Here is a 72,089-nt window from a genome sequence, read left to right as displayed (position 1 = left end):
GTAACATATGGCTGCGAGAGCTGGACCATAAGGAAGGCTGAGAGAAGGAAGATCGATGCTTTTGAACTGTGGTGTTGGAGGAAAATTCTGAGAGTGCCTTGGACTGCAAGAAGATCAAACCAGTCCATCCTCCAGGAAATTAAGCCAGACTGCTCACTTGAGGGAATGATATTAAAGGCCAAACTGAAATACTTTGGCCACATAATGAGAAGACAGGACACCCTGGAGAAGATGCTGATGCTAGGGAGGGTGGAGGGCAAAAGGAAGAGGAGCCGACCAAGGGCAAGGTGGATGGATGGTATTCTAGAGGTGACGGACTCGTCCCTGGGGGAGCTGGGGGTGTTGACGACCGACAGGAAGCTCTGGCGTGGGCTGGTCCATGAGGTCACGAAGAGTCGGAAGCGACTAAACGAATAAACAACAAAAAATCTGAACAAGCCTGAGACCATTACTTCTGATCTTTTTCTTGAATGATGACCTGATTATGAATAGATTGTAGATAATGTTGTTTGCATGTGGCCAATATATCAATGTGACAAAACTATGCAGCCAGTGGCTGGGCTGATTTGTAGAATCAAAATCAATTGGCTGTATAGGGATTTAGGTTTACAACTGAGGTCTGTACAAGGTAGTAGACTTTTCAAACCATACCCGTCTAAACTGGAATTGCCTCTCAAAGGAATGGCCTTAAAAAGATAATCCATGGTGCATTATCTCTATTTAAAGGCTGAAAAATGCTTTTGATGTTCAACTGCACATAGTTTTTCTTTAGCTTGTTTGCTTTAATTTTTAACAAACTGCAATTATATAAGACAGCAACTTACAGCAAATAAAAAACAGAAAAAAATCATGGAAATAAATTTCTTAAACTTTCTCCCTCAGACACAGCAGGCCCTACAGTTAGGGAAATGAGGCAGTCTTTTCAAGCAGGATATGCTAGGGATAAGAGAATAACAGGGGCTTGTTTAATGATAGGGTTTTCCATCAGGAAGCCTGCAGCCCTTAAGTTAGTTGTTTGTCCTCAGATGTGGTATAACGCAGGATGTTGTCCTGTTTCCAAATTACAGTGTTAGCTGCCCCTTTTCCATTTTCTGAAATTGGTTCCTACCAATTCTTTCTGATCAAAGAAATCCATGATCTCAGGAGTGTTTGTGCATTTCCACTAAAGAATGTCTCCTGATTTTCCTAACAGAAGAAAAAATATAGGCTCTTGCACTTTCTTTTCCAGATCAAAAAGACAAGAATCCACTTCTGACATTTTTGTTCAAGCAGAAAAGTCATCACAGGAGAGAGAGCTAAGGAGTTTCCCCACTACTGTGGTTCAATGCAAATTGCAGCCTCTTGAACCTCATTTTCTTGGGCTGGTTTGCTTGCTTGCTAACCAATTACCACCAATGACAAGTTCACATGCTATTTAGCCTGCAGGCACCATAATAATGATGTGGAGACACTGAAAAACATGCTGCAAGAAACTTCTATAAACAGCACTTACTGCTGACTTGAAGATAAACTTGCTTGACAGCTAAACTTACTTTATGTGTAAGTTATACCAAATGTAACTTGATTTATTAAAACATAGCTTATTTAAGTGGGCTGTGAAGGAACAGATCAAATGTTCTTTTTCTTACAATTCTGTACCAAGAAATGTTTACAAACCTCCTGAACGGGCTCTCTCTTTATTTCTTTTTCTATAAGCAGCATCTTTTCCCAATTATCTGCTTAAATGTAATCTATAAAATCACTCTAGTTAAAGTAAACCATATGTTTTTCATAAAAGTATATATGTGTGACATATATACAGTATGTTGGGTTCCTTGGCTGGCTTAAGTGTTCTCTGCATAAGGCCCAAGGGTGAAGAGAAAGTGATGGCTACCTGCCATTTTTCCATTCTCTGAGCCTGGACTAGCCTTAGAAAAATCTAACATCATGATGTAATGGAGAAAAGGAAAGAACTCTATCAGTCTCAGCTTCCCAAATGTAAATTAAATAAATAAATAGCCACTTGGCTCCCCAAACTCAAACACTGAGGTTGAAACGATTCAGACTTACATCAATGACACATCAGGAATGAAAGTTATTTGGAACTCAGCAAATTCTTCCCTAACGGAGATATTAAACACAGAGGTTGAAGCCTGAGATGGACTATTCCCCTGTAATTGGGGCAGAGTTTATGTCAATACCTGCCATCCATGTGCCACTTTAAATGGTCATAGTATAATTCCAACTCAGTAGTCTAATCTTCATTTCCTCAATATAGTACTCTCTGTCCATCAACTTTTTAAAATGCTGGAAAAAAAGATTGCTAACCAAAGATCCAGATTAATTTCCTATCCATTACTTGTTCAGTAATGGATCAGTTTTTAATCACATCATACAGTTTATTTGATCTATACATTCCTTAGAAACATCATAAAGAATACTAACTACAACCATATTAAAAGTTTCCATACTTATCTGACTTTGATAGGCTTCTCACAGCTGACACCTGTGAGAACGCTTCACAGAACACTGCTACCCTCCAGAAACAGCTGCTGGAATCCTGGTTTCCATGTCTTGAAGGATGGACAAAGAGGAGACCCTGGATGCTCCATTAAAGCAGCAGGAGACTACATGCAGCCAATGTTGCTCCCCCTCATATAGTGAGTCCCACTTCCAGTGTAATGTGTCAGTTCCAAAGTAATTTTTATGATAGAATTGCTATTTGTCATTTAATATACTGACAGTTTATCACTGTACAGAAATCTTCTCCATGATGGGCACTATCCAGATATGTGAACTTTCACTCCCAGAATTCCCACTCAATGTGGCCATTGCTGAGAATTCTGGGAGCTGAAGTTGAACTGAGGAACACTGAGTGGAAAAAATGACTTCAAAATATACCCTTTAAAAAATAATATTTTGTTCTTTGACAAAATGGCCTTTTTCCTGATAAGACTTTTTATTCCAGCAGTGACATAAATTGGTCCATAGTTTCAACCAGTGGCAGCTAAAGGTTTATGTATCATCTTTCCTTAAAAGGTATTTGTTGAAAATGAAAGATTATTTGGTTAACGGGAGAGAGCTATTTAAGCGAGAGCCAGTTTGGTGTAGTGGTTAAGGCCCCAGGCTAGAAACTGGGAGACCATGAGTTCTAGTCCTGCCTTAGGCACGAAGCCAGCTGGGTGACCTTGGGCCAGTCACTCTCTCTCAGCCCTAGGAAGGAGGCAATGGCAAACCACTTCTGAAAAACCTTGCCAAGAAAACTGCAGGGACTTGTCCAGGCAGTCTCTGACAATCGGACATGACTGAATGGATTAAAAAAAAATTAAATGAACCTGTAAAACCTGGTCAGGTGCAGGTCCTGGATCATGGTGGGTGATGCACCCCTTATGTGACTTCATTGGATTGTTGGGGGTTTTTTTCTGGACTTTCTCTTCTGATGATATAATTCTGTGTTTTATTGTTGTATTCTATTAGTCATCCACACCTGTAACAGACTGGGGTGGCCTACGGCATACATATTCATAAATAAATAAAGTAGAAAATTACCTTCTGTTTAAAATTTGATGGTGCTCATGATACACAAACTGTTTTGTAGAACTCAGAAGTGATACGGCCTGGTCATAAGGATTAAAAAACAACCACCACCCTGAAACTGGACAAAGGAAAAGGTTGCACTTTAAAAAAAAACCAGCCACAATATTTATGATCTGAAGCATACTTTATAGTGATCAAAATGTGCCACAGATTCTTTCAAGATTCCTCACAAACACCTTATAAAGCTGAGCACCCCAACATGGTCAATATATTCCTTGGTGCCCACCAGATTTCTATCCCATCATACGTTTATTTTACTTTTTTAAAATTAATGTAAAAAAAATAAATGGAAAGCTAGCAGGTAGGAATGCTAAGTGCCAGCTGGCCATATCATTTTTATTTCAGAAAATGGCTCTGCGGCCTATGTAAGCCTAACTGGCATTCTTAGAAAGTAAGAATGATAAGAAATGCCTCAGGGTTGGAAACGTCTTGCCTTCCAACATGTTTTTCCAGGAAATATAAGTTTTTGTGATTTCCCATGATCACTCCACGCTCACACTGTGTTTTTCCAATCACCAGGTATCTAGAGGGACCCCCTTCTCCCCAGGGTATTTGCCCACCCGACATGCTCTGATAGGGAGGAGGGCATACTCCAGGTCACTTCATTGAAAGAATGCCATCTTGGGGCACCCAAGAGGGACCCATTCTCAGTGGCAGCCCCCTATCTAATGGAACGACTTTCCTCTTGACATATGGATAGCCCCAACCCTGCTTTGGAAAGGCTGTCAAGACTCAGCATTTTTCCTGGGTCTTTGGGATATGATGCCTTGGTGCCTGATTGGATGATGGTGTCATTTCTCTTTGGATCAGCATTTTATTCTGTCATTACTGTTTATCCGGTTATGTATTGTGCTTTTGTATTCTTTTGGTTAGGTTCCATTAAATTTTCTGTAAGCCACCCAGAGTGTCAGGCTCTGCCTGCGATCCAGTAAAGACACAGACGCTAGCGTAGGCTTAGGTTCTGGCTTTGTTGAGAAACGGAGTGCATGCCTTTAAAAAGCTGAGAGTGAGGGAAGTGCGCCAGAACGGGATTTAAATAGTCTGCGCCGGTCAGCGCTCCACCCCACCTTACCCCAGGTGCACCCCACGAGTCCCAACAGTTCGTCCTTGCCAGGTGAGAGGTCGTCCAGCCCCCTGCGCCCCGGGCATCGCCTCGATTGCCTTCATGTGCCGTGATGATCCATTGCCAGGCGATCAGGCTTCTAATTCCTCGAAAGTCTGGGCGCGCCCTTCTGAACCTCGCCTGTTCGGTTGTTATTCAATTTCATGTCAGTTTCCTTTTATTGTTGCTTCCTGGGCTGCCGGACTCGGTCGTTACATAGTTTCCTTAAACCCCTTACTTCTTTTTGTGTTTTTCTATTGCCCTTGCCTTATCAGCTCAGGACCCATATCCCTGTATTGTCATGCGAGCCGTTGCGATGTCGCAAACATCACAACGGCGATCATGACATACTGCCCCCATTGAGAAAAATCAAGCCAAGGGTTTGGAGGGATATGCGGTGTGGAAGTTGCGGATTAGCTCGGGAGCCTGGATGTCTCGGGCAGCGACCCACTCAGGGTGTGGAAAGTGTTTCCATTTTATCAGGTATTGGAGGGAGCCCCGCAGTTTGCGGGAGTCTAGTACCTCCTTGACCTCGAAGTGTTGCTGTCCATCTATCATCACTGGTGGGGGGGGGCGTGCGTGGGTGCCACTGGGAGGGGTCACTTGCCAGCTTAAGTAAGCTGCAGTGGAACACCGGGTGCAGCTGCTTTAAATTATGGGGCAGGTCTAAGCATACCGTGACTGGGTTCATGATTTGTGTCACCTGGAATGGCCCAATAAATTTGGGGGCCAGTTTCTTAGACTGTTGAGGTGATTTGATGAATCTGGTGGATAGGTAGACCAGGTCCCCTACCCGAAACGTTGGTTGTTGGAGCTGGTGTTTGTCCGCTTGCAGTTTGTATGCGGTTTGCGCCTCTTTAAGCGCGTCCTTGATGACCGGCCAGGAATCTGTGAGTTTCGCACCCCAATCACAGGCGGCCACTGCTGTGGATGGGGGCTGGGGTAGCTCAGGGATGGGGACGAACTCCCGACCCGACACCACCCCAAAGGGGGTTTGTCCCGTGCTTTGATGTATCGCATTGTTGTATGCAACCTCTGCAAGCAGGAGTAGGTCCACCCAGTCGTCCTGGTGGTAGTTTATATAGGAGCGGAGGAATTGCTCCAGTGTGGTATTAAGGATCTCTGTAGATCCGTCCGTATGGGGATGCCAGGAGGTTGACAGGGCTTGCTAGGTACCTATCAGTTTCAAAAAAGCCCGCCAAAACCTCGAGGTAAATTGTGTGCCCCTATCGGTCACCAAGCGGGAGGGGCAGCCGTGGAGGCGGTACACGTGTACCAGGAAAAGTTTCGCCAGCTGTTGTGCTGACGGGATCGAGGCGCAGGGGATGAAATGGGCTTGTTTTGAGAAGTAGTCTTCTACCCAAATGACCGTTTTCTTTTGGCTAGGCGGTAAGTCCACAATGAAATCCATTGAGATTTCATCCCAAGGGCGGGAGGGTTCAGCCATGGGTTGCAGCAGCCCCTGGGGTTTACCAGCCAGTCGCTTGGCCATCGCACACACCGGGCAGGATGCCACATACATTTTGACGTCCTTCCTCAGCGAGGGCCACCAAAACTGTCGCCGAGTTAGGTGTAGGGTTTTCAGGAACCCGAAGTGACCAGCCTGTTTGCTGTCATGCGATCTGCTAAGGATCGTCGGTCTTTGTGAGTCAGGGACATATAACCTTCCCTCCGCCCATGCGAGGTCCTGTTCCATAGTTACTTTGTTAGGGTTGGCGAGGAGCCAGGGGTCAGATTTTATTGCTGTTATAAAATCTGCCCATAGCTCACCTGGCATCTGTGGTTGCCTGCATCTTGGGGCGGGTTGCGCCGGAGTCGCTTGCAAGGCGGGGCAGGCTGTTCCCAAGTGCGTCCCCGGGTGACAGCTGCCAGACCCAGCTGGGAGTCAGAGAGCACAGTCCCTACAATGTCAGAGATAGGCTCCGCATCCTGGGGTAGTCGGGAGAGTGCATCTGCCAGGAAATTCTTTTTTCCTGGGATGAACTTCAGCTGGAATTTGAACCAGCTGAAGAACTGAGCCCAGCATATCTGTTTGGGACTGAGGCGCTGGGGCGTACGGAGCGCCTCGAGATTGCGGTGGTTTGTCCAGACCTCAAACGGGCAAGTCGCCCCTTCCAAAAGGTGACACCAAGCCTCCAGTGCTGCTTTAACTGCAAAGGCTTCCTTTTCCCACACGTGCCAGCGCCTCTCTGTCTCTGAAAATTTCCTAGAGAGATAGGCGCATGGCTTCAGGGTTCCAGCGGAATACTTTTGCAGTAGGATGGCCCCAATTGAGAAGTCAGAGGCGTCTGCCTGCACCACAAAAGGCCGTTCAGGGTTTGGGTGGGACAGAATTGGCTCCACTGTGAACAGCGCTTTTAATCTGTCAAAAGCGGTTTGACAGTCGGGAGTCCAATTAAGCACGGCCCCTGGGTTTTTGACCTTGCGCGTCTCCCTGACGCCTTTGGTCTTTAGTAAATCAGTTAAGGGCAGGGCAATTTCTGCGAACCCCCTCACGAAGGACCTATAGAAGTTCACGAACCCAAGGAAGCTTTGAAGCTGGCGCCTGGTGCGTGGGCGTTCCCAGCTCAAAACTGCCTGAACCTTCGTGGGGTCCATCTCTATGCCCTTGTCAGAGATTCTGTACCCTAAGTAGTCCAAGCGCGACTTGTGGAATTCACACTTGGACAGCTTAGCGTAGAGTTTGGCTTTCCGGAGCTTAGTGAGAACTTGTCTCACTAATCTCTCGTGTTCCCTCTGAGTCCTTGTGTAGATTAGGACATTGTCTAGGTAAACTAGTACGCCCTTGAACAGATGTTCATGCAGCACCTCATTGATGAGTTGCATGAAGACCCCCGGGGCCCCCGCAAGACCGAAAGGCAGTACCTTGTACTGGAAGGAGCCCAAGGGACAGTTGAACGCCATTTTCCACTCATCCCCCTCCCTGATGCGAATTCGGTAGTACGCTTCGTGGAGGTCAAGTTTGGAAAACACCCTTCCCTTTGACAAGTGTGCCAGCATGTCTTTTATGAGGGGAAGGGGGTATTTGTTGGATAGGGAGGCGGAATTTAATCCGCGGTAATCTGTGCATAGTCTCAGGGTGCCGTCCTTCTTTTCTCGGAATAGGACAGGCGCTCCAACCGGCGAGTTTGCCGGTTCGATGAAGCCCCTAGAGAGGTTTTTGTCCAAAAATTCTCGCAGCGCCACCAATTCCCTCTGGGTCATGGGGTAGATTTTGGACTTGGGTAATGGGACGTCTGGGAGCAGTTCGATTGCACAGTCCGTCTTGTGATGGGGGGGGTAATTGGTCCGCCTCCTCTTCCCCGAAGACGTCTGCGAAGTCCGAGTATTGCTCCGGCAGTCCTTCTGGGTGGGGGGGCGTGGGTTTGGTCGACGATCTCTGCCCTCCCCACAGTCAGAGCGGAGGATTTCTCCTTTGTTGGTGCTTGGTAGACCCCGTCCTCGAACGTTATAGAGCGGGTCCTCCAATTTATGCAGGGGTTGTGGCGTGCTAGCCAGGGGATCCCCAGCACCACTATGGGCTTCCCCACCAGGGTTACCACAAAGTCTATGAACTCCCTGTGGGTGCCCATTTTCAGAGTGACCTTTCTTGTACCCTGGGTGGCCGGTCCCCCTCCCTGCTGTAGAGCTGTCAAGTTGTTGGAATACCAGCGGTTTAGGGAGGGGGGAGCAGGGCAGTTTTAGTGCAGTGACAATGTTTGGGTGGATTAGGTTTCTGGAGCACCCAGAGTCCACCAGAGCTTCGACCGCGATGGCTCTAGAGCTGTAAGTCAGTTAGATTTTCCCTGCCAGGATGGAGCAATCTTCACTCACCCTGGGGTTGTCGCGCCCCTTCTTTACCACCTGCCCAGCGGCGCTGCTTAGGGCAGGTGGGAGGCGTTTCCCGCCGGCCGCTCCTGGGCGTCAACCACGTCCCCTGTGAGGTAGGTGTCCGCTTCCTCGTCCGGGGTCACTAGCACTCCTGTCAGCCATCTGGGAGGGTTGGGCAGCTTGTGCGGCGCCTTCTGTGTTGGTCTGGGCGGGCGATCTGTCGTCCTGTCCTTGAAGCATTCAGCTGCCCAGTGGCCCATCTTCCCACACCTGGCACATTGCCCGCGGGCAAACCGCCGTTGTCGCTCTGCATCCCAGGTTGGGCCCGACTGTGGGACTGGTCCTCTCCCACTGGAAGGGGTTCTGTCGTTCATGGTTGCTAGCATGAAGGTGTGCTGGGCGTGCTCAGCCTTTCTGGCCAGACAAATCCACCTGTGTAGGGAGTCTGGGTCGTCCCTATAGAGTGCCCATTGTAGCACCTCACGGTTGAGGCCATCCTTGAACATGTCGATCAAGGTGGCCTCAGACCATTCCGGGGTTTTACCCGCTAGGACCTTGAACTCGAGAGCGTAGTCTGCCACCGCTTTTTTCCCTTGGCGAAGTCCTTTAAGGGTACTCTTGGCCCTTTCCTTTGCCAGAGGGTCTTCGAAGTATTGTTTGAGTGGCTAGGAAGGTATGGAAGGTAGTCAGGGCTGGGGCTCCAGACTCTGACATCTGGACGTACCAGTCCGTAGCCCTGCCCTTGAGTTTTGTGGCCACTGCCGAGATTTTGGCCCCTTCCGTTGCAAAGCAATGTCCATATTGCATCATGTAGTTCGTGGCGTTCATCACGAAGAATGACAGGTTCGTGGGGTCTCCGTCAAATTTCACGGGGAAGTCCTTGGTGAATCCCCCAACTTGTGAGACCCCCACCTGTGGGTGGTTAGGGATGACCCCCACTGGGCTGGGACCACGAAGCCCTGCAAAAGAGTCCTGTGCTTGGCCCCTTCCTCTCGTGGTTGTCAATGGGGTGGGTAGGGTGCCCCGATCCCCTCTTGCCCCCTGTGCAGCAGCAGTCTTTGTGAGCTCACTCACCACTGATGCCATGGACTGGAGCATGTGTTCCAGGGCTCGTACCTTGGCTTCCAGGGCTCTGACCCTGTCTGGTGTGACAGGGTCATCCGTCCTCGGTGCTGCCGGTTGCTGCCTGATCGGCAGTCCTGCAACTCCTTGCTCGGGCATTTTGGGGTAGTGGAGTCTCCAGGTGGTGTAGGATGTCCCCGTCCGGGGTCCTGCTCCACCGTCCCATGTGAAGAGTTGTTGGCCCCCGACTTCGTCTTCCATCGGGGCTCTCCAGTCCAGGCTGGAGCTCCAGGTCTGGAACTGGGGTGCGGTGTGGGCAGGGAGGGAGCCCATGTCCCATCTCGGGTGCACCGACTCTAGCAGCTGTCGGGTCGTCTCCCCCTCTTGCGTTGCGTCCTTCGCGCCTCCGGTGTGAAGCGCCGACTCCATGGCCGTCCCCAGTTCCGTCATCGCTGGTGTTTTCTCCCGCAGAAAATTTTTTTTCCCGGTGGAGACTGGCGAGGTTCGTTTTTGAGACTCTCAGCTTTATGTCAGGCTCTGCCTGCGATCCAGTAAAGACACAGACGCTAGCGTAGGCTTAGGTTCTGGATTTGTTGAGGAACAGATGCATGCCTTTAAAAAGCTGAGAGTGAGGGAAGTGCGCCGGAACGGGATTTAAATAGCCCACACCGGTCAGTGCTCCACCCCACCTTACCCCAGGTGCACCCCACGAGTCCCAACAGTTCGTCTTTGCCAGGTGAGAGGTCATCCATCCCCCTGCACCCCGGGCATCGCCTCGATCGCCTTCCTGTGCAGTGATGATCCATTGCCGGGCGATCAGGCTTCTAATTCCTCGAAAGTCCGGGCGCGCCCTTCCGAACCTTGCCTGTTCGGTTGTTATTCAATTTCATGTCAGTTTCCTTTTATTGTTGCTTCCTGGGCTGCTGGACTCGGTCGTTACATAGTTTCCTTAAACCCCTTACTTCTTTTTGTGTTTTTCTATTGCCCTTGCCTTATCAGCTCAGGACTCATATCCCTGTATTGTCATGCGAGCCATTGCAATGTCGCAAACATCGCAACGGTGATCATGACACAGAGTCACTTTAAATTTATGATTGATAGATAGATAGATAGATAGATAGATAGATAGATAGATAGATAGATAAGGCATAGAACTGTTTGTATGGTTATCCTCTCTCTTGAATCCTGGGAAGATAATTTTTTTTTCTTATGACGAAATTCCCTAATATATGAACTGGGAGGGCAAGGATGAAGTGCAGGAAAGTGTTGTATGGTCTTACACGTGTTACTAGGCATCCCCCATGTAACGGCATCCAAGTGTGTTCACCTGTACTGCCTTATTCCAGCCAGCATGGCCATTAAATGGTATGTATATATTTACTTACATACTTCTTGAATTAGCATTCTGCTGTAATCAAAAGAGACTCTTAACAGTTCATATAAATTGATAAAAATATAGAATGTCCATAGCAAAAAGATAAAAACTATTAAACAATGGAACACTATTACTCAGTCTGATGGCACCAACCCATCTCTCCAAGGCTCTCCAAAATAGCTATTTTTAACAACTTATAGAAAGGAAGTACACTGGGAGCAGATCAAATTTCTGAGGGGAGGCTATTGCAAAGAGGAGGCACATGCACAGAGACGGTGTGCCTTTGAGCCTCTACCCTCTTTACTTCAGAGAAAATCACAAGTAGGTTCTCCTGAAATGTTTGAGTCAGGATGTCAAAGCTGGATGGAAAAGAAGACCCTGTAAGTGTAGGAAAAGTTAGACTTCTTCAAGTTGAGCTCAGCTCCTGGTGACTTCATGGATAAGACCATAGAGTTTTCTTGGTAAAAGTATGGAAGTTAGCTTGCCTTTGCTTTCCTCTTGACTGATTGCAGTCAAGCCTACAATCCCGGAATTTCCTAGTGGTCCCAGGAAAGTACTAACCAAGTGCTTAGTTTTGTCCAAGATCAGTTAATTTTGTCTAGGGCCATCTACTGTGGCAGTCTGCTAAGAAGCATCCAAGGCATACCTGCACATAAGAGGAGTCAGTCTTTACATTTGGTACAGTAAACATCTGTAAGATCTGTGCAATATTCTATTATGCAGCATGTGTGTATGTGCATGTATGTGTGTGCATGTCTTTCACAAACTATGATCACTCAGAATGAAACTGTTTTGTTAGGATAAACTGTCACATGAATCATTATAAACTAACAACTGTTTCTTGCTTAATTGTTTGCTTCCTTTTTAAAAAAATGCAGTATCTTTCTAGCTCATAAAACTACAGGATGATGTTTCTCATCTGAATGTGTTCTTTATGGGGTTGTAAATGGAATAAAATAGCCTGGTTCTATATAGTATATCCCTATGTTCACTCAGAAGATAAAGACTGTAACATTCAACAACAAAAATGAGTGGAAGGAAAATGAGCATGAAAGTGGAAGCATTTAAAAAAGTTTTTATTGAAGCCAATAATTCAGTGGATTAGGTAAACTAATTTTAAGTAGAAAAGACAATCATTCAATGGAACAGGCATACTTACTTTCTCACTAGATCCAGCTGATCATTTTCCCATTTAGTCATGTCTAATCACAGCTGATCATTAGCTGTAGTAAAAATAATTCTGCCAGTAAAAACTTTTTTGCCTGCATTTATTTTTCATTTTTGAGAGTACACCTAAAAAAGTGATGAATTTTGAGATGAAATCATGATTACCATTAGTTAATCCAGGTTATCATATAGGTTGACTAGCAAGAAAATTTATTAAGTGGAGGAGGGTGGGATTGCCCTAGAATAATGATGAATTTCCATTTCAAAACGTAGGGAAATATTATGCTTAAATAAACAAACAACTCAGCCAGTCTACAAGTTATATTGTCCAGGGCATAGGCTGACATAATGGTTCTTATTTCATAAAACTCACCAATCCCTCTGTCAAAGAACTTGGGTCTCCTCAAGTTGCAAATGAAAAGTCCACTTTTTCCAAGAAGGACATTTATCTGTTTACAGGCCCTCTGCTATAGTATTTATTGGTTACAGTGAGTTCTCAGTAGATACAGTGAGTTCTCAGTAGATAAATAATGATAATACTGCAATAATACTGTGAACAATAATTATTTCATCTCCGGGAAATATGGGTTATGCATGAGAAGCCTGTGGTTACATTTCACAAACTAGCATCTCTGTCAAACTAAAGGCTTATTCTGTTAGGTTCTGTGATACCTTTGGGAGAAATTCATTTCCTGATTTATAGTACAGCAGCTGTCATTTCTTGGCTGCTTAGTTTGAAAATAAGTATAAAAGCATTTTTGTGTCAACGTGTTTATAGTCAATATTTCCAGCCCATTTGTACACACAAAACATTGAACAAGGTATGTCTATAAATCATGTTTTTTAAAAAACTATTATTTAACGGAACACATGTTAGATTCCAGAAGGAAATTCTTTTATTCTTTTGCAGCAAAAACAAGAGTCTTGTTGCATCTTAAAGATTAACACATTATCTCATATACCCATGGAATAATAAATATGTTAGTCTTTAAGTGCTGTGAGATTCTTTGTTGTTTTAGTGTTTTTTTAAAAAACCCAACCACTGAGCAACTGACCAGTTTATGGGGTTAGACATTTGTGATCTGTGAATCTCAGTCCTGGTTGTGGCTTTGTGTCATCATCCAACAAAAACACCAACTTTACACTTACCCCATGTTGCAACTGTCCTAGCCTGGATTGCAGCTATTTTTCTTTTTCACTTTCCATGTTGAGTCATTTAGATGCAGGGCTGTGGGACAAAAATCATGGCCTTGCCGTGGAGTTCCTGAATTGAATTCATTGGTTTCTCCTGCAAGATGAAGGCAAACTTTGTTTTTTCGTCCTTCAGCTCTCAGAAAAGTTGCCCCAGAGGGCTTTATTTTCAGTCCCTTTCCTAATATTTGATAATATGAAATTAGTCTTTCTCCCAGATGTTTCTCAACCGGTTGATCTTTGTCACTGCCAGTTCACACATATTACAGAACTGCTTCCTGGATTAGTCACTATTGGTTCAGGCCTATGGAGGTGCAATACATAAAATTAAGATTCTTAACTTCTGCAGCAGAGACCTGTTCTTTTATGTGCTCAATAATGTCATACGTAACGGATGTTGCCCAGAAGAAGATAATAGCAAACTTCTTCCATATTGTTGTCAAGAAAACCACATGGGCATATCCATGAAGTCATCAGGAGCTGAGCTCAATTTACAAAAGTGGGAACTGCTTCTACTTTGAAGATGCATGCAGTGATTTTGCTCATTGTCTTCTCTCTTCTCCCTAGTCTTTTAATACAATTTTTCATTCTCTTATCATCTAACTATCCCAACTTTTCCTTGGTTGTTATTCTGTTTGTGCTGCTTTTTAAAGCATATTGATTTTAAGAATATGCTTCATTTTGTTGTAGCAACTGTCTTCTTTTTTTCACTGGTTGTGTAAATCTTATGTACAGTACCATGGAGCTGTACAGCCATTAACAAAGGCATTGACTAGGATGTAAAAACAGCAGAACTGTCTTAGGAAGACCAAGATTTAATTATGATCTCATGGACTTACTGAATGAGTCACTATTGGGTCTTCAGTTCCCTTTCCCTAAAATGGGAATAGTGACTTCCTTAGTGACATGGATTAATAATACATGTCTGGTAACATTTTTTGCAGTCACCAACTCTCTTCTGGGTTGCAGACTCATATTCTTTTAATAGCTGATGTAGGGAGGGAGAAAGAGTCACAAGCTGAACTTGCCTGACAGATCAACTCTCCTGCCAGATAAGTCGTAGAAAGCGGACGGGATCCAAGTATGGACCCCCCACCCCCCGTCTTCCTGTCCTACTTTCACAAGTCCCTGTTCAGTTTCAGCTCCCTGAGAGCTCCAGGTGACCGCACTTCCTGCTTTCTCCGTCTCCCTCTTCGTGCTCGCTTCTCCTTGGGGCAAGGTTGCTCACAGCCCGGTCGGAAAGTGCGACTCCGCCCCACCCCGCCCCAACGGGGCCTGTCCCCGCTCCCGTCCAGCCTCCTCGCTCACGCCCTTATTTAACGGCGGCGCTCCACTTTCTTAGAGCGCACTGTTCCGTGTCCGGGGCTGCCCGTTGCTCGCCTGGCACTGCGGACTCAGTCGCCGCTCGCGCCACTTCGTATCGCTCATCCAGCCACCCTCCCACCCATCCTTCGCGATGCGCCCCGGGCTGCTTTTCTCTTTGGCTCTGGCTCTGTGGGTCACCAACGCCTGGGCGGCCATCCGAACCCCTTACCAGCAGATCTTGCAACACAGCCGAATCCGGGGCAGGCACCAAGGGTAAGGCTACCGAGCAGGGAGAGAGCGAAGGGACAGCGAGGGCTCTGGCGGTGGGCGAGCCGTTTAGCCCACTGCCCGATGCCTCTTGCTTTTTTTTTTGCGGGGGGGGGGGGGCGCTTGGAAAGACACTCAGCACGGCTCCCTTGGAATGGATGGGACGGACGGGGTGGTCAGGAGCCAGAGCGCGTATCTGTGGGAGCCAGAGGGATAGGCGTGGTTTTCCAAGTTTAGCTGCCATTGATTTCCTAGAGGATCAATTTCTGGGGAACGGGGCAGCACCAATCGCCTTGTTCGAATTCAAGCAGCCAAACCCTTCAGTAGTTCAAAAGTGCTCAACTACTTTCCTGTCTTTTTTGGCAATAAGGGAAAAGCTGGGAAGTGGGTGATAGGGCTGTTAAACAAGTGATAGATCGTTTGGCTCATGGTGCAGAGAAGTCAAATGCCACTGGGGAGGTGAACACTTGCACAAAAACCCAAGACTCTTTCCTCTGCCAAATACTGTCCCTCCCCAATAGACATGCACAAAAGTCACTCAAATGATACCCTTTATTGAACCAAGGGGGCTAGAATGGAAAGTTTTCAAATCAAAGTGCCAGATGAAAGTCTAGTGTGGCTTGAAAGTTTGCTGGTTTTGAGACATGGCACTTACAGTAGGAAAATAAATGCTGTCCCTGTTGTTAACCCTGGACAGTCTCACTGTCTTGGGCCTGTGATCTTTTTTTTAAAAAAGAATGTATCTTGTGTTCTAAGTAACACAACCAGTCAGACTTTTAACCAACATTTGTCTTGTACCAAGAGTTGCTTAGCACAATGATTCTAGGACTTTTTCTTTTCTTGACACTTTTTAAAACTTTTCCCAGAATTCAGCACTAGTTTTGTGTTCCCCAGATGTGATGAATGGATCTTTGTTCAAATCTATGCACTGTGAATTACAAAAGCTTATGTCAGGGACAGACATCCTGGTCAACTTGGAGTCCTTCAGATACTTTTGAACATTGTGGGTCAGTGGCAAAGGATTATGGAAATTGTAATTCAAAGTTCTAAAGAGTAGCAGGTAGCCTATCTTTGGTTTATGTTGAAAATACAGCTCTTAGTATAAAGGATGTCACAAACATCATGGTTTTGGCCTTAGAAAAGTAACTCTTCACTCAACTCCTAAAGCATACATATGGATAGATAAGAATAAAGTTGATGTTTTCTAAATTACTTTTATTTTTCTTCCCAGTTCAAACATTCAAAATGGTTTAGTAAGGAGAAATCACTGCCAGATACCCAACGTAGATCACCCAATGTGATGGTCTAGTGTCAAAACCTGTTTGAGTTGTGAACAAAGCGCTATTTTGCCCAAGGGTCTTTTCTTCTGGGGTGCGCGCTTCTGTAATTTAACAATTGGTGTAGGGATGGGGAAAGATTTGCTATTTGAACTTGTTTGACAGATCCTGCCAAAAAGTGGTAGAAAGACGGCAGTGTCCAGTTATTGATTTGCAGTAATGAACTGCTAATGCAAGTCTGTCTCCTATCTGCTGCAGCCTCATGCATCCCTCTACAAGTTGACCCCACTAAGAACAGTGATTGTGTTTGTACTGTACAACATGCATGCATTTGCAGTCTGATTTCCAGTTGCTACCTTGCTTTATTAAGCCCTCATCTCTACTGTAAATAGAGAATTGCCTGATGTTCTTCAGAACTATTTGATTACAATTCATATAATTTAGACATATTGACTGTAGATGGTGGTAACTGTGAATCTAGCATGCCTCAAGGGCTCGTATCTGGAAGATGCAGAGGGAGAATTGTGTCCCTTCTGTGTGCAATTATGATGCCAGGGGGCATGGACAGATCTTGGGGAATGGAGCCAAATAACTACTCCCTTGGCTTCTGCTCCAGAGACGATGCTGCCAGTGTATCCTCTGGAACTGTGAGATGGGTATTTCCTATTGGTGTTACCCTTGCATACTTGCCACTTCTTTCCAAATGCCAGGATTTTTATTTCTTTTTCCTTCCTATAATGCCCTACCGCCATTGTTCCTTCTTCCCCAGTCAGACTAATGGTGTGCTTTGCTTTCCCAGTCTTTCCCCCCACCAGTTGGGACTCCTCCCCTGTTCTATTTATCGTTGCAAAAATCAAGCATTGCAAAGAATGAATAAAGGTGCAGTTCTAACGGGCGACCAATTTTTGTGCCCTCCCATTGACTAGCTGGAGGAAGCACTAGTCCGGTGAACAGGAGGAGGATGTATGGTCTCACAAAGTGTTAGGACATTTGCACAAAGGTGTGAAAGGACTTCATGGAGGTGGCTGGTGGCTGGAGCTCATCTTCCAGCAATACAAAATGGAAAGTCCTTGTTTATACTTTCCCCACAGATTACCGCATTGAATGCCAATGTCAAAGGTGACTTGGCTCAATCTTTTTCCATTAGCCACAGAGTATATTAATTTCTCCTGCAATAACTGGCACTTCTCTAATTCTACAAGCACAGTGAGAAAGTCAATGTTTAAAACGAAGTCTTGAGAAAGCTTTAAAGGAATTGTAGTTTGCCTGTGCTGCTGAGAAGCCCTCCATTCAACAGGAAGTGTCTCACCTGCCTTTTCCCCCACAAGAAAAGAAATCAGGTTTTCTACTTTGCTTCTTCCTGTTAAAGTTTCAGTCTGCTCCAAAAGACAGAAACAAGAGCAGAAAAGAGAAGCAGCAATCTCAGAAAAGAGAGCCTTGGCCTTGGCCTTTTGGAGAGGACACAGGAATCCTTAAATCAAAAGACAAACACTTTTGTGGTTCAAATGTGCTTAATTGCCTCCCTTACCGTTATTTTAGCAATGGGAAAAACATGGAAAATAAGGTAACAGTGATCTCCACAGGGCTGGCTTGTGAAACAAGTGCTAGATCTGTTGGCTTGTGGTAGAAAGAAGTGAAATGCCGTTAGGGAGATGAAAGCTTTGTTAGTTTTGTTTGCAAAACTAAGGCTCTTTCCTCCACCCAATACAACTCCTGTCCAACAGGCATGCACATTTATTTATTTATTATATTTATACCCTGCCACAATGCCCAAGGGCTCTTCATGGTTCACAGATATACAGTACGATTAAAATGGCCATGGTCAGATTAAAAAAATTAGAGCATAACATCATGTGCATATGGAAAACATGAACAACCCAACAAGCAAGAACCTATAACCTCAACCAAGATTGCAGCCCAAATGCCTTCCAGAAGATCTCCATTTTAAGCTACTTCCAGAAAGTAGTTAAACTGGGAGCTAACCTAATTTCCATGTGGGGAGGGCATTTCAAGGACCTTGGACCCCCTCACCTCACTTGAGTCTGGGACCCCCTCTCTTCACCAGCAAAATGTTGAATTCACTGATCAAGCAGCCAGGCAGAGCTCTTGATGCTGGTTCTTCCTGAGTGGGAAGTTAACCAACCTAAACACTGCTGTTAGGTTCAACCTGCTGACATAGTAAGAAAGAAGTTAAAGTACTTTGCCTCTCTTATTGCCATGGAGTAGACCCAGACACAGGCATGTATCCATGCTTGGGCCTATTCACTTTTTGTCTTTTGCTATCAATGCTCTAGGTGTTATTTCTGCTACATCGTCTCCTGCCCATGGTCAACCAAAGAGCTACCTGGGATCAGTCAATAGAAAGAGGCCGCTCATGGGTGATTTTTATCAAGGGCCCCGGTTGCCTCACACTGCAAGCAGCAAACCAGGTCCTCAGTAAATTCACCCACCAGATTGTTGGAGAAGTGCCCCCCAAATCCATAAGATAACTGGGGCAGACCATTCAAATAGGTCCAGCCCTACAGAGGTCATAGATAGCTGTCAATTGTATTTGGACTAGGAAATGATATGACTATGGCAAAGGGGTGATGATAATACTCTCCACATCCAGATCACGTAACAACTGTTCCATAGCAAAGGCAAGGTCTAGCCAGTTTGGTCTAGTGGTTAAGGCAATGGGCTAGAAACCAGGAGACTGAGAGTTATAAGTCTACCCATGAGACAACCCATGGTTGCCTGGAAGCTAAACTCCTGACCTTGACTAGACCCAGTGTGTCATGGTTCCTGTTCCAATGTTCCTGGAAAACATCATAACGGGTTCCCATGCCATGGTACTGACACGAGTTGCTGTATGGGAGGGGGCTGCTCCTGTTCCTTGTACCAGGCTGCAATGCGAGGAGTGAAGAATGAGGAATGCATGTTTGGGTTATCTCGCCTTGTCAAGGACGTTTCCTGCAGAGCGGCAGGAACCATTAGGGGCATCTGTGGGCATGAAATTGTGCTGACTTTGGGGGGAGGGACTGGGAGTTGCTTGGGGTTTTATTGGGAGACATCCCGTGCTTTCACTATTCTCAGCTTGCTTGTGATCCTGCATACTATTCATTATTAAATCAGATATCCATGAAAGCCTTGTGTGGGTCTGATAGTGATTTTGAATAGGCAATCATTACACAGTGTCAGCTGCATGAAGATTGAAGTCCCCCAACACCAGTAAATGGGGGGGGGTCTCCACCACTAGCCCAGTAACCAGGTCTAGTAGCCCAGGGAGGGACCTTGATGTGTGAGGTTGTTACACCAGCAGGGCCCCTAGCTTTTCTCTATGGCCCTGCTTAAGCCATAGACAGTCAAACCTTGCCCCTTCAGAAACAGTTACTCTGGCCACAGATAAGGTCTCAAATTAATGCCATTCCCCCTTTCTGGCCCTGACCTCAAAACTCATGCATGACCGAATCAAATGATACCTTTTATTGTGGACAAAATCAACTGTTTAAGATAGTTAGATTGGGAAGGTTTCAAGACACAGTGCTTATATTGCCCATGTGAAATTCCTGTGTGGCCTGAAAGTTGCTGATTTTGAGATAGGGTATTTACAGCAGGAATATGCATATTGGCACTATGGTTGAAACTGCCAATGGCCAACTTCTACATTCTGGTCCCATCATGGAATGTAGTGAACCTCTACAATTAACCTCTGGTAATAATCAGGAGTTCTTGCATTTTATATTGCTTTCCCCTTACATTTTCCAGTCCATTTCCTGGCTATAGTTTCACAATCCTCATATTCATTGAGATTATGATGATAATCACTTTTGAGTCTCTGAGATGGAAGCTTCCTTGAGATGAAAATCTCACAGTCTGTAAGACCTCAGATCCACATCAACTGCCATTTTGCAAGGAGTAAATTCTCTTGCCTTACTTTCCAAATATTTGTACTATGTCTAAAGAAATTTATTGATGATTCTGTAAAGGCTTTATCTGCCTATCTTTCCCCCTTGCCAATGTCACCCACCATTTCTGTGAAGAAGGATGGCTATGAGTAGTCCCTAAGCATTAAGCATCACTACCCTATTACCTCCATTTCTAAACTCTCAGAACATTGCAGAAGGGAAAAGTATTCGCTAGGTTGGACCTTTGTCACAAATATTTGCAGATTTACTCCAAGGATTCTGCCCTCTATAACAATAAAGTCTGAGCAGGTCTTCAATGCCTATGTGACAATAGCCTCTATGTTAAGCTAGACAATATGCTGTTTGACATGCCAGTATTTGACTATTTGGGCCACTGTATTCCTTTGCAGGAAGTCAGATGGATCCAGCTAATCCATTTTGTCTAAATTGTATATTTCTGCACTATCAGAACTGTATAGCATTTCTTTGGTTTTTCCAATTATTCTTCCAAATTCATATCCAACTTTGCAAGTCTGGCCAAACCACAGACTTGGCTTTCCCAGAAGGATGTTCCCTTTCAATGGGATTTCAAAGTTCAGTAGCCTTTCTTCAACTCAAACAGTTACTCGCTTGTCAGACCAGATATTTCACACAAACATGATATATGTATACATATGTATGTGTACACGTAATCCTCACTGTCATCTTTATCATCAGTTTTGCCAAGTTTCCTATTTCAGAATGAATTGCTTCCTGTCACTGGATAATTGGCCACATGGTATTAAATGATTCTCAGTCATTCAAGATAATGTTAGTATATAGGTGGAATGTAGAACTTAATAGTTAGGAATATTCCATCCAGTTGAGTTTGTCTTGTGGTGACTATATCAACAATTTTGACAGGCTTTTGTAAAAGCTTGTAGTTCTTCCAAGAATATTTCAGGAATCCTTTTTATTCATCCATCCTTTCTATTGCCTTTCCTTTCTACTCCTCTCAATCTTGACATAGTCATTTTAGTCCATTTATATGCCTGTATCATCTGCTCAAAATATGTGAGTTTCTGCTTATTGATCAACTCTAGGGAAAAAGTCATCCTTAATTTGGTCCAGGACTGATTGGTTCATCTTGTAGTCCATGGTTCTCTTAGTGACTATTTCCAAATCTGATAATTTGAAGCTGTTTATCTTCTTTTTTCCCCTCCATGTCCAGCTTTCACAGTTGTACATTACTACTGCAAAGGTCATACATTTACATTCTGGTCTTTCTTGTTGGTGAAATGATCTTATCTTTCATGATATTCTCTAAATTCTTAGTGCCTCAGTTTCCAGCTGTCATATCTTCCAATCCTGCCATCATTATATTTGTTGTACAAGTTAAACAGATATTGGGACATCATTATCTCATTCCCTTCTATATTCTGAACAACTCTGTTTCTCCAGATTCAGTGCTTATGGTAACTTCTTTTTCACCGTAAAATCCCTCAGAAGATTAATCAGATTAAGATTAATCTCTCAATTAATCAGACTAAGATTAATCTCTCAAAAGGTTAATTATCTACAGTCATCTAATTCTTAATATATTTCCCATTCTGGTATGATTTATGCAATCAAGTCAATGAAACAACAGAAATCTCCTTCTAGTGTTCTCTTGCTCTCTCCATAATCCATTTTATATTAATTACCTGGTCCTTTTCTAGAAAGCTGCCTGTTCATTTGGCATTTGTCTCTCATATTTGACTCTATTCTTTTTTGTAAGATCTTAAACATAATTTTGCTTGTGTGAGGAATCAGTGCAATAATTCAGTAATTGGTGCATATACTTCAACAGAGGCATATAAACTGATCTTTTCCAGTCCCTAGGCTGCATGGTCTGGTGCCATATTTGCTGACAAAGAGCTCTTGATACTTTAAGTGTTTTTTCTGCATCTTGAAACTGTTCAGTGGGTACTTCATCTGCTTTTGTTACTTTCTTGTTTGACAATAGGTCTATTGCTTGTTGTACCTCACTTTCTATTACAGTTGGTTCCTGAATATATTCTTTCTCTGCAAATGCTTCTGTCATTCAGTGATTCCATTTGTGAAAGTATAGTCTTTTAATTTTCCTTTAATCTTATTTACTGCTATTAGATTTATTCTGTGCTTACATTTCAATTTCCTTTCTTAGCTGTACATTCTCTTATCTTACTAAAAAGAATTAATAGCTATTTGAGCAAATGGCAAAGGAAAAAGTTGCAGATATTAACATACCAGCTGTATTTCTGTACTCAAAGAATGCCTCCTAGAAAAGGCATTGGATATTCCCCCAAAACTCTTAAACCTGCTATTGACGTTCTGACTGCAACCCTGTCTTTATGGTCTGTTTTAAGTCAAATTAATTAAAACAAGCAAATAGACTGTTGTGACCTTGAAACAACATGACAGAAGATGAAATACCTCATTCAGAGGTGCTATTCTGAGACAGAGTTTGAAGACTTGGAGTTTATTAAATGTATACATTAATTAAAGTAATGTATATCAACCCTTTGCTTAATGGTATGGAGAAAATGAAATCAAACAAAACAAAGGTCCAGATTTTGTCAAACTATACATGTGTATCTGTGCTATTTGGCTTGCAGTTAAGGCTGACCGAAGATATTTTTGTTCCCTGTGGCATAACAGTACAGTAAGTGAACTCCAGATATCTTGAGGTCGGTTAAATTATTTTGGCACCTGAGGCGCAAAGTCTCAAAGCAACTGGTCAGTGTAACAATACAACACAAATAACAGTTGGCTGCTCTTTCTTGCCACCCAGAATCAGCTGTTTTGAAACAGCCATTCCATCTAACAGTACAGCTGGATGAGTATGAATGAACCCCTGGTTTCATTTTTCCTCTAAAATGTGTGTTCTGGTGAATCAAATGAAGCAGAAAGCATTAAGTGGAACTCACATGCATATTAAACTCAGAGGTGAATCAAATCAAGCTGATACATGCCAAAGATAAAAGGCTTCTGAGGGCTTTGAATCTAATGGAAGCAAATTATGTTTTTATTTATTTATTATTCACATTTTTGTCACTGCCCATCTCCCCCTAAGAGGGGGACTCTGTTAATCCTTTCAATGGCCTGTTTATCTTTTTAAGAATTGTACTGAGATTTTTATCTACTGAACTGTAGACAGAGTTGCTGGATTGTAACTCCCACTCTTCCAAACAAGGGATGTATTGAGATGATGTGAATTATACTCCAACACTCCCAGAGCGTATTAGATTGTGGAAGGCTGGCCAACAATTTTGTTGCTTCACCATTCGGATATTATCTATTTGCAAATGGACTCTACGCTATTTTTTTTTCTCATTTAGCTTACAAAAGCCATTCTAACCCCATGGTGAGACACAAAAGCTCACTTCAGTCTCAGTAGCATTTCCAGCTAAATACAGGATCAGATTCTTAAGAAATGAATATGCCAGTTCCTGTGGTATTTAGCTAACTCAGATTGACTGCCACAGGATAGTGGGATGTCTACTAGTGTTTTAATATAATGACAGGAGGCCTGATATTAGTAACTGGAACTTCAGTTGCACAGGCTAGTTCATGGGCATGTTGCTGGATACTCTTAATTTCCTGTTGTTTTTAAAGAGGTTGAGGGTAGCCTTTTGTCTTTCCTCAACCTTACCTTCTGATGGACAGCATATTGGGAGATAATGATTGCCCAAGGCTAATGAAAGAGCCTTTTTGCTAAGGGATTATTTAATTGGGGAGTCCCACTTCCAAATCCAACTCTCAGGAGTGTCCATACCATCATTTAATCTTCTTTTGGAGATCACAAGAGATACTGTACATTTCCAGCAGCATTTGATTTACATCCCCATTGTACTGTTTCATTGTGTCATGGAATGTATGAGCATCTGAAATATATAGGTATGGTGTATCATCAGCCTCCTGGCATCCATTGGGTGACAAAGACCTACACTAAGGGCATGGCTGTTGCATTGCCATCATCCCCTACCCATCAAGATCCTGTTCTTTGTGAAAACTTTAGACTACCATTCTCAATCTAACTTGCTAGTCTGTGGTTGGAATTATATTAATCAGATACCAATGGCACTGGTTGAAGAGAACTGTGCTACATCATTAAAAAATGTCTATATTAAATAGTGCCAGAGGTGACTAAGAAGGACAAGCATCCCACCAGACAACTTGGTCCTGAACCCAAACATTAAAAAAGTAGAAGTATACTCTAAGTGTATTGTTATTGTTATTGCTATTGTCATTGTTATTACTGTATTATTATTATTACTATTATTATTATTACATATTAAGTTAGTTGAGTTCCTTATGGGTTCATTTTCATTGTTTAATGGCAGAACTAGATGAGAAGATAATATTGGAGTTGGAAGATAATTGATAGGTGGCTTTCCAAGCCATTGAAATTCACTTCTTTTCTATATTTTTCTCCTTGTCCATCTGTCCTACTATCAACTGTTCTTATGTGTAAGCTGAAAGAGACAGTGAGAAATATATTATTGCTTTTCTTTCAGACGTAGAGGTTGTTGACCACAGCTCATAACCATCTTGAAATCTCCTTTGTTCCTTCTAGACCACCTCTTAATATATTGTTTCCTCCTGGTGCTATCATGGTGTACCAAGCTTGTGACCTCACATGGAAATCCCATATGAATTCATTTTTTTATACAGGAAACATTTGAAGGATGTATTGGACGAGTAGCATATCAGTATGCAATGTGTTGTTACGTCACTATAGTATGTATGAAAAAGTATGGGTAAGGAGTTTGACACCATATTAGGTCCAGCAAGAGAGACATGCTCCAGGTCCTCTCTGTTAGGAAGTGTCAACTGGCAGGGCCAAGGAAGAGAGCATTTTCTGTTGTGACACCCCCCTTTGGAACTTCATCCCCCCGGTGGTCAGATTGACCCCAACCCTTCTGGACTTTCATAAGGCCTTAAAGACGTGGCATTGCCACCAGACTTGGGGATCTGGGTGTACAGTTGAGCCTGTACAGTGGTTGTGTTGAGTGTTGACAGCTTTTTATACCTTGGCTGCAGATTATGTTATATGGTTTTTTACATAGTTTTATATGCTTTTTATATGTTTTAATAATGTATTTTGTTTTTTATATGTTTTAATAATGTATTTTGTTTTTTGCATTGCTTTTAACTGTTGTAAGTCGCCAGAGGCATGTATCTGAAATATAAATCAATCAATCAAACAAACAAACATGCATTATAATCAGGCCATGAAGTCTCATAACCTGAAGTAGCCTTCCCAACCATGCACACTTGAGACATCTTGAATCATGTTTGTAAGAATGTTCAGGCAGTGTAAACAATGGGATTTTGTGGTCCACAAAGTCTATGATATTTTTAGGGAGCTAATTTGTTTCAGAGTTAAGACTTCCACTGACAAGCTACCTTGGTAGAAAATATACTGTTCTATTTTCAGCATTTAAAATTATTGTTATGATTGTCAGAGGGAAAAGGGTATTCTTTTAGTATTAATTCAGAGGAAGACAAATCCCACTTTTGCTTTAGTATGAAAAAGCTCTTTCAAGTCCCAGTTGAGTTTACAATAGTTATTATATATTCTTTCTCCTGGAAGTTAAACAATGACAACAATACTTTTCTTAACATATGCACTGTTTATTGCTGATGTATTAACAAGACATGTTAGAATGCCAGGCTATGAATGGAGAAACTCAAAATAATATTTCTCCTTTGATTTATAGTCCCAATGTATGTGCTGTGCTGAAACTCCTTGGAACCAACAAGAAATACATGCCAAGTTGCAAAATGTGGTACCAGAAGAAAATATGTGGAAAATCAACGTAAGTAAGGTTTAAGAAAAAGGGAAGGTTTCTCTTTTTGTGCACAACATGCATGCAAATGAACAATGCAGTAAGTTTTTCTTCGTGGCTTCTTCAGCCCCACGAGGGAGATCTGCAAATCAGTCTGAGGTCTGTTCTGGCAAAGCCAGCAGGCATTGCCTAAAGCTTCCTGAAAAAATTGCCTTGATGTGTACTTTTGGAAGGAAGAAGCAATCTGCACTCAATTAGGAATTCATACAGGCTGGCTGACTGCCAGTCTTCTGCTAAAGTCTGTTAGTCTTCTGAGAAAGGTGTATCCTCCCCAAAGTCACATAAACTGAAAACTGGAACTTGAAGGATGAGACAACCAGATAAATGTAAATATCATGAAAGATCCAGAGACTAACTTTGCCTGAGTAATTTATGTGTTGGTGATCAGTGATGATAAATACGTTACTACATGAGATGAAATCAACAGAGAAGTTAGAAAAGGGAAAACATGTCTTAAGGGACCCAGTGTCTTAAAGCAGAAGCATATAAGTGTTTTTTCCCAAAATGGCTGCAAGTAAGTAGTGGTAATAGTAATAGTAAGTAGTAGTAGTAATGGTTGCACGTAAGTAGGGCTGGCAAAGTGGTGGGGCCAGGATAAAACTCAGTTTGATTTAATTTACATGAAAAATTTATTTGAAAAATTAATTACAAGTGAATCAAGTCAGTGTAGTTGCAATAATTCTGCATTGATTTAATAATCTGCCCCATTAATCACATTAACATTTACAGTTTGGTGGCAGTGTTTGGAGAGCTGTGTAGATTATATTGAAGACTTTGGAAGGTCTGAAGTTTTTGATTGTGCCCTTCTGTATTTGAGGTTGTGATGCTGGCCACAGGGGATGCCCTGTTATAGCCAAGCTTCAGCACCATGGCATTATGAATGGTGTTGCACCCAAAAGTATAGAATCTTTCTCAGGAAAGAGGTAGAGACACCATCCCTAATTTATTCCTTCTAGATCAGAAGAGACGTAAGGTAAAGGTAAAGGTTTCCCTTGACGTAAAGTCCAGTCGTGTCCGACTCTAGGGGGCGGTGCTCATCTCCGTTTCAAAGCCTTGGAGCCGGCGTTGTCATAGACACTTCCGGGTCATGTGGCCGGCATGACTCACGGAACGCCGTTACCTTCCCGCCGAAGCGGTACCAATTAATCTACTCACATTTGCATGTTTTCGAACTGCTTGGTGTGCAGAAGCTGGGACGAGCAACGGGAGCTCACCCCGCCGCGCGGTTTCGAACCGCCGACCTTCCGATCGACAGCTCAGCGGTTTAACCCGCAGCGCCACCGCGTCCCTTTAGAAGAGATGTAGGAAGAGGTTAATTGGGAACATACTGTATCAGGGTATGTTTAAAAAACCCACATTCTTATGATTTCCAATGCTCAGTATAGAGAGTGAGGAACACAATTTTGAAGTAGATACAGGTAGTCCTCACTTAATGACAATTCATTTAGTAACAGTTCGTACTTACGACAGTGCTGAAAAAACTGACTTACATCCGGTCCTCACACTTACGGCTGTTTATTTATTTATTTATTAAATAGATTTATAAGTCTGCCCAACTCACACACGGTGACTCTAGGCGGTTTACAGAATTAAAAACCTTAAAAACACAATAAACACCCCCTGGCAGCAGCAAACACATTCATACCAGCCTCTTGATTGGCTCCAAAGCAGCTTGGGGTCCCCAGGAATGTTGACAGAACGTCTTCAGGGCCTTCTGGAACAGGAGCAAGGAGGGGGCCAATCTTACATCTGGGGGAATGATGTTCCAAAGGGAGGGAGCCACTATGGAAAAGGCCCTTTTCCTTGGTCCCACTAGATCTACCTCCCTAACTGAAGGGACCCGCAACATGCCCTGCCTCCCCGCTCTGGTGGGCCAGGTGGATGTGACTGGGGAAAGACAGTCCTGCAAATAACCAGGCCCCAAGCCATGTAGGGCTGTAAAGGTGATAACCAGCACCTTACATTGGACCTGGAAGCAAGTCGGCAACCAATGCAGCTTCTGCAAAAGAGGTGACACATGGGCAATTCTAGGCTTGTGCAATGTGAGCTGCATTTTGAACCAATTGAAGCTTCCGGATACTTTTCAAGGGCAGCCCCATGTAAAGCGCATTACAGTAGTCCAAATGGGAGGTGACTAGGGCATGGGTGACTGTGAGAAGGGCCTGTTGGTCCAGGAATGGGCTGAGCTGGCACACAACACACAGTTGTGCAAAGGCTCTCGACTGCCACCTGTTTTTCGAGTCGTGAGTCCGTGAGAACCCCCAGGTTACGCACAGGGTCTGTCTGGGGCAGTGCAACCCATCCAAGAACAAATATGGTAATTCTCTGGAAACCAAAGAGCCCCGAACCCACAGCCATTCCATCTTGCCAGGGTTCAACTTCAACCTGTTGCTCCCCATCCAGACCTCAACAGCCTCCAGGCACTGGGAAAGGGTGGTCGCAGCATTGCTTAACTCATCATGGGCAGAGATATACAACTGAGTATTGTCAGCATACTGATGATATCTCACCCCATGGTGACGGATGATCTCACCCAGAGCCTTCATGTAGATGTCAAAGAGGAGCAGAGATAGCACTGACCCCTGTGGCACCCCCACCCAAATTTTCTTGCTTCACTGTTTAATTTTTCCTTTTCTATGAAGCACAAGCGATAACGTGAGCATGTAGATGTGTCTTAAAGGCATCCCAAACAACTGATACATTCACAGAATGTCTTCTTATAAGGAAAAAAACCCCTCTTGTTATACCTGTTTTATAAAATGTGGATTCTTCAGTAATGCTGTATTTAAATACCATCTTGGAAAACTGGAATGACTGTTTCTTGTAACTGGTAATGTTACTGGGACCTGATCAAATTCAGCAATATTATCTCTATTACAATGATTAATCCATTCAACTAAAGAATGAGATTCCAAAAAATAATCTTCTTGAGAACAAGACTTATGTGGAACTAAAAAAAAAAAGAATATTTTTGCTGCAAAAGTGTTAAAATTACCATATACTGTATCCACCAAATTTAAGTGCATACAGTATATAACCTTGCAATACTTTCCATGTGCAAGAATTAGATTTTGGTAGTGTAGTAGTCCAATTTAATAACTCTAAAGCTTGATCAAAATCTCCAGCCATAACAACATGCTCCAGAGCCAAAGTAAAAATATGTTTAAAGCATTTATATAGCACATCTGTAAAATCCTTACTTGGACCATAATAGTTAATAATGTTAGTACACTTATTAAAGCACTTAATAACAAACATATCAAAAACATATTTCTGGATCACTTATTGTTCCACTACAAATTTTAAGTAACTGTTAATCAAAATTACTACTCTCTAACAGATTTTTAGTTTCCACTTATGTATACTTGACCAGCTGATCCCCCAGATAGACATAAGATCCCCTATAAGAAAAAAAATGTGGGTTTCTTTTAAAAAACAACTTTAGTCATAAGTTTCAGTTAAGCATTGAGAATTGGTACGTGGGGGATAGATGGTCCATGAATGCCATAAAAACTTTTTAACTGATGATGGTGATGATGATGATTGTAAGCCATTGGGAGACCTCAGTGGTAGCAACATACTAAGTTTAGACATACAGACAGAGACGACAGACAGATAAAGGTTTTGGGTGCTGAAACTGGAGGTACTTAAACAGAACTAATTATTCAGAAGGATGATGGGCTTATCTTCACTTCCCAGATGGAGCTTGGCTGCCATCTATTAGGGATGCTTTATTTTGTAGTCCTCCACGTTGTTGGATTCAGTGGCCGAAACAATTCTTCCCAATTCTATGATTCTATTTGCAAATGCCTCTACTCTGAGGTCTTTCTGTCATATGTATGAATCATAGAGATCAAATAAATCTTGCATCATTCATGGACAATGTTCAGTAAAGACAATAAAGCCCTTATAAATTGGTAAAAATAATCATGCCAAGATATCAAAAGACAGAATGTCTGTAAGATCCAGAACTTCCAGTCCTACCTAAAGCAAGTCCAAACCTGCAACATGCTAGCAGGCTCAGATTAAAACAGGTTTTTCAAGATAGCATTTCATGCTCTATATTCATGATATGTATAATTAAAATATATGTGTTGAAAAGAATACATACATAAGAAGACATGTAAACAACATGTAGAGGGGATTGGGTCTTTGTTCTATTTTAAACATGGATTTTTTTTTTTTACTTCCCTGTGCTCATCTTTACTAGAGGACCAAGTTTGCATTTTGAGCACAAACACCCTCTGATTTCAACAACGAAAAGCCATTGCATGAAAATCCCTTGAAGGTCCTTGATGTCTCCCACAAAGGAGATCTAACTTTCCTACATCTCTCCTACATCTGGAAGGAAGAAGTAGAAGTAAAGTCCATCAGAATAGAAAAGGCAAAGGAAGCATGTCTAGTTCATTCCTATGTTAAGCCATGATCCATTTTTGAGGATACTATGACAATAGTTACTATGATCCCTTTTTTTAATTTGTGCCTTTGAGTCAGTTTTTTTGGCAAGGCTTTTTGGAAGTGGTTTGCCATTGCCTTCTTCCTGGGGCTGATAGAGAGTGACTGGCCCAAGGTCGCCCAGCCGGCTTTGTGCCCAAGGAGGGACTAGAACTCACCATCTCCCAGTTTCTAGCCTGATGTCTTAACCATTACACCAAACTGGCTCTCCTCATGATCTTGTTAAGTATGCTAATTATTCCATATCATCTGAATTTACTACCACACAGAAAAGATTCTTTCCTGATTGTGGAATTATTCTGATTATGGAATTCCGGCCCCAGAAATGTTAGATTGGTTTTCCTACCTGAGTTTTACATAGGCCATTTTTTCCACCTGTATGTCTTTTTGAGCTAAAATGGAACACATAAATAATGTTATAAATAAGTAAAGTATTAGGTTATTAATTATTAATAGAAGATTGCCAGTAGTGTGAAACTTCAGTGTTGGGAGGCTCTCCCCCCCAAAAGTGTGTCAAGGGACTTTCTGGGAGAAGATCTGAATATCACACTGCTGGGATTGTTCTGATTTTCCTCTTCGTGTTTTAAGAGTGTCAAATGGAGAGACGATTCTAATCTCACATCTGCTCTATTGAGCTACTGGCATTAGGTTTTTAGAAATTTCAGAGCTGCTGACATTTGATTTACTGGTTTCCAAATCCCTACTAAATTCTACTTCCTTGCTGCATTTGCAGTTGCTGAATTGTTTCAGCTTGATCCAAATAGAATTTAACTCACTTGGTTCCTGAAAAGGTATAAATCATCTCTGATTTTGCCTTGGCTCTACCAATGTTTGGAGAGGGGCCCACAGCAAAGTGTTGAAAATCCAAGATCACCCTTTGAAAAGTAGAGCACTTTAGATTTAAAGATTTCTGGAAGGGTTCAGTTAATACTGCTCCATTGCTTTGTTTCTAGCAAAATAACTCTTAAAAACAAAAGGGAAGAAACCTTACCAAAAATATTGGAATGTATTAATTATCTGGTATGTTTGTTTTAAGGGATGCAGTGGCACTGCGGGTTAAACCGCTGAGCTGCTGAGCTTGCTGATCAGAAGGTTGGCGGTTCGAATCCGTGTGACGGGGTGAGCTCCCGTTGCTAGTCCCAGATCCTGCCAACCTAGCAGTTCGAAAACATGCAAATGTGAGTAGATTAATAGGTACCGCTTTGGCGGGAAGGTAACGGCGTTCCATTCAGTCATGCCAGCCACATGACCATGGAACTGTCTATGGACAAACGCCGGCTCTTTGGCTTTGAAACGGAGATGAGCACCGCCCCCTAGAGTCGGACACGACTGGACTTAATGTCAAGGGAAACCTTTACCTTTACCTTATGTTTGTTTTTACCTAAAAATTGCAATGCTTTTTTCTGAAGTACAGTCTTTCATGATCTTCCTTCTAATGTAATACATAAAGCTCACTTCAGTGCTTGGAGATTAATAAATCTGGTCTCCTGTTTAAGTCCCCATTGAGTCTAGTGCTTCTGGATCACTGGCACAAATACAACTGGGATAATTAGAAACATTTGCCACCATGAGGTTACCTTCCCAGTTTGCATCTGAAGAAAAGCAAATCTGATTATAAAATGTTAATGTAGAAGCAGTTTTAAATATCTGCAAAGGAGAATTGGTATCTGTGGTGACGATTAGAGCTTGGCCATAAAATCAGTTAGATATAGGGGATATGGGTTCAAATCTCTTCTGCCACAAAGCATTTTGAGTTGACCATCATTACTTATCCTGTCTTTAAGAACTGCCATGATAATTAAACATGGGATGTTATTATTTACAAGGTATTCTTGGACTACAATAGAAAAGTCAGCTAAACATACAATTCTTTAATACTGAATGCCTTTAGGCCATTTTCCAGTATAAGAATGTTGTCTTTCCAAGACAAATATAGAACTGTAATGGTTGCTCATAAAATCAAAGGAAGATTGACTGATTTTGTTCTTCTTCCAAACTCCTGATTTGCTGGATGATAATGCTATTGCACTTTTCACTTCTATCACCAGATGTGCTTGTCAAACCTAAAACCTCACAAATCACATGTTTGCTGTCTCCCACTGTTCTCCATGTACCACTAGAACTATTGGTTGGAACCATGGGCAGTTCCAATTCAAATATTTAGGAGAAACTAGGCTCTTTCTAGCCCAGAGACCTGAGGGCGAATTTCATGTTGCTGTCTGCCTATAAAACTTCCCACAAACTTATATCTCTTCTCATTCACGTGACAGTTCAGAGATATCTCTGATGTGTTTTGATTTTGTAGGTGAGCAACCATTTTGCTACTCTAAAGTTTTCTCTGATCTCTTTGATGCTTAGCCATCATTTATCTGTCTCTGATAAAAGTCTACTAGTTGCTGTCTTCTTGCGCTCATCTAAATGCCAACAGAAATGGAAAATGCTTAAGTTTTCATTTGCTCCACATTCCTTCTTTCTTATCTGAATTACCCTTTATAATAACTACCCTGGTTGTTATTATGCCTGAAGATTTATGTTAGATCAGTTTGAAAATGAACCCTTAAATTTTATGAGTGCAATGGACTAGAGTGGGGTGAGGTGGAGATAGGCAACCATTGTTCCAAGGCCCATGGGGTGAGATGAGGCAGCATCATGATCTGATGTGAAAATATACATAAAAAGTGAGGGTTAGTGTAACCCTGTTACTTTCACAAAGATAACAGGGGATTCTTGGGATATTCCCAGTTTTAGAGTATATGTTTTGGTTGGAATTAGACTGGGTGGAGAAGTAGGTTTGTATAACTGTCAGTATATGTTTGGATTAGATGTTAGTTTAAGAGCAATGGCAACTAAAGTGACGCCACAGTATTTTATTAACTGTACAGTGAAAGAACTCTGTTTAGTTAATTCTGAAGTTTTTCAGAGCTGGAAGTTGAAGGAACAAGGAAGGAATTATTTTTCCTGATAGCATCCTTAACATTCTTTTAGATTTCATTCATAACATAACAGAATGATTTAGTTTATCAGGAGTTACATAAGCCTGTAAGAATTCCATCCCACACAAATGCCAACAAGAATCTTTTTGCTCCTAGATCGTTATAAAAGATATTTCAAAAGTTAATGATTTAGGGGGGTAAAGTAGCAGGTAAGCAACTAAGGGCCTTCTAGGTGTTTTGGATTTCAACTTGCATCAGCTTCAGCCAGCATGACCATTAGCAAGGGATTATGGGCATGAAGATCCAATTTGGTGTAGAGCTTAAGGCACCAGGCTAGAAACGGTAGGCATGAAGCCGGCTGGGTGACCCTGGGCCAGTCACTCTTTCTCAGCCCTAGGAAGGAGGCAATGTTAAACCACATCTGAAAAACCTTGCCAAGAAAACTGCAGGAACTGGTCCAGGCAGTCTCTGAGAACTGGAAACAATTGAACGGATTAAAGAAAATGGTCATGAAGTCTAAAACATCTTCAGGATACAATATTCCATACTTCCAGTATGGAAGTATCCACAGGATAGTTACCTGTGCAGGATAGTCTATATGCTATTTCACCCAACAAGCAATACTATTTTTCTCTAAACAGTCATATATCTGAATTTTTGACTGGAGAACCATTTGCTTTATTTATGCAATTATTTTATGGACATATATACTGCTATCCTCCACTGATGCCCATAGAATAATCATTACGCTCACAACCAAGCCAAGCCCTGTTTTTTAAATATGGCATTACGTATATGCTTTGTTTTTTTAATATAGCATTGTATATATGCTTTCAGTTTATTTTTCTGATGGCTCCTTTAAGTAGGGGTTTCTTGTTATGATACCAATTTGTTATTAAATGCCTAGGCCAGTGTTTCTCAACCTTGGCAACTTTAAGATGTGTGGACTTCAACTCCCAGAATTCCCCAACCAGCATGGTTGGTTGAGGAATTCTGGGAGTTGAAGTCCACACATCTTGAAGTTGCCAAGGTTGAGAAACACTGGCCTAGATAAAGACAGTAACAGAGTCTTGACACTTCTAATATCTCAGAGCAGCTATGTTGCAGTCCAAAGAATGTGTCTTTAATGTTTCTGCACCATGAATGATAACCATGTTTCCCTTAGAGTTATCTTGTTTCCTTATCAGTTATCAAGCAATCCTCTCTACTGGGGTCTCCTATAAGTGATATGCATGCTTGAGGGCTCTTGCTCCTGGCTCATCTGGGGATTCATCATAACCTGCCAGCTTTAGGACAAAACATTTGTTCAGATTCTGAACAGATTCTCTCCTGTTGAGTTTCCCACTGCAACAGTGAGTCTTGATTTGGTGCATGTTTTAACGTCTATTTTTATTATCTCAAATGTAAACTTCCACTTCATTTTGGCCGCTAAGAATTATCAGGACCTACAACTACAGTATATTCTTTCCCATATATTTTTGTGGCTATTTTGCAACTTGAAATCAAAGCCTAATTGACTAATAGGAAAAATTCACTTAATGTCACCCACATAAAAAGACTGGGAAATGTGGTTAGAAGACATTACAGTGTATAGGACAAACAACCTTAGTAAGAAATCTAGTATAACTATGACATAAGTATCTGTGACATCTGGTCAGACATTCTAAGAAAAGAAAGTAAATGTATCAGTGGCTAGTGAGATTTATGATTTGTAAATTGTGTGTCAGGTGACCTCAGAAAGTGACCTCAGTGCTTTCATGAAAACTGATAGTGTATGTCGTTTTCTTTACTATTTCTGATCTATACTGTGTTACTGTGGCGTATAGAATCTGTGAGCACTTACATTCAGTGGTTCCTAAAATAATGTCTTCCGTAAGAGAGCATCTGGAATGTGCCACACTGATAAAGCTCCTGAGTTTTCACTATTTGCTGTACCGATTGTCAGCTGTTTCACTGATTTTCTAGACAAAATGACAGAATGTTTGGTACTTGCCCTTTGGGAGAGAAATGAGTGATAGAATGCAACCATTCTTGATTTTGTCTAATTATTACAGACATGCCTATTATAATTTAGTTTACACTGCATCTGATGAAAAAAAAATGTCATAAGTTTGTCCTGTTTGTCCTTCTTTGCCTGGCAAGGGAGGGCTGAGCAATAGCTAAAACATTAGTAAGGATAATCAAAGACAGTGCTTAAGTCCAAGCTATGCTACTGAGACATACAGGACACTAGAGGCCAGGGGAATCAGAAGACCACTGCTTAGTATCAAACTGAGAAAGGAAGCAGAAAAACAAATCAGGAAAGTGGGGCAGGAAGCCAGTTGATAAAATTCTGACCCAAATATGTGGCCTGTGAAACATTACACCTTTCCTCGGTTCCTTCTTCAGGAACAAACTGCGTGGAACTCAGTTTTGATTTGACATGAGGAACCTACTACAGCAGTCAAGAGAGAAGAATTTCCGCCCATAAAAATCCCTCTTCTGCCCCTGTGTAACATAACTAGAATCAGGATCCAAAAGTCTTCTTAGTGTATAATTGCAGCTTAGCATACAGTTTCTTATTTCTCACAGGCTGCTTATTCTGCACCTGTAGAATAATCTGAGAGTATTTCTTACTCTTGGAAAGGACATGTTTTCTGTTTTCACATGAAACAAACTATAATAAAAATGCTGGCTGCCAGATAATACTGCTTGGAGAAGCAGATCTTGGGAAAGGCTACCCTCTAGCCCGGGTTTCTCAACCAGGGTTCCGTGGAGCCCTAGGGTTCCGCGAGAGATCACTAGGAGTTTCCTGAGAGATCACAATTGATTTAAAAGATTATTTCAAATTTGGGCAACTTCACATTAAAGAGGTAAGTTTCATTCTTTATGTTTAGTTTAAGAACACTGTTAATGAATATATGCAGGCCTGCACATGAAAGGAATATAATAATTTGGTAACTTCTGGCCTATCTTTGAGCCTGTATGGGCAGGGGTTCCCCAAGGCCTGAAAAATATTTCAAGGGTTCCTCCAGGGTCAAAAGGTTGAAAAAGGCTGCTCTAGCCAGTGATATAACTAGGTTAATGGTTCAAGCTGAGTGTGCAATTGGTAGAACAAATAATTAGAGGCCATAGTAAATACGCTATGCTTTGAGGGCTATTCCACGCATATGGGGCTCTTGAGTCTCAATATTTTTCATTCTACTACCTCTGTTTTTCAGTGAGATATTTGCCTAGGCTAATGTAGTGACCCGGAAAGACGGACTAGAATAATAATGTTTTGCTACAATTGTCTATTTTGTGTATATTTGCCTTAGATTTATTTTTCTATAAAATGTGAAACCCTGCTAACATCAGTTGGAAGAAAAACCATTTCTTTTTAGTTATTTCTTCCCTTAGGCACTGTGCTCATTAAATTGTAGTTTAATACAGTTCCACAGAATCAAGCAGACACTTCTACTGAAGAGTTCAGACTGCTCTCCTAAGTTTGTATACATTAGTTTTCTGGCCAGTTAGTAGCAGCTCATTAACACCCATTTCTCTATAAATAAGCCTTTGAGAAACAACATCATATCTTGGGAATTCTCGATGCTAAACTGTGGCTGAATTCTCCATTAATCATTTCCTTGTGTTTAATTCTGGTTTGAACTAAAAATCTGTCTAGACCATTAATGGTGAGTTTATTTTGTTGCCAAATAGGGCATATAAATGTGTATATCTGTCCTAAAGAAAAAGTTAGTGTGAGACTGAAAAGTGTACCAGTGGAGTGTTGAGAGCTCCAAGCATCAAAGAAAGCAAATTACTTTAAGCAAAACATTTCCCATATGGAATATATGAAGTCTAGACAATGAGTCTGGATTTTCCTGTGTAACTTTTCTTGGAAATTGCAATACAGAATTTGGTTCTCTAAGTGTAGTGCACATATTTGTTGCACACTTTAAAATGTAATTACCTTAAAGAATTTTTTTTCATCTCATAGCATGTTAAAAGTCGAATCATAAAATACCAAATAGTTTAACTTGCTGCCATCCAATGACTCTCCCCTACTTCATACACAGATACATTTCTATATTTTTCATATCATTTTAATTCAACACTTGGCTTAGTTGTTTCTAAGTCAATTCTTTAAGTTAAATCCACAGGCAACTCTTGGCAGTTTTGACACTGAGATTATACTGTCTGCATTTCTAAAAGTTGCAGATTTAGAAGTTAACCAACATTGGGGAAGGGTGAAGCTTTTTTCCCCCTTATTAAAAATAAAGCATAGTTTTTATTTTGTTGTTAAAAGAATCTTAATAAAGTGGAAGAGATTTATTTTAAATTATAGTTTAGATTGTCTTCTGCTAGAAGGCAGAGAAAAGACAAGTCACCAGCAGCTGTTAAATATGTCAGAGGCAATTCATTAGTTTGATCACTGAGCAAGTATTTCTTTTAATTAACCCTTCGAACATAACTAATTGGCCTGGCTGCTTATATCACAGAGGTACATTCATTGGCTGATTTACTTATCTGATTGCTCATAATATAGTTCGTATATCCATGAGTTCATTCAAATTGGCACAAGAGGATGAATAAATAAATATTTAAATCAATTCCTAGTCATGTAGGCTGGTCAAAGAAAGCAAAAATTGTATCCCAAGGAGAGAAGTATTATTCCAGTACTGGGGCTTGATGAGAGAAAACATTAGATAGCTTGTTAAGATAATAAACATAATGGAATTACAGTGTCATCCAAACAGTGATTAAATATAACGTACGAGCCCAGCAGATACCAAAATAGTTTAATCTGCTAAGAAAACATACTTTATTACTTTTAATGTAGGCATAAAAATTACAATTGATCACCCTGACATAGTTAGATGAATTAAAACTTTTTTAAGGTTTAGAAATATGCAGTGAATGGTAGTACGTTTAACAGTTAGAAAACAGCATATGATGTCAGCTTCAATGCATATATTTTATGCATATTTTTCTAAAGTAATGGCCTCCATATTTAGCATACCTTGCACTCCAATCTGGTAAGTATAATAGTGTTGATTTTCCAGTTCATCTTTAGCACACACTAGAATGCCATCTGATTAGTCTATAATTTTTCAATAAGCTTCACCGTGGGGACATTTCCCAACTTTACTTGCCAGTTTTCTTTCCAGATGTTTTATATGACTTTTCAGGAAGGTTGATGGTCAGAAATTATGGGAATGATAGGTCAATACAGACTGATCTAACTGGACTTAGTTTCAGTCAACTTTCACTGTATGAATTATGCCAGATGGCAACTGAATTTTTGGTTGATTATTTATCTTAATATGCTGTGTATCCTTCTCACTGCAGAGTGATTGCTTATGAATGTTGTCCTGGATACGAAGAAGTTCCTGGAGAAAAAGGCTGCCCAGCTGGTAAATAAGATTATTAAATGAGGTTTACAGGTTCTCCAGTTTGAACCTATGTAAATTTGTAATAATGTATTGCTGCATGTCTCTTAATTTGGCCAATGGGCCTTGTAAGAAACAAGTAATAAATCAATAAGTAAGAAACAAGTTATAACAAGAAGTCTTTCTCTAGCATCTGTTCCAGACAGTGATATAAAAAGTGGCAGTTCATTTCAATCTTTAAAATCTGTTAGCGTGCTTTCTGTTTTCAAAGTATAAACCATATTAAATAGCTATCAACACAAATACAGTATTGCATATGTGTGGGATTTAACTAGTTAACGTATATACATAGCAAGCAGGTTTTCATCTGGCCTGTTAGATCCTAGAACATCTCAGCGTAAAACCTTATTTCAGTCCTAATTTTATTTCATCTTATTTCATCCCTATTTTCTACCACACATTTTGGCTTTTGCCACACATGCAAATGGAAGATTATGCTGAATTTTCGTTCCTCGGGATTTCCATAAACCATGCTTTTTTGTCTGTCAATGGCTATTAATTGTGATGGTTAAGGGAAACTTGAGTTTCAACAGTAGTGTGTGTGTGAATATCTTCTGTTGGTTTTGGAGGGAATATAAGGAGAAATGGGCTGCCTTATGAAATGTGACAAAGAAGCATTTAGCAGGCAATTACTAGAAACAGAAAACTGGACTAAACAAATTTTGGGCTGATTCAGCAGTGCTACACAAGCATATCATCCTTAGTTACCTCTTCCTTGAGTTTCCATTTTGTTGTTTTCTGCCATAAGTAGAGCAGATTTCGTTTCTTTCTACTCCCTGTTTTCCTTAAAACAATTCAAGCTCCAGTTCCTTTCTTTTCTTTTCTAGTAAATCATTCATAAATCCCTCTCACTTCATTGTATCTCCTTAACCTGCTTATACAGCACCATCACATTTCTGGGCTCTGTACAACATATATACACACAAATCATATATAGAGTGTTAGATAAAAGCTACATATTATTTGCTAATATATATCTGATATATTGTATATCTGATATTGTTTCTTACTAGCAAATCTGCTTTGATGGCAGAGAAGAGCAGCTTGGAGTGAAAAAAAAAAGATAACTGCAGATTGCTTGCTGTAAATTATCCTTCCCTACCTCCCACCCTGTGTTTTCTTCTCTGTGGGATTTCAAACCTGTGTGCAATTGCAAATGTACGCTTGAAGACTAATAAATCGTAGGAAATTGGTGGAATGACAAACAGTAAAGTCTCATTCTTCTTGCTGCATCTCTACCCATGAAGTAGCATTTTTAATTTGATATCTGGTCTGCAAAAATCTAGATAACCACTAGACAGAAGAAGAGAGATACTTCTGTATTGTCATCTACTGATTATTTGGATTTTTGCAGACAAGATATGCAAAATTGTACCCATGTCCATGCAAGATACCATTTGCCACTGCTGCAAGTTTTGTTTCTCTTTTCTGCCCTCTTCAGACCTAAAACACAAATCAGGCTAAATCTAGGTCTGTGCTAAAAACAGTAATATGTGAAAAATCTGTCTCAATTCAGTGGGTTGGATCCAGATTCTTCGAGAAGTAAGAACAGGACTTAAAATAGTCCTGTCTAACCTATCTCACTGATTTCAGTTGGTCTACTCTCAGTTAATGCCAACTTATTGACCAGATTTATTTTCAGAGCTCTTTAGTACTTATTTATTTTATTCTAATTGAGAAATAACCCTAACCAGAGAGCCAGTTTGGTGTAGTGGTTAAAGGCACCAGGCTAGAAACCGGGAGACCATTAGTTCTAGTCCCACCTTAGGCACCAAGCCAGCTGGCTGACCCTGGGCCAGTCCCTCTCTCTCAGCTCTAGGAAGGGGGCAAGGGCAAGTCACTTCTGAAAAACCTTACCAAGAAAACTTCAAGGACTTGTCCAGGCAGTCACCAGGAATCAACACTGGCTTGAAGGCATGCCCCCCCCCCCCGCAAAAAAAAAGAGAGAAAGAGAAATAGTAGGTTTTGTTCTGAAACTGCTGTAAACTTTGCTAAAATGAAATGCCTTTTTTTATTTTTAACAGCTTTGCCACTTGCCAATCTTTATGAGACACTTGGAGTTGTTGGAGCCACCACCACTCAGCTCTATTCTGCCAGCTCTAATCTGAGTGCTGAAATCACAGGGCCTGGCAGCTATACAATCTTCGCCCCCACCAATGAGGCCTGGGCATCGTTGCCTGCTGTAAGTCTAGGGCAGCTACAGTCTGCTCAATATGGGTGGAATCCCTGATCTCTAAGCTTGATTTTAACCAATCATTATGAATAAAACTGTAAGAATAAACAGAACCTGAAAAAGTTGGCTCCATAGCTATATCTATGAAATGAAACTTTTTGTCTTGCCATTATCAGAAATATTATTTAAATATGCTTGACATTTTAAAAAAAGATTGAGATTAGGTGGAACTGTGTAACTTATGTGCAGCAAGTATGGGGCTATAACCATTCTTTATACCTATCCCAGGCGCATGGAAACTAAGAACAAGTTAGACTGCAAAAGAATGTAGTGGATGGATGTAAGATTGGCAATCAAGAAATGGTTTCCTTTTCTTTACTCTGAGCCAACGTCTTCTGCAGGGGGACAAGGGCACCAGATGAATGAAAGCAGTGTTGTGGTATCACAGCACAACCCTTTCCTGCATGTGTTGCAGTGTTGCACACCTGCTTCAAAAGGGAAGAGTTTATGGCGTAATGCTGCAATTCATGCTTTCCTCGTCCTCATGAAAGCAGCAAAATCTTGTGCATATTGTTGCACTTAGCAACAATGGTGTGGTTATTCCCCCTTCAGGAGCTTGATTTCCTACTTGGAAAGGCAAAATTCCTTTCTTCAAAGGTAACCTACCTCAACATAATGCCTCCAGATAATTCTGCTACTAGCCATGATAATTGAGAATTAGGGAAGTTGTACTTTAATGCATCAGGTTGGAAAAGGAAGTGGATATAAGAACATCGTTTGTTAAGAAAAATGTTGAGATAGCAATGCTGTTTCTCTGGCACAGCTCTCTAGCACAGTTCAGGGATAAACTTCCCACCTCCTACTAGGCAAAGGCAGATAGAAACAGTCAGGTAAAATGCATGGGCCCAGATCTGGGAAAGGATGCTCAGTACAGCCAAATCATTAATCTCATTTCTTGATTTTAGGAAATGTTGGATTCCTTGGTGAGCAATGTCAATATCGAGCTGTTAAATGCTCTGCGGTATCACATGGTGAATAAACGAATCCTCACTGATGAGCTAAAACATGGGCTTTCTCTCCCTTCCATGTACCAGAATATTGATATCCAGATTCATCATTACCCAAATGGAGTGAGTATCTGGTAAATTTACAAATATAACTGGGCACAGCACTGAACTTCGATTGGATGAAGTGAGGATTATTTTGTTCCTACTTTGGATGGCTTAATAATGTAGCCAGTTATATCAATATAATTAGCTTTCTACAATGCGATAGCCCAAAAATGTAGACCAGAGACAGGACTGGCTGTTATTATTGTCTTTATGTGGAGTTCCTACCAGGAAGAAACACTTTCAAAAGATTTTCTTGTACCCATCATGATGCATACATACAGCACTCAGAATGTTTTTTGGAATGCGAAGATTAAAAAAACTGAGCATAGCTGCCTTTATCCACATCTCTCTGCAGCCATATAATATTGTTATTATGAAATATAATTTAAAAGAAGACTGCTCAATTGTATTGGGAGGAAAGGGGGGGGGAGATCTACCATATATAGATGCAGAGTGAATATAATACAGATGATATGAAGGAACTGCAGTGAATTATGCATGCATGCAGTCTTTATAGGTTCAGTGAATTGTTTTTAGATGTGTTTGAGTAGAAAAGTTTGAGTAAAATGCTGTCCTCTGAATTGGTCTTTATTTTTAAACTTTATAAGTTTTTATTAGAAGTAAAATTATTCATTTATAAATAATAACCTTTAAAACCTATAGGATTCTTCAAAATGATTCTGTCAGATCTACGTAAGCAATCCCTAGGATTCATTCTGTCTCTTTTAATGATACCCCTCCTACCTTGTGTCATCCTTCATATCAATACAGACATTTAATGTCAACAATAAATTCATTTTCTTTTTTTCCTATCCTGCCCATTCCAGATTGTGACTGTGAACTGTGCTAGATTGCTGAAGGCTGACCATCATGCTACCAATGGAGTAGTCCATCTGATAGACAAAGTCATTTCTACAACATCAAACAGTATCCTGCAAGTTGTAGAGATTGAAGAAAGTCTTGAAACTCTTAGGGTAAATCCATCTCAAATGATCTCAGTTTTATTTCCTTACACCAATGGAATGTGAGATCACTTTCTTGGAAATCCATTTGTTTTGGCAACCTTACTAGATTCATTCTCATATAACTGATTCCCTTTCTTTTCCATTTCTTTAAAGGCTGCTGTGGCAGCTGCTGGTCTCAACAATCTTTTAGAAAATGAAGGTCAGTTTACATTATTAGCCCCAACCAATGAAGCTTTTGAGAAGATCCCTAAAGAAACACTTAACAGGATCCTGGGAGACCCAGAAGCTCTAAAAGGTAAACGATCTGTCCATAATCATTGTTATTAACAGAAAGGCTATTGGTTTCACAAAGATTTGAGCCTATGAATGATGAATGGAGGCAAAATGTATTTTTGAAATTTATTACTATTCATTCCTGTTTATTCTCTTGAGTTATAGTGGAACAGTAAATGATAGTTACAAGAGAAGTGAAAGGAACTGTATTGAGATATAACACATCATCCTGAGGTTTACAGATGCCCACTTAGATTTCATTATAATCCATCCTTTCAGAAAGATAGAAACCATGTTTCAGCATGCTGTTGGCAAAACTGAGCTTGCCCTTTGAACCATATTCTTTTAAGGCGTCCTTGTTTTCATGGGAAAGAAAGACTTGTATGGGAGAATTAATAACGTTTCTAAATGTTATCGACAGTAATGTTAATTTGTAAAGTCACATACAGTTTGATATTGGTTTATCTGATGTACCATTCATGGAGAATGCTGGTCTTTCTCAGTTATGAAATAACTTCCCAAAGATGCTTTATTGGTAGTATTTTGTGGTGAAAACCTAATTTAAACTCCTAATAAAATTTCATTTTACTTCTACTTAGTGGAAGTAGTATGTGTTCAGGTATGAATAGTGTGTGAGAGAATAAATATACATATGTTCGTATAATCTATACTCTAAGGCAGCATTCCTTATTTAAAAATGGACAGAACCTCATCACCAGGCTTTTCACTCACTTAGGCAAGTGAAAATGCCTTTGGGTTTTAACTAGAGGTCCTAAATAGAGAACTGGCCACCTATTTTGAGATCTAATAGATGCCTGTCTAGATGCCTGTCCTCACCCATTTGAACTGAGAGAGGCAAAAACCATGATAGTGTTGCCCCTGGATTTGTGTTTCTCTTTCTTCCTTGGTTATTTCAAGACATTATACATGAATGGAAGGGACCCAATAGTGCACAGTCTTTGCATGCCTCCCTGCTATGGTAGTGGCTCTCCCAAACTCTTTTTCCTCTTTTGGTATACTGTGTTTACATGAGTCACTGCTCTGGCAATGGCTTTTTCAATCCTTCTGCTGACTTTAAGGCAGGAGCAGAGAGAGGAAACCATGAGAAAGCTGTGTCAGCATTGACTCATTAGCAAGAAGGCAGACGCATGGAGAACTGGGCAAGCTGGTCAGCACTTTCCATGGGGAAAAAAATGAACAATAGTAATCAGCACTTTGAATGATGTATCTGATGACACTAGATGGGTCTCAGAAACCTCTGCAATAACAAGCTGTGTGATTTTAAAAAAAATAAACAATGCTCATTCATTTCTGAAGCCAAAGCAAAGACCAGTACTTTGTGCTTTTAAATGGGGAACAATCCTCAATATTACTAAGGATCTGACCTAATGTGTTCAATAAGAGTTGAGAAGAGTCTTATCCTTAGGAAATAAATGTACTTGATTTCGTATAGATATGCTATAGAAGCATTTTTTTTTAGCAAAGAAATATTTTTGTAAATAGTAAGGAAGGCTTAGCAAGGATTTGAAGACTATTGGATTCTCTGGCTACATAATTATATTATTACAAGAATGCCCAAGATTAAGGACCAGGAGTAATCTTATTCAATCATTCTTCTTATGTGTAAACTCTGTACTTGTTTAGAAGGAGTGGGAAGGAACGCCATAGCGCAGTTTCTATCCCTCACTGTTCTTGTTTCAGTCCTTTAATCTCAAAGGAATTTCACCTCTATCTGGGCAGGGTTCCTCTGATCTTAGAGATGTGGTAAGAGAATGTGACCAGAGGAAACTGTCCTCTGCAAATAGTTATCCCCCATATATGGATGATGATGATGATGATAATAAGATGGTTGGACTTAGAATTAGCAGCTGATCCCTGCTAAATATGCCTCCTCGCTTGGGGTGGGAAAGGTAATAGCTCATCTTGGGGGTGGCTAGCATCATAGATCTTTCCCACCGAATAAGAACGTTGACCCTTGGGTTTGGTATTGATTTTATTTTTATTTCTTGGTGTATTTCTTGTAATTTATATTTTATTATTTTAATCTTGGTTTTATTATAAACTGCCCAGAGTCCCCCTTTCTTGGGGGAGATGGGCAGTAATAGATGTTTGAAGAATAAATAAATAAATTAAATAAATAAATATACAGAATGAATAAATGAATGAATGAATGAATGAATAAAATATAAAGAGGGCTGGCTAGAACTAACAGTAACTCCTTCCTTCTCATTAAGTACTGTGTTTGCAGTTGATTTGCCATATGACCAGGCAGGCTGGAGGCTACAAGCATCTCTTATTGATCTGCCCTGAACTAAAACAGTGAGCCAGCCTTCTTCAACTTCCTATCCTCCAGATATGACTGGAAATTCTAGGAGTTGTCAACTCAGCACATCAGGAGGGCATCAGATTGGAGAAAGCTGCACTGAGTAATTTGCAAGATTTGTTTTAGCTTGACTATTTTGCTTATTTAAAGAAAAAAAAAGTGTTAAGCATGTCAACTATTATTCTGAGATACTATTTAATTTTCAGTCCGTGGCCTACCATTCACTAGAAGAGATGTCCAAGCTACTTTTAAAGAATTCCACTTACTGTGTCCTATTCCCCCCATAGCACTGCTGAACAACCACATCTTAAAAACAGCTATGTGTGCTGAAGCTATTATTGCTGGTTTATCCATGGAGACCCTGGAGGGTAATATATTGGAAATAAGCTGTACTGGTGATCAGCTGACTCTCAATGGAAAACCCATCATTGCTGACAGGGATGTAATGGCAACAAATGGAGTGATTCACTTGGTCAATGAACTTCTCATCCCAGACTCTGGTAAAACTTCTTTTTTTTTGTCCTCAGAATGAATCATGCTATATGTACCCGTAACTTAAACAACATAGCTTGGGTGCCAAGAATTAAGTTTCTTTCTTCTAATGGAAAGAACATGGGATTATGGAACTTGTCATCTTTGCCCATTTAAAATGAATGTGTGAAATGGGAAAATGGAAATTGCACATAATAGCTCATGTTGTGATGTATACTTCCTTATTCATGGAGCTTCTGACTCTCACATGTTCCCTGTACATTTGAGAAGTAATTGGTATCGTTAAAAAAAAAATCACAAATTACCTTTTAGGCAGACAGAACTATGAAAATGGGCAAGAAATGGCCAGGTTAAATCTAGGCATTTGCTCTCTCCCCCTGACAAGGGATGCGTATGATTAGGAAGATGGTTTATTTCCTTAAAAATATAATTTCCAACTTACGAAATGAAGTTAAATATTGGGAAAATATGGAATGGAAGTGCTAGTTCTTTCTGTTTAAGCAAAATATGGAAGAAACTCAGAAAAAGTGAGAAATTATTTGTTTTGAATAATTTTGAAACATGCCGCTTCAGATCCACATTTAGCTAAGCCTAGGTTACATTCACTGAAATTAGTGGAATTAGTCATGACAAAGCAATGCCCCGTTGAATTCACTAAACGTTAAATATGATTAAACCTTTTAGTTTTAACAAATGCAGTTCTGTTCCTTCATCAGGTACTGTTTTAATATGCGTAATAATTATGAAACCCATTCTGATGTCTGTTGTTGTTTTAATTGAAGCTAAAACTCTGCTGGAGTTGGGTATGGAATCCGATGTTTCAACATCTATTGACCTTTTTAAACAAGCTGGTCTTGGTTCACATCTTACTGGAAATGAGCGATTGACAGTCCTGGCCCCCATCAATTCTTTCTACAAAGGTTTGTATACTGGAACTCCTATCCAGTGGAATCTGTTTGTCATTAGTGCCTCATGTCCAATCAACAAGCTGTAAGGGAGGGAGAGGAGGAAAACTCATCCCCCTTCCTGTGCCTGGAATGGTCCCTTTGGATGTGCCTTAAGCTTCAATTGACTGCTAAGAATAATTTTTAATTAGTAGAATTGCATGTCAAAACCATATCCATTTATAGCTTTTCTAATGTTATTTTGGTTCATGTGCATGATTCTAATAGGGAATAAAAATAAGTTAGGTGGTCTTGCTTTCTAACAATTAATGGAAGCTGTTATTTATTCAATTATATCTTAGATTTCCTTCAGTATCCTCAGAAAGATACTAGTACTCAGGTTTTAGAAATAGGCAGCTTTATTAAAATGCCATTTAATATGTTAGATGATTAAAACACAAGCAATTAAAGAAATGCTAAAGTGTTTAGCCTACAGTCTTATTCGTAGTAGATTAATGCAGACTATGTGGCTTCCCTTAATCATACATGGCACTGGTTGGACTGAATTTAGTGAATAATAAATGATATTTACCAGGTTGTAGCATGACGATGCATGGATCTTGTTGCTGACTGCTATTTGGGGGCAATATAGAAGCCTATTTGATATAGAAATAAATAAGATTATATGAATATAATCACATTAATGGGATAGTTATATGGTTATCTATTAATACCCAGAACATTGTTTCCTGGGTTGATTGTATCAAGATAAAAAAATGAGGTATGTGAAATTGGTCCAAACATTTGATTGTTAACATCTTTGCTATGTTTCTGTCAAAATGAATAGATAATTTATAGTAGAGATAGGAAGTCTGCAGTCGCAGAATCCAAATTTGGCACTGGAAAATGCATCCTGACTAACATTGCTCACCTCCCTCTCCTTATTTACAAAACTTCACGCTAATGCTCCAATGATATCAATTGGTACCTTTGACCTGAATTATTCTATTTGAATCCTACTCTTCTTCTCTGGAGTCCAGGTTTTATAATAGTACTAAATAAATGAATATATAGCAGTCTGAATTTTCCTAAAGCTGATTCTTAGATAGCTAAAATAATACCATACATACATAAGAGAGTCAAAGTGTTGAACATAAATTGTTAAAAGTTTTGGAAATGGCCCAATGCAGACCTATTATGCCAAAACAGAATGCTGATCAATTGCTGTGGCAGTGGGGCAGAGAACTGGGGGAAAGAGAATAAAATAGTGTATACAACATCCTAAATGTTCCTACTGCATAATTATACCATGTCAAAGTGGGTTTTACTGCATGCAAATTTATATGACAGTAAACTCTTCCATATTGATTGGATATGTTCTAAACTATCAGCATATATTGTAAACTTTCACAGGTCTGACCAAACTGTGTAGTATAAAAGTACTGTAAGTAAACAATAAATAAAATAAATTGGCTGGGAGATAATGAGAATGGCAATTCAACATATCTGAAGGCCACCATAATGCCTGATCTATGAAGTCCCCAAGTATTTGTGTTTCTTACCAAAACCACCCCCAAACCCAGACTGAGAAATTTTTTTAGAATATCTATTTGGTAATATGGGAGGAACTGAAAGTGGGTGTGGAGGGGTAGATGGAAAATTGTGGATTTCTGCTGTGAATAGGCTTAAAAATGCAATGTTGTTCATTGCTTAGAATATAGGAGAGAAGGAGGGAGAGAGAAAATTGGAGCAGAAATACTGATTTTGTTTCTACGACCTCTTTGTGCAGAGGCATCCACAGGATTCTCAAAATGATGGAAGTAATATTGCAGTGTCATGACATTAGCTTCACCCCTTTGGTATGTGTGTGCAAAGTCACAATGCATGTGCAGAAGGGCAGAGCTTGCACTGCAGACTATTTTAATAATTTGCCCCCTTTATCATCTCCTGCAGGTGCTTCTGTCTGCATGTATTTTAAAATGAACTGTGTGTTGATCTGAATGTATGAATAATGGGTTTTTTTGTTGTTGTTCTGCAGATCACAGTCCTTCAGCAAACAGAAATTTGCTCCAAGATCATTTAATTAAAGAGCAGCTTTCTTCTAAATATCTTATCCATGGACAGAAGCTAGAAACTCTGGGTGGCAAAGAATTGAGAGTATTTGTGTACCGCAATGTATGTTTCCCTTTAAAAATTGCTCTAGTTTGATATTTAAGTCTTAAGATTATGGTATTTTATGATAGTTTGTAAATATACACAGTGCCCAACTGAGATATCACCACTGAGTTTTGTGCAAAAATGTGTCTGCAGCATGCAGATTACAGCCTTTCCCCCAAATACTCTTGACAGCATATATAAAGTTATTCCATGTTTATCTTCACAACAATTCTCTGAGATTGATTTCATCTAGGGATTTTGTAGGAGAGCACGGATTTGGATATCGGCCTTCCTATTCCATCTCCAGTAATTTATCTGTTGTAGAAGACTCATGCTGTTCCTGGTTCAGAAAGGACAAGCAAGCTATTTTTGTCTTTCCTTTTCACTGGAAAGCTTTTTCAAGCAATACAGAATTGATTCTGCAGAATGCAACTGTGAGCTAATTTATGTCAAAATTCTTTCTTTAGGGTGGAAACATAATGGGACTCCCTTTTATTTTGTTCCTCGCTGTAGTTCCTAGGGAGCCTTAACAATTTTTTCTAGAAGCTTGTAGTTCCTCTGGAGCAGATTTTGAGAGCCCATAGGGAGTTGCAAGAAGAGGAGGGATATTTATCTTCGTTTATTTATATGAGTTATATAAATGGGGAGGGCAGTTGTGTTTGGTTCTGAATATGAGAACTTAATAAAATTTTACAAATTCCAAATTATTATGATGCAATCCCTCCTGTAGAATCTCTGCATAGAAAATGCCTGCATTGCTGCCCATGACAAGAGAGGAAGATTTGGCACCTTGTTTGCTATGGATAAGATGCTAAGTCCCCCTGTGGGAACAGTTATGGATGTGCTCAAAGCAGACGATCGCTTCAGGTAATAGTTTTACTTCTTACTATTATTGTACAAGCGGTAGAGTAGGAAATGTAGTTTTGCTTCAACAGGGATTATTTGGGGGAGCTAATGGTTTCCACATTTTAAAACTTATATTTATGTTTTAGATATGTGTTCCTCTTGTATATTAAAAAATAAACAATCCATGTAAGTTATTTTTAACTATCTAAGATTACTGGCTCATCTGATTCACTATTGTCTCTACTGACTGGCAGTGTCATGAGCACTGCTGGCGAGCAGGAGGGGGCCCCTATCCAGGGGGGAAAATGCATGCGTAGTAGTGAGGAGTTGAGCAGCCATTCAAAGAGACACAGAACAGACCTGCCTTGACTTTTGGGGTTTATCTGTCTGGGTTTTTCCCACGCTTCTTCAGTTTGTTAGGGTTTTCTGTCTAATGTAGCAGTAATAAAACACTAGAGACCTATTCCTCGTCTCAGCGTGGTTCCTGACTGTTAGGACAGGCAGTGACACTCCGAAGTTTCTAAGAAGAATCTTTTTCATCTTCTCTAATGTACCCAAAGCAGTCCTAAATGACATTTGTTGTGTTAAAACATTGGCACATAGTTCATGGCTTGGGACTGGGTTACCTAAGGGGCCGCCTTCTCCCAGTTGTTTCTACCCGTCCAATTTGATCTGGTAGATTGGGCATGCTACGGATCCCATCGGCCAAAGAATGTCGGTTGACGGGGACTAGAAGGTGTGCCTTTTCAGCCGTAGCACCTGCCCTATAGAATATTCTCCCCTCAGAGATCAGGATGTCCCCAACCCTGTTGGCCTTTCATAAGGCCATGAAGACCTGGTTATGTGCCCGGGCCTGGGGCCCCAAGTGTGGTAATGGTCCCGTTTCTTGGTTGTATTGACATCTTACATTGTTTACTTGGCAGCCATGTATATTTATTTTTATTGTAGTTGTTTTAATTGTAATTGTTTTATTGTTTTATGGTTTTTATTGTTGTGAGCCACCCAGAGTCACTGGTTGAGATGGGCGGCTATAGAAATTGAATAAACAAACAAACAAACAAACATAATACTGTGATCCTTCTCTGTTTGAGGATGGAATAATTGTAGAAAGATAACATAAACTTACTAAATCTGTCTCTTCCTTCCAAGCTTAAATACAATCTGTGCCGTAGGGCAGCAAAGGAGAATAGGATATGTATGGTTTCTACATCTTCATATGCCCAGTCTCTTCAGATTGATTAACATAATGAAGCTTTGACACATGAGTTAACTTTCACAGCAGTGTGTGTGTGCAGGGGGAACAACTGGATAGAAATATGATATATACAATAACTCCCTACTCCCTTGGCTGTTCTGTTATAGGATATTCATGGACCTATGCTGAGGGAAGACCCACAGAAGGTGGAGCTCTTACGGGTTCCTTTTTGCTTTTTAAACTTTGCTTTTTAAAACATGTTTGGTGGTTTTGTGGATTTATACTCAGCCTTTAAAAAAAAACTATTTTCACAGTGTTTAGTTATAAAGTCAACCAGATGATGTACATCATCTTCGAGTGTGTGCGTGTGTGTCAAAAAGTCAAGATAGTGGTCACAACCACATGATCAAAGACCCATCATTTTTGTATGTACATCAACATCATATATACATACAAAGGGGCAGGGCTTTGATCATGGAGTCACAACTGCCATCTTTTTGAAGCCTTTTTGAAACTGACTGACTCTGTGTCATCACCAGCAAATTTGCCAGACAGGCCACTCAGATGCTTTTGTTCTAATGGATGCAGTTTGTGAACTGCAAAGGTAAAAATATCTGTAGATCCAACTTCCCAGTTAATAAAACAACCAGCCTGCAGGGAAATCTTAACTTAAAGGTCATTGCTAATTTTCCTTAAACACTTTGCTCCAGTTCAACAATTTATCACAGATATGTGGGCTCTGACATAAAATGAATGAAGAAGCCATTTGCTCAGGAACTTCATGTAGAGATTGGGGCCACTGTATTTTAGCTGTGATATTTTATACTGCCTATGGAAACTTGTAATTCTTAACTAAGGATTTCTGTTCATTTGTGGATTTTTTACAGTACCCTAGTGGCTGCCATCCAATCTGCAGGCCTAACTGAAACACTGAATAGGCCAAGATCCTTCACAGTGTTTGCACCGACAAATGAAGCTTTCCAAGCCATGCCTCAAAGGGAGCTAAACAAACTTATGGGTAACTTCCCAAGATATTATTGATAGATTATATTTATATTACTTATACTTCACCTTTCAGTAAACTTCCACTATTTTATTCTGTTTAGTCTCAAAAATACTTAGCTTCACTTTGGTGTACTAGTCCGTTAAATAGAAATACAGCTGAAAAAAAGTAGCGCTCAGAAATACTATTAGACAAAAACATGGACAGAGGGTTAAGCTACTCTATTACTATTTGTTGCATCAATATTTATTTAAATTTCTAAAATCTGATTTTTTTTTCCTCCTCACCAGGAAAGAGTACGCTTTTACTATCTAACTCAACTAAAATAATGACCTAGAAAAGTTATATTTTTACTTCTACTACTCGTGAATATATCTAGTAACATTTTTCTGCAATTCTGCAATAGATCCACATCCATTAATAGAACTGATTCACCAACTGAAGCAGATCAGAATGAGAAAGAAGGACATTGAGGGCAGGAGAAAGAGGGGGCAGACAGAAATTCCTATGCCAAAGAAAGTTTGGGTTCTTCTAACACAACACTGGGTATCATCCAGTAATAATTTCACCATCGTCTTCATAAACTGTCTATACGTGCACAGCTGATTGTGAAGTCATCCAAAATTTCAGTCACTATCCAGATATTTTCCAGCAATAATAATATGGTCAAAAATTTGTAGATTCAATGTAGTAACATTATGAATGTTAGCTGAACAGGTAATGACAAAGATTAGATGACCGAAGAAAATGGTCACCAGATAATACATTGGGCTGAAGCCATATTAGGAAGTGACATATGGACATGTTCAGTCATCTTTTGTGCAAATATCGAAGCATTCCCGCTCATGCACTGAAATGTAATTATGGCTTTGAAATAATATAAAGTATCTCTTTATTAAAGCCTAACAGTTTTGAGACATCATAATGAAGCAGACATATACTTATGGGAACTGATTATCCCTTTTAAGTTCCTACAGCAGCACTCTGCGTATTTGTTCTATTGTTTAGAAATACTATATAACTGATTTGTAGCTACTGTAAGCAACTGTGATGCCGAAACATCCCAGATGTGAACACTCAAAATGTTCTTGTGCTTTGTAAGCAAAATGTTTAGCTTACTGTTCTGAAAGTGATGAATCATAGACAGGGGAAAAGAAGAAGAGAAGGAGACTTGTGTAAGAGGGAAAAAAAAGTGAAGGAAGAAGTTATAGTTTCTTGTTCTCTCTCTTAAAAATAAACATTTATTATTTTTATAAAAATAAAAAAAACTGAATATTTCACACATCATAAATCTAGGACCAGACTGGCCCTTGTGAACTATAGAAACACATCAAAATGATTATAGAAAGCCTGCTAGTTTCTAGTAGAATGTTCGGGCCAAGATTTGGTTAGTTTAGTCATACTCTGATATATGAAATTTGGGTTGAGTTTTCAGGAATACAGGATTAATATTAGATTCCCTGATCCTAAAGATTGTATGAGATAGCAATGAACCTTGAGATCACTGGAACATAATTCCGCATAACAGCTCTGAACATACTAACAATACGTTCAGTTAGACCTCATTCTCCGCTGTGGACAGCAAAGTTCTGCAAAACAGGCTGGTCCATAGAATAAGAGATTTCTGACTGCCCATGTGGTACTTTGAGTGGGGTTGGGGCCACTGGATTTTGACTGGCTTGTGTGGATATATCAAACAATCTGATAATCATATTATTAGCAATGTAAATTATGCAAAATGTGATCTAGATGGTATTGTAAAATACCTGCCTATTATCGCTTCTGTATCTCAATATCTCAACTTTTAATCTGCAAGTGAGTAAAACTAAGCTAACCACCCCCCTTCCTCCTCCTCACTGTGTCCACATAATTCAATTATTATATTTTAGATAATTTAAACTGAGCTCAACAGTTTGCCAGAGGCAAACTGAATACTGCTCTTTCATCCTAAATGTAGTTCCATATCTACCAAAGTCTCTGGGGGAAAATGAATTATATCTATCTTAGACTTTATCAAGTAGCTTCTATTTGGGATTCAATTTTACCTTTTCCCAAAAAGAGAATTTGTTCTCCTCCTCCTTCCAGCTGGTTTTTGGCCACATTTAGAAACCTTTGCCAGATAGCAATTTTATACAGTAGCTGTGAGGATTCAGCATGAATATATGCTGCTGTTTTCTTTTATTTAAGAAATATTCAAGCATCAGGAGACAGCAGCCAGTTATGTCAACGTGATAGAAAAACATTGCAAAGCAGGTGTCATGCCAAGCCAGCATTTGACCTAAAAAGAGAGCACAATTTGGCCTCTTTGATAGGTTTCCAAATATTCAGGTCCTTCGGATTACATGTTTTTGCACTCAAAGAGCTAAAATGAAGAAATGTGTTTCTTTCTGTTTGGGGTGCTGCATCCCTCCTGCTGTTGCACAAAGTGCTACAGCTGCAGAGTGCGAAACAGTTAGGTGGAAGGAATTGCTATGACTGTCCAAGGGAATCTTGACAGGGGCACTAGACAGAGAAAGGGCTGCTTGCTTTAATGGGAAGGGAAACACTTTTGATATTTCCCCCCCCCCTTACGCACTCTGCCAGCATGACATTTTGTTTTCTTTCTTAGTTACCATGGAACATGGAAAATAAGCTATAACACTGATGTATTATTGGTCTCCCCTGCCCTTCCCTTCCTGTCCCAGGTAATGCAAAAGAACTTGCCAACATCCTGAAGTACCACATTGGGGATAAAATTTTTGTGAGTGGAGCAGTTGGTGCTATTGTAAGAATCACATCTCTGCAGGGTGAAAAATTGGAAGTCAGCTCCGTAAGTTTGTCTCCCCTCTTTTTTTCTAAAGCTCTTTTTTTCATTGCAGCTCAAGCTGTTGTAAGGCAGTTTAAAGAACAGTTACTAAATTTATATCACTTTTAATTTTTTCTTTAAAAAGGCCTCAAGGAGTTAGCAAACTGGAGGTTACCAGATGGAGCCTCAGGAAGTATAACCATTAAAATCTAATGTTCTGGGAAAATCTGTTTTCTTTCCCCATGGACACCTCTTTATTATTGAAGATTACTATTGATTTACTCTTCCACTGTTCTCATTCTTCCTGCCATGTAGTCTCAAAGCAAGTCCTGCTGGATAGTTGGGAATGACAGCTAGTCTTTATATTTTATTAGCTATTTAACGATGTTCAGACAAAATTTTATTTCTGTGTGTGTTATGGAGAAGAGCAGTAAAATAAGAGATTCTCCCACATGGTTCCAGATAATTGGGTTTTAGTGCTACTGATCCAAAGACATCAGGCAGATCTGTTGTCTTTGTACCTTTTAATGTTCTTGATGGAAATGGTGTGAGGAATCATGGGATTGTCACAAAAGAGAACTCTTGTTAAGTCTGTGTTTGAGGCACAATAATTCAACAATAAAATCCTTGCCTGAAAGCATAGCAAGGTATAGTGTTACTTGAAAACGTAATTAGCGAAAACTTAATTACACTATCCAGAGACAGAGGCTAGGAAGTCAGAATCAGTCTACAGAGAAGGACCAATGAATTATGGTTATCATGTACCACTGACCAATCAAGGGGTGTGTGTATGTGTGCGCGCGTGCACACATGCACTCTATACAAACACTAGTTGATTCATTCCTCAGTTCAGGCTAGGGCTTCAGAATGGATTTATACTGGGGTGGCAAGGCAGGGGATATTTTTCTTGAGGAAATATTATTACTGTAGTATATCTTACCTTTCCTTTTAGAGTTCAAGCCAGAACCAATGTGATCTTTCCTCTCACTTAGCTGGGCTAAGATATTGTGACTGGCCAGAATCACTCAGTGAGCTCTGCAACTGAGTGCTGACTTCAGTCCAAGCTTCCACAGCCCCACCCAGCATCTTCGCCACAGTAGTGATGCAGCACAGTGCAAAGAAAAACATGTATATAACTTCTACTGTACTTCCTTTAAACACAGGCTTCTCCAGTTTTTACTTCTGAGACTAAAACATCTGAGAACAGTCAATTCCACCAGCATCCTTAATTATTTTTTTAATCCTGCTTATATAAATATTAGAATCCTTACTTATATATTAAGTAGATTTTTGCGATTAGTTTCTCTTCTATCGTCTTCTTCATAGGTTTTGACAATTTATCTCTACTTTTTCTGCTTCAGAAAAACCACATAATAAACGTCAACAAGAAGCCTGTTGCTGAAGCTGATATTATGGCCACCAATGGTGTGATTTATGCAGTGAATACTATCTTACAACCCCCAGGTAGGTCAACTGGAGTCCAAGCATAGAAGTGAACTCATCTGTTTCCCCCAGATTTGCTTCTCTTTCCTAAGTAGTTAAAGGCACGCTATTATTACAGAACACCAGTGAATTCCTTTGTATAAAAGGAAGTTCATTTCCTGTGCAGAAGGAAACAAGCAGGTGATTCTCATCTTCCAGAGAAACATCAGAGCTTCGGTTTTCAAAAGGCATGCAAAAATGCATATGCATTTTAAAGTGTTTGCTTGCTTTCTCAGAGGTAGATAATACATAACTTCTTGGTGCTTTGGGGGGGAAAAGGGAAAGTGTTTTCACAAAATATGACGAATCATTTCCTTTGACAACAATTGTACATTCTTCCATATATGTGCAGAGGTATCCTCCAGGTCAGGAGCAGATGAAGATGCCCACTTTTTTTTGTATTTGACTCTATATAGGCTGGATATGGTGGAATGTGCAGGATATGGTGGAATGTTTACTGGAATCTCTTTCATGTAGATTAGAGGAACATGTTTAGGAGGGAAAAATGATTCCACATACAGTTCAGGAATTATTATTTACTTTTTCCATTCAGCATTTGGCACTGGCAGAAGTAAAAGATGCCAAAATCAAAGGCAGGGAATTCACAATCACATCCTAATACATGGAATTCTGTCTCTGCTGTCACATAAGGTTGATACTAGTGCAAGGCCATCAAACTTCAGAGGGCTCATGGGCCAAGAATCCCTTGCAGAAGATGCTCCGAAGTGACACCCATAATTCTTCAAAAACGACAACCATGTGTAGGGGACTTTTTCTTAACCCAATTAACTGTAAAACAATAGCGGAAGAGTGCTCTAAAGCTGTTTGATTGGAACTGTAATCACAGGGTGTTCTCTTTCAGGAGAAGACAAAAGTTTGCAAGCAAGCAAGTACTTTGATTAAGTTGGTCATGCATCTTCCTGTAATCTTATTTGGAGCAAAGAATTTTATCAGACAGTTATTAGTTGATTAGATAAAGAAAGAGCAACCTTGTCCTTGACCGAGTGCTGTTACTGGGAACCACACACAGACAGCTCCATACAGCTTATCAGTGATTCTCCTCCCTCCCAAAGCATTCTTTATGCACTTTATGAGCTTTCACAATGGCCTTTAGCAAACTCAAAACTGCCAGCACAGACCAATCCTCCAAGCTGGAGGATACAGTTGCAAACCTTTCAGTTGGTTGAAAGAGTGGACTAGAAAACCCAAATCCTTGAATTGAGTGACCATACTTAGGATTGCTAATGAGAATCAGCTCTGTGATATTGGGATTACAACTTTCAGACTCTGCAGTCTGAACCACTATGGGAGTTGTAGCTTCAGTACCCCTGAAGGGTAGGCACCAGCTTAGGAAATTGGTATCTGCCTTTTCTGTCTGTCTCAGATCAGCAGGATACAGCTGGATAAGACTTCCAGCTAAAACCCTGGGAACAAGTTGCTGTTATGGTGGGCCATGCTGAGTGGACCAGTGGCTGACTCAGAAATTAGAATGTTAAAGGGCCTGCATCATGGTCATCATCATATGTGCACAAATGCAGTGTCTGATTAGCTGGGCAGGGTACTGATCCAATAGCATTGATGAAACCTTTGTGCCTGGATTCCATTAATTTTATTGCAAAAAATATGGATTGCTTAACATTGCTCAAAGTAACAAAATAGAAACAAGACAACAAGACAAAAATTCCAGATAAAAACATTTCAACAAAATAATCCATTTTGATCCGTTAATGAGAGAATATGGGGGTTTTTCCCCCCACTAAATATATTTGAATGTAATCCCTTCAGCTTCTAAGCCTAATGAAAGAAGTGATGAACCTGCAGATCCTTCTCTGGAAATCTTCAGGCATGCCTCTGCATTATCCAAGGTACATATAATGCTTAAATCAACATATAGCAATTTTTCTAAAATTGTCATTTAATGTTATGGTTATTTGATCAAGATGTGCTTTTGGATAAAAACATTCAGTAAGTGCAGCTCTCTCATCTGTGTGTGCTCTCTCTCTCTCTCACACACACACACACATGCATTGTGAGAAAGAGACAGCTATGCAAAATCCAAATTCAGTTTTACTATTTTTACACATAGAAAATTGGGATGGAAAGAATTGACTGAACAGGCTCAACATGTATAATTACAATGAGATTTGCTTTGGCCTTTACCTAAAGTCTCCGTCTTAAACTTGTAAGTGAACTAGCTTCCTTGGATCAGAATGTTACTGCAGCTGTTTACGAAACCATACTGCAGTCTCTCATCTATTTGTCCCTCTATTTGTCTATTTATTTGCTTGATTTATATCTCATTTTTATTTTGTGCCACTCAAGGCAGTGTACATAACGGTTCCTCCTCCTGTTTTCCCCACAACAGGAACCCTGTGATGTGAGTTGGGCTAAGAGAGAGTGGCTGCCCAAATGGCCTGTATTGCCCCCTCTTGCAACATTGGAGGGCTGAGACTGGGAGGACTTCTGCCTAGGGGTCCCTTTGTTGTGCCCAAGTCTTCCTTGGGCAATCAGGTTGACTGGGTCACCTCTGGCCTTCCAGAAGCCAGTTAAGCCAAGCTCTTGCAGAGGGCTTTGTCAGTTGAGGAACACCATAGGAACTGGTTTTAGAGATATCCTCTAATACTTTTAATTGCTTTATTATATACCAATTACTAACTGTGCCATGGATCTTTTATGTCAGTACACTGCTAAGAGTTGTTGGATTGCAGCAGGATAAAATTTCAATTACTGTAAATATTTTCCAACCCTATTTGCATGGTCTACAAGGCCTGTGATCCAAATAATCCTTGTGGTAGCTCTGCTCTTCTGCTAGGATTCTTTTCCAGTGGAAGCCCTGTGTGGCATCAGAGCCTCTCTGAAAGCTTTCCTAACGGTCCATTGTTTTGGAGTTGTGTGGAGATGACAGCAAGAAGAGAGGCCTCTGATGCTTTGAAAGGCACACAGATACTGTCTGACATGCTCTGGGTTTTGGCCTCTATTTCTCCACTGATCTTTTTTTTTTCCTTCTGTTCCTGACAGGTTTCACTAAGGGATGCTCGGCTCGGTATGTGACATAATCTGGCTTCTTTAAATGGTACTTTTGTAATATGAGATAAGACTAAGGACTTTCTACTTGGGTGTCATCCTACAGGCACAGGCATACCTATGTTGTACCATGTATATCATGGGGTCTGTGTCACAACACCTCAACACATATTTTATCTTTCTTTTTCCATAATCACAGTTTGTACCAGACACCTATGCTTATAGGCATTCTAACCACTGTGGAGCCAGATGGAAGTATTCTAAGAAATGACTGGAATGGGGTTTAGCTCACAACATCACTGAGAAACACCATGTTAGGAAGTTGCTGTATCTGCAACAGCATAAATCCTTTTGTAGGTAGACTACACAGAATCAGAGCACTCACTGAACCCTCATTAGATTGAGATATGCAATAATTCCTAAAACATACTGGCACATGGTAGCCAAAAGTTCAGCTGGTATTTATAAACAGTATAAACTGGAAGGAAGGGGAACTGACTGAGATGGCTTTATATTGGAATTTACAAGCTCACAGAAGAATAAGGCAATTAGTGGATGGTGGAGTCCTTGGTGCTCTCTGAGCCTTGTTGTTTTCTTGCAGACGTTTCATTACCAGACTAGGCAACATCTTCAGTATGAACAGGGAGAGGACCTTGCTCTCAGTTTATATACCGTAGTTTGCCCTGCTTGTGTTGGTGGGGGTGTTGTTCTCTCCATGGGAGTTCTTTGATTGGGCTGTTGTTTGCTGTTTGGTTGATTGACTGAGTTAATAGTTCCTTGATTAGGGTGTATTGTGCTGTTTGATTGTTCATCTGGTGTTAATCCTAGTGTTGATTTTTGCATATCTGGCCAGGAGGTGTTCTGGTCTTTTGGTTTTCCTATTGTTTCTTTTGAATGGTGTGTAAATGTTGTTTACCTCTATGTGTCTGTTGATGGCTGCTTGGTCTGAGTGCCAGGCTTCCAGGAGTTCTCTGGTGTTTTTGGATTTGGCTTGGTTTAGGATGCTGACAGTTTCCCAGTTGAAACTATGGTTGAGTCTGTCCATGTGTTGTGAGATTAAGGAGTTCTCATCATGTCTTCTGACTGCTAGTTGGTGTTCGTGGATGCGCTCTGCTAGTCTTCTGCCTGTCTGTCCTACACAGTGGCTGTTACAGTCTTTGCACTGTATGTTGTAAATAACTCCTGTTTTTTCTTCTTGGGCTATTGGGTCTTTTGGGTTACTTAACATGTTTTGAAGAGTTTTTGTTGGTTTATGTGCTACAGTGATGCCATGTGGTTATAACAGTCTGTTGGTAGTTTCTGAGATGTTCCTGATGTATGGCAGTGTTATCCTTTTCATAGCTTCTGTTGATTGGGTTGTAGTGGGTTGGGTGGTGAGGCACTTTTTGATGAAGTTGAGCGGGTATCCAATTAGTGGATACCTAAGCAAATAACTGTGTAGAGCTGAATGTTTCTCAACTTCACGTGCTAGGAAATATAAGTAGGAGGGTGCTATTCTACCCTGTTTAAGATCTTGTCAGAGACGTTCACCTGGCCACTGTGAAGACAGAAGCTAGACTAAATACGCCTTCAGTCTGGTTCAGCATTCATCTTCTTTACAGTCTTACGTAATCTGTACACACACAGGAACAGGCACACTTTTGTCTCTGGTGCAATCAGCAAGAAGTAAAATAGCTAAGAAAAGAATCTCAGCATCAGCTTGTGTTGTATACTTCTTCTTTAAGGAACCAATATACTATTCTCTTTTTTTGTTAAATACAACTTGGCAAATATTGCCAAGGGTAGATGAGGAAAACAGCTGTCATGATCACATCATGCTGGCATGAATATCTGAGTCAACCTGCAAATGGTTGTAGTGTGCCAAGAAAGCAGATATAGAGTGCATTGCCCAGGTTTCAAAATAGTTGTTTGTCATAATTTATGAAAAAAGACATGTTTATTCCTTAAGCAATATTTTCTGTCTCCCACCTCCACCCATTGGCTCCACACTGTATAACCTGACAGGTTTTCATCCACTGCTGCTTTCCAAAATCTGCTGTGATTAGTGAAACAGCATCTGATGAAAGAATAAAAAGATTTCCAATAAATGTTGAATCCATGAGCTTCAGTGAAAGTATGAAAATAACTGCCTGAGGCCAAATACCATATCTGTGAGCTAATTGCCTATATGACTTAATCATTGGTCTTAATCTTCATTGTCATTCAGTGGTGGGATTCTCCCTATCAAAGCTCTTCTCAAATTTGTTTCTTTTGTCTGCCAGAATGTAAGAGTAAATCATGATTTAGCGATACAACAGAATGAAAGGGTAGAATTGTTAAGTGGCAAAGTGGATTATGTTACTTCAGACTGTGGCTCATTGATGCCATTCTTAAATCCTTATTTGGAACAGTTTAGCACCCTTCATTCTGCTCAGAATTCTGTTAAATCAGAAAACACAACACAACCGCACAATGATATTAGCTAAGCTAATACTCTTCTTAAAGTTCTCTCTCTCTCTCTCTCTCTCACACACACACACACACACAGTATTACTGAGGTAAACAGAAATGTTTTAGATTGTTGCTGGAATGATTTCAACATCTGGATCCAGTGTGCTTCTATAGAGAAAGCAATACCTTGTCAAAATTGAATCTGTCTGCCTGGTCCAGTCATCTAGAGAGGGCCTGCTGAGAATATCTGCCCCCTCCCAGCAAGAAGTACAGTACATGGAAGATGGACTGGATGGCAGCCTCCATGGACAACATGGATAACAACAGCCTCTCACTCTCTGGCACACTATCCCTTCTTCCCATGAATCCCTACCTTCTTAGCTTTCTATAAACAGATAAAAGCTATATTATTTCAGTGAACTTTCCTTTGCTCTTATCATACGTACTGACCTGATAACTTGTTCTGTAACATTGTTTTGTTGAATTTAGACACCACCCTCAGTCTTTTGGGACTGAGGCACGTTGTAAATACTGCTAATAAAGAAATAAAATAAATGCCCTAGTATGGGCACTACCACCATTTTACTTTCTTGATGAAGAAAAAAAAATCTCCATCAGATACACTTGCAAAAAGGCATTGACAGAAAATTTTAGCTCATACATTATATTCTAACATTTTTGTTTAAAAATCTATTTAAAAACTACCTCATCAAGGAAGCCAGCTCCAAACTCATTTAGAAGATTTGTTAAAAATGTATTTCTCCCACTTGCAGTCTGAAGTCAGTATAGTCCATTCTGCCATTTTATTCCTTCCTAATTCTGCTCCAGGTCTAAACCTGGTCTAAGATGTTGATCAGTAAACATTCTGTTGATCAGTGGACATAATTAAAACTGAATAGTTTTCCAAATAAACAGACTGTAGACAAACTAGATTAAGGGAAAACAAGTTTTTGCAAGCTTACAAATTCCATATGTCTTGTCAGCCCTTCAAGGTAGTCCAGACTAGGAAACCAAAATTTATTACTACTTTCATTATAAGGTTACAGGAACAGAATCTTGTAAATCTGAATGTACCTCTCCCATCCTCCTTTTACATTCCAGAGAACTAGGGATGGTCCCTGCTGAGACGCTTTCTCCAGCCCCATCCCTACTTTGGACTCAGATTTTTTTTATCAGACTGTTGTCTAGGCTGTGGCTCTTCTTCCTGTCTCTCAAGGTTGTTCTCATAGCCCATTACTTGCCCTTACTAACATAGTAAATGGTTAGAGAATTATGGGAGTACTGGTCCACTGCATCTGGAGTATCAGCTTGCTTAGAATAGAGATAGTACCTGAATACTGATTTTAATTATACTGCAAATTAGTGATGTGGCAGCAGGCAGAGATCAAATAATGTGATGTGTGTGTCTCCTTCTTTCTTTTTTTCAGCTCCTGTGTATTCCAGATTGTTAGCCAGGATGAAACAGTAAAGTGACAGCAAGTCTACATGTCAAGCACAATCAAGGATTCAGCTAATTTTTATTGTTGAAAACAAGGCCTAAATTTAAACAGAACAAAACACCACCATGTAGGTGGAATTCATCTTTACACAAAGGTTATCTTCTTTTCAAATTGAAATAAAGGGAAGAAAATAAAAGCCATACACACACACACCCAGACATCATTTAATAAGATTAATTTGTCCTCAGTGGTAGCTGATAATTTAGGGAATATCTATTCCAAAATGATTTAGGCCAGACGAGCTTAAGCAAACAATGCTTTTATTGAATTGTCACATAAATCTGTATCTCTCAGGTTAGCACTTCCCAAAAAACAAACAACCCGGTATTTGTGAGTGCTGTCAGAAATAGAACAAGGTGCCATATGCTAAGCCCACCCATTAAATTGTTTTGCCCAATGCCTTCTACTTCTGCCAATTCTCAAAGGAACAGCTTTTCCATGTCTTCTGATGGAACTTGTTAGCTAGTGACTGTGCCTTGGATCTTATGTATATAAACCTGCTCTGTTCCACTGAATAGGTTTCTCCCATAAATTATTTTTTTTCCAGTGGTTTCTATGACATATTTGGGCTTTAGCTGCAGAAAATGAAGAAATTGAGCACTCTAGTCTAAATAATTCTCAGGATGGCTTCCATTTTGTTTTTCTATGTTCTGTCTATAGATCAAAGGGCAATCACTTAGACTGTACTTTCACATACACTTCTAAAACAATTGGTAGAGCTCAAGAGCCTGAACTATATTTATGGTCTCAAGCCCAATGGGATTAATGGTCAATTTTTTTTGTAAGGTGCTAACAGTAGGATTTTGCTTCTACATGGTTTTGTCAAGGAATATTTTTGGATAGAGTCAGAACCATCTAACATTCATGTACATATATACTGGCAGAATCATTAGCTTCTACTTAGGTATTAAGAATCTTTGACTTTTAATGCTCTTTTTAAAATTGCACTCTTTTTAAAAAATATACTGTAGAATAAACTTCCAGGTTTAAGATTTTTTCTCTATTTCTGCTCTGAGGCTCACAGTTCCCATACCCCCACAATTTGACCTTTCTCATAGGTGTCCGGGGGTGAGGGAACAAGGGGCAGAATCTGCATTATGTCATTATGGCACACACCTCGCGTGTTACGTACCTGTGTCTTATACACATTTCATGATAGTTTTGCCATTGAGGTTGGTAGAGATGCCTATGACTTTTCCCATGTAGTTCAAGGGGTTTGTTTGAATTTTCAGCTCTAGATATATTTTGAAAATGAAGCCTGAAGTTTTATAGTGATAATCATACCATTTTCTCCTTGGCTGCAATAACCTGGAATTACATTTGTATATAGACACTTTATGCAAAGTAAAATTGTATTGTGTCAATTGAATGTGGCTCTGTAGGTGACAGTCCAAACCTAGGTTTCTTTCTGCTCTCTCATAACATGCCACCCCCAGATCTGGATAAATGACAACCCTTTTTGAAGTTTAGAATTCAAAAGGTTTTTGCAATGTAATGTGAAGAGCTGTTGTCAAAAGCCACTTGGGCATGTACAAGGTATTGCACATGCTGACATGAGCTCTCTGAAAGATGGTCTATAATCTTAGATGATAGTAGTAGGCAAGTCCCTGAACAATGCAATTTGTGTACTTTAGCAAGAACCTGTGGTTTTTAATTTCTTCCCTCCTGTGCTTTGAAAATCTTCCATTGCAATTCTGCATTTTAACTTTTTTTTTTTTTAAAAAACCCTCATTGTTGATATTAGGGAATTTGCATGATGCGGGCTACAGTTTGATCAGTGCTGCCGATTAGCTTTGGCTTACACACATGGTTCTAACTTTAATATCTTTTGTTCTTCCCACATCTGAAAATATACCCTTACAATAAAATAAAATAGCCATGGAACTCTCCCTCATCAAAACCTTTGAATAAACAATCCATTTGTAATAAAATTGGAGTTTCATCTTAAATACATAAATAAGGTAAGGTTTCTTTCAAGTCAAGCTTGACCCTTGGACATGGCAATATAGTTTTCTTGGCAGTATGGAAGTGGTTGGCCATATGCTTCATAATTATGACAAATGGTTCCAGGATGTTTTGGAGTTTGAGGACAAAAACATTTCATCTCAGAGGTCTCCCCCCACTCCCCATTATCTTTATAACTAGAGCTGCAGCCATTCCTTTCTTCCCTAAATCACCAGGAAACCTTGGACACAAGTAAAAGAAATTGAAGCCACACTTATGGAAGTTTTGACCCACAGCAGTCATGCTCACATGTATATATTTTCAAGGAAGTTAATTCACAAGTGAAAACTAGGAAAGTGATAGGGGAAGAAGCTATACATTCAGACTTCACAGTCTTTGTTTTTGTGCATTGATGTATTTAGAATAAGGGACAAAAATCTGTGGACCCTATAGCTAATTCCCAAGTTCACGCATCCCTAATAATTGGCCAGTCTCTCTGAGGTTGATAGGAATTAGAATCCAAGAAAATCTAGAGGATCACACATTCTCTACTTTTGGAGGAAAACTTTGGAATTATAGCAAGGAATAAGATTACTGTGTGTCAAATAAATTCCAATATGGGCAACCCTTCAGCTCCTAGTGATAGAATTATGATACAAATTTCATTAGTATCATAATTCTATCACTAGGAGCTGAAGGGTTGGCCATATTGAGGTTTCCCCCTTATTTTACACTAACAACAACTTTATGAGATAAATCAGCCTGAAAAATCACACTGGACATATTTTCCTGAAATAAATACCAGTGGCCTTATCCTTATTTATAAAAGTCTCTTTGCCCAATATTCCAGTGAATTTCTGTATCTCTCCTAATACTTTGCCTAAAATGGTTTTCTTACTTTTTTAAGGCAATAAAAATAGTGCTGTCCTGCGAAACCTTGTCCAGCCAGTTATTGCCTCAGGTGCAGGCTGACATTACTTTTTCTTAACTCCATTGTTAGATAGGAATGGGTGATTTCTCAGGACAATGAGAACACTGGGATGAAGGAATGTTTATTTCTTTATTATTACAACAGCGGCATACCAATATCCAGTGATAAACTTCGTTCTTGATTGCTTCCCCTTGATTGCAGATGTACTGGCACTATCTACTGTATATGCAAGGGTGAATCCTTCATCTTGACATGCAGTTTGGGCCGTGCACCAATTCCTTCTCCATCACCTGGGGAAATACTCAAAACACTTATCTCCTCACCTGAAGTAGTACCATTTAATACCAGTCAGCTTCACCTAAAGTTTATAGCAAAATTTATTTCAAGAGATAGACTGCAAACTCTACAGCTTCTTCTAGTTATTATAATTACTTGAGCTTTCTTCCACAAATAAACATGAGCTATATACTGTATTTCTTCTATGCATCCCAAGAAACAGAAACAGATGTGCAATTATAGAATTTAGAAAACAAATGCACAAATGGGTAAATAGACTTTTAAAGAGCCAAAGAATGTCAGGATAGCAATAGTGGGTTGGGTAAGGTATCCTCCAGAATCAGAATTGCCAAGGCCCTTCGCTGTACAGTAGGAGTGAAAAGGCTTGTTGTCTCATCCAGACTTAAGAAAACCACAAGAAGATCTAGCAGAACAAAATTCAGTGCACAGCTGTTATGGAGACAAATGGGGAACTGAAAGAAAAACTTTTGAATAAGGAACAAGTATTTATATATTTTGAAATAATTCTTAAACTTTATTCTTCTGCCAGCTCAGAATAAAATCATCTTCATGGCTACTGATCAGGAAACCACTGTCCTCCTTTTCAATAAAGTAAGGCAATATCATTTAGTCCACTCTGATGTTTGCTGGGTGGCTTTGGGCCAGTCACATTTTCAGCCCAACCTATTAAACGTGGATTGCTGTGGGGAAATGCAGGAGGAAGAAGTTTTGTGTATGTTGTCTTGAGTTCTTGGAGGAAAGGCAGGATAGGAAGTGGATAAATTATTGGAATATGCCAGGCTAGGAGAATTTAAAAAAGCCATAACAGGGCCTGATACTGATAAACTTCCTTTCATTTCTTGACCATGAGAAGATTCAAGTAACCTGCAGTGGGTCATCAAGTATTAACTTACCAGAAATAAACTTGGTGAATCAATTGTCCATTCTGTCCTTTTAAGTGAAGATAATTTTGTTGCCTGGCCAGGTCTATAGACAGAGCAGAAGACAATGAAGGAAAGAAGGAATTCTTATATCAGCACACACCCACACACATTCAGTACATTGTATATAGAAAGAGTCAGTATTCAGTTAGCTCACCAAGTGACTTAAGTGCTAGTCAGAAGAAGCAATGTGTCCTGTGGGGCAAATTTTTGGGGAACATAAGCAGGGCAGTGGTTTTGCACACTTACACACAGCTGGTTGGTCAGGGTGAGGAAAGACTGCTTGACTGATCTGATTCAGCAAGCTATTTTGATGAAACCCACTATGGTAAATGCCTATATTTAACCTCTGAATCATCCTTCCAAGCATTAAGAATTTTTGTTTTATCTGACAAATAAACATGTCACTCGGTCATCTGTACCCATCACGGGATGCCATATATTGGATGTTCAACTTGCTATAACATGAACACAACCATGTACCTCCAACCTGCTTCCCTTTTTCAGGCATGAAATATACAGCAGAGAGGGATCTCACACGTGTATAACAGGCTTACAAAAGTATTACAAAAGCTGTATCACAGTATTGGGGATGTAGCCAATAAATCAAAGAATTCATCTATTGATACAGGATGCCTCAGAGCTACTGAACACGAATCAGAGTTGCACAGCAGTTTCATCATGCTATTTTCTTTCAAGGTAACTGCAGTGTTACTTTGCTTCTGTCCCCAAACTGAAATTATTGGTACAGTCACAGGTGGGGATGCGGGGGTGGGGGTTGAGTCCCATTTCTACAGAAAAGAAAGATAAAATAATTTTCACTGTTTTAATGTGAGGGAGTCCCTTATACTGTATATGTTAAGCCTTCAGTCAAAATGAATCCATTAGCTTGAAAGACTGAAAGGGAGGGATCTCATTTACTCATATGGAAACAGTTTGTGCTATTTTTTTTTTCTGTAAGAAGAGTCAAGGGGTTCAATGAAGCACATTCCCTGTGACGTCCAGCACTACCTCAGGCTCCAGGCCTGTGAAACACTTTGTTCTTGGCACACCAGACATCTCTGAAGCTTAGCTGAGAAGTTAGAATCTTTATGCTCTTTGTGAGAGGAGAAAACCAGTCATGGCTAATGTGACCATCTTTCTACAACTGCTTCAGAAATCAGATCAAAGTTTATTCTCACTTTTATCACAAGGAAGGTCAAATGTATTCAAAGCCCTTTCACCCATATTTTTAAGGTGATAAAGGGGATTGAAAAGGAGTATTAGGTTTAGGCCTGCTTTTTTTGCTTGGAGGCTACTGTGGGAGAATGCTGGAAAGCGTTTGGCCCAGAGAGATCAGAAAAATCACACACCAGGCATTTCTATAAAAATAAATGTATTTACAGAAAGCACAAAAACATATTTTACAAGCTGTGCATTCACACACGTGCTCAGAGAGCATGGGGAAGAGAGGCTGTATGTAGAAAGGAAACAGAAACTAAAACAAGTCCAGGCAAGGTTCCTCCCCCAGGCAATGCAGCTTTTAACACCCAAATTGAGGACGATTAAATTCGACCTCTTCACCCTGCCGATACTTAAGGAAGTACTCAATTACCATGGTAACCTAATGGCTTGGTCTGAGCAAAAACAAAGAAATGCCAACACTCCCCTTTGTTCTGCTAAGGAGCAAGATACAAACCAATTTTCTTTGTCAAATCTGTATGTTAAAATCCTCTAGGAGCTTTTGAATTTTACTACATTGGCTTAACAGAAAACTACCATCCTTCTCTCTGTGTATTTCCAAGCCTAGGTAATTTGTTATTGTTCCAAGGCTTTTTAATGTGAAATGGTATCAAACATTCTAAGATGGTTTACCTTTGGTTTCACACCATAAAACAAATGGAATGGAGTGTCCTGAATCACAGAGTTATACAGTCTGTTTTGTACATAACAGGCAGTGGACATTCCTTCTGCCCCAAATCTGAACAATAACCTGGAATCTTTAAGCATGCATTCCATCGCATTTTGCAAGGGTCTGCCCTTTCTTTCAGCAACACCATTTTGCTGAGGGGTGTAAGGGTTAGAAATAATTTGTTCTATCCCCTTTTCTGCTAGGAACCTTTTGAATTTTTGAGAAAGGTACTGTCCTCCTCTATCACATTGGAGTGCAGATACAGGCCTTGGAAATTTTCCATTTGCCCATGTCACAAAACTTTTAAATTTCTCAAATGCCTCATCTTTATGTTTTAAGATGTAGATAAACACGTATCTTGAGAAATCATCAATGATGGTCATTGCATACCTTGCTTGTCCAAGACTTGGAGCAAAAGGACCAATGATGTCAGAATGTACAATTTCTAAAAGTCTAGTTGTAACTCTGTCACTGTGCTTACTCACAGGAGCTTTTAGTGTTTTGCACTCTTTGCAAACTACACAGTCTAAGTATTTATCACAGGGTTTTATCTTTAGGTCAGCACACAGCTGTGGCATTTGTGCTATATACTTGAAATTAGCATGACCAAATCTCCTGTGCATCAGGTGTACACATTGGTCATGATATGGAGTGTTGCCAACTGCAGCCTTGCAGCTTGGCTTCCTTGCATTTTGCACAATCTACAAGGAGTCTTTTAAAATACCAATAGCACACAATTTCCCATTTTTTCGTATCTCACAACCATTTTTCTTAAATGTTATGACATACCCTGTTGCAGCCAACTGTGCCACAGATAAAAGGTTTGACTGTAAATTTGGCACATACAACACACCTTTTACAGTTTCTCCTAAGCAGGATAAATACAGGTCACCTTGTCCCATAATTTTGGTCACAGACCGATCAGCCAAAGATACACTTTGTCTTTCAGTTTTAGACAGTGACACAAAAGAGCTTTTACAATTACATAAATGACAATTGGCCCCAGAATCTAACACCCATACATCAGAATTACCCTCAGCAACCTGTGCAATTTGGGTTGTCTGAAGAGCCTTCTTCTGTGTTGCCCTTGTGTTCTTCTTTATCTTTCTACTCTTGGGTCTCAAGGCACAGTCTTTCTGCAAATGTCCAGCTGAACCACAACTGAAGCATCGCTGGCTGGCTAGTGCTGTTGCCTCAGCTTTTTTTCCCTTGTTTTCTGGTATTGCAACTTTCCAGAAGAGATGGGGGGGAATCTTTCCTCTCTCTTCTTGCATTCAGCGAGTAAGCGCTGTGTTACATACGATGGGGTGAGGTCTGCTTCAGGCATAGCCTCCAGGGTACAAATCAGCGTGTCCCACGTTTCATTCAGTGAGGACAGGAGGATATAGGATTTTGTGAGAGGTGTAAATTCCATTCCTCTCTCCTGCAACTCAACAAACAGCTGCTGAATATAATGCCAGTGCTCAGAAAGGCTATCTCCTTCTGCTAGGTAGGCTTTGTACAGCTTTTTTGTCAGGGTAACTTTACTCCCTGCTGTTGTTGCCTTTACATACAAGTCTCTCAAAGCACCCCAAAGTTGCTTTGCAGATTGCATACCTTGCACATGCATTAGCTGATTGTCCTCAACTCCCAGGATAAAGGAAACAGAAACTAAAACAAGTCCAGGCAAGGTTCCTCCCCCAGGCAATGCAGCTTTTAACACCCAAATTGAGGACAGTTAAATTCGACCTCTCCACCCTGCCAATACTTAAGGAAGTACTCAAATACCATGGTAACCTAATGGCTTCGTCCGAGCAAAAACAAAGAAATGCCAACAGCTACCACTTGGCATTGCAGTGAAGAGAGGTCACAGTAGTGGCTGGTCTTTTTTCCATTCAGTTGCACTTTAATCAAATAAATGTAGCTGACAGCCTAGATGGGACCTATAATCGAAAGGTGTGGCTTTTTAATGCCAGATGAGTTGCTACTTACCCAGGAAGTAATACAGGATAAAGTGCTGTCCTGGCATATATAATGGAGAGCTGGCTGAGAGAAGGGGAGAGTCAACATCCCCCAGCTCTGTCCACCAGGTGACCCTAAGACTCTGGCTGGAAGTAGTGTAGCAGTGTGTGGGTGTATGTGTCCCTTCGAATCAACTTTGACTCCTGGCGACTGCCTGGATAAGCCCCTGCAGTTTCCTTGGCAAGGTTTTTCAGAAGAGGTTTGCCATTGCCTCCTTCCTAGGGCTGAGAGAGAGTGACTGGCCCAAGGTCACCCAGCTGGCTTTGTACCCAAGGCAGGACTAGAACTCACGGTCTCCCAGTTTCTAGCTTTATGCCTTAACACTAGACCAAACTGGCTCTCTGATTTTAACTGCATTGCTTTTATTGTTGTGTGTTATATTCTGGGTTTTTCAATTTGTTGTAAGCTGTTTTATGTGGTTATATAAACAGAAAGCCAGGGTATAAATTCATTAAGTAAGAAAGCAAATGAAAATCCATGCTCTTACTTAACTTGCATGTCGAGACAGGTGATGAACTTGGAGGAAAGAGCAGTTGGAGCACTAGAGTTTAGAGGCCGCAGCTTGATGGCTTCCTGGCCTGCAGGAAGGGTGGAATCTAGAAACAGGTGATCTAGCCTGGCCAGGATAAATAGGCCACAGTAAGTCCTGCTTTGGTCAGAGTGCCTATGTCCATTACAAAGATCTCTCTGTCACACATGCAGTGATCAGATGCCCTCAGCAATAGGATGAGAAAGCTTTAAATATACACCAAGTCTGAATTGGCAAGTGAGCTTTAGCCTCAGGCGATTGCA

At 40.4% G+C, this 72,089-nt stretch overlaps 1 protein-coding gene across 1 annotated transcript; it reads left to right on the top strand.

The window, feature by feature from the left end:
• Window positions 1-14,615: 14,615 nt before the first annotated feature.
• On the top strand, window positions 14,616-65,244 carry TGFBI (transforming growth factor beta induced). Its single transcript, XM_063292280.1, has 17 exons — window positions 14,616-14,861; window positions 25,743-25,841; window positions 38,570-38,634; window positions 40,695-40,852; window positions 41,809-41,973; window positions 42,783-42,929; window positions 43,074-43,215; window positions 45,804-46,016; window positions 46,791-46,928; window positions 48,931-49,067; window positions 49,780-49,916; window positions 51,978-52,108; window positions 54,778-54,902; window positions 56,240-56,342; window positions 58,146-58,225; window positions 59,379-59,403; window positions 63,242-65,244. Exons 1-17 carry the CDS (start codon window positions 14,740-14,742, stop codon window positions 63,280-63,282), a joined length of 2,028 nt encoding a protein of 675 aa, XP_063148350.1. The 5' UTR covers window positions 14,616-14,739; the 3' UTR covers window positions 63,283-65,244.
• Window positions 65,245-72,089: the final 6,845 nt, after the last annotated feature.

This window comes from Candoia aspera, chromosome 2 (assembly GCF_035149785.1).
Source record: "Candoia aspera isolate rCanAsp1 chromosome 2, rCanAsp1.hap2, whole genome shotgun sequence".
NCBI classification, from domain to species: domain Eukaryota; kingdom Metazoa; phylum Chordata; class Lepidosauria; order Squamata; family Boidae; genus Candoia; species Candoia aspera.
The sequence above is the reverse complement of the archived record's forward strand: the minus strand, read 5'-3'. Positions and strand labels throughout refer to the sequence as shown.

Coding starts and splice junctions, on each gene's coding strand:
- TGFBI (XM_063292280.1), top strand. CDS start 14,740: ATGCGCCCCGGGCTGCTTTTCTCTTTGGCTCTGGCTCTGTGGGTCACC. Junction 41,974..42,782: donor TTCATCATTACCCAAATGGA/GTGAGTATCTGG, acceptor TGCCCATTCCAG/ATTGTGACTGTGAACTGTGC. Junction 59,404..63,241: donor ACTAAGGGATGCTCGGCTCG/GTATGTGACATA, acceptor TCTTTTTTTCAG/CTCCTGTGTATTCCAGATTG.